The sequence below is a fragment of the Microcaecilia unicolor genome, chromosome 3 (genome assembly GCF_901765095.1).
Source record: "Microcaecilia unicolor chromosome 3, aMicUni1.1, whole genome shotgun sequence".
Taxonomy (NCBI): Eukaryota; Metazoa; Chordata; class Amphibia; order Gymnophiona; family Siphonopidae; genus Microcaecilia; species Microcaecilia unicolor.
The window spans coordinates 344,707,490-344,779,578 of record NC_044033.1 but is presented as its reverse complement, the minus strand read 5'-3'; the positions used below and the strand labels follow the sequence as shown (position 1 = coordinate 344,779,578).

Here is a 72,089-nt window from a genome sequence, read left to right as displayed (position 1 = left end):
GTACTAATATGTGAACCTTTTTCATAAAAGGAGCTTTGTGTGTTTAAAGGGAATGGGACTTATAATACTGCCTTTTTTGTGGTTTTTCCAACTACATTCAAAGTGGTTTACATATATACAGGTACTTATTTGTACCTGGGACAATGGAGGGTTAAGTGACTTGCCCAGAGTCACAAGGAGCTGCAGTGGGAATTGAACTCAGTTCCCCAGGATCAGAGTCCGCTGCACTAACCACTAGGCTACTCATCCACAGTAGAAAAACATAAACTAGTAATTTTGTTCAGTTTAACTCCCCCTTTGCAAAACATTTCACAGAGAGGCAGCTTTGAAGTAAATTTTCAAGTGAAAGTTTATTTAAATATGGTAAATAAATCACAATAAATAAATAAATAGAAGATGAAGGAATTGCAGTGATGCAAAATCATGCAGATCAGCTCATAAATGCTCAGATTTGTGAAAAAGAGCACATGAAAAGTTGCCATTAAAAAAGACCTGCATCTCAATGAGATATAGATTTGATGAAGACCCCTGGAGCTGCATCTCATGTACTGGTAGGTATAAAGGGCCATTGTAGTCCTTCTCAGAGCCCCCCCCCCCCCCCCCCCCCCCCCCGTTGCTCCCACATCCCTCCCATCACTGTGACAGGTAATGGTTAAAAAAAATAAGAGAACGTACTTCCAAGCTATGATCTTTGTAAGCCATACGCTTTTTAAAAAAAGTCCCATTGTTGCCACCCTCTGCTGCCCCATCCCGAAGCTTACCCCCCCCCCCCCCTCCCAAGGCAAAATCCAGTAAGAGATAAAAATGATTCCCACTTGCTTCAGCCCGTTGGTGCTTCATGACTTAGAGTGGTATGCTAAAATGTATTGATTGGAGTCAGGCGCTACTATTTTTCAAGATGGTGCATGAATGGCAAGAGCAAGTTGAGACAACTTCTACCCTCTGCTGAAATTGCAACTTAAAGTCAACCTGAGGCTTGGAGAAGGGGACCAGATTTTTGGATCAAAAGGGCAAGGCTTCTCAAAGGGTGGAGCTTGGTACTGGGATATTTAAGTGTATTCTTTGTATTTAGCACTGGACAGCTAATGGTACTAAATGTATGTAGAGAATGGTGACTGCCACTGGCCCCACGGATAAGAGTAATATTCAACTGCTATCTATATAACTATGTAGTTTAATTCAGGACACCCTTTTTGCTGGTGTAAATATATCTATAGTGGTAAAAGATAGTGGACTAAATAAATGAAAGTATTTACCTAGAGGAGGTTATACCTCCTAGATTTATATCCCTTTTTCAGTTTTTGTAAAATTCAGTTACTGCTTTTGCAGTCATGTTATGTGATTGTAAAATTAGAAAATTATAAATAAAGAATATAAAAAAAAAAAAAAAAAGATAGTGACTGAATATCACTGACTATCCATAGAGTTAGGTAGCATGCCTACACTTGACCGTGGCTGTGCCCTTGCACTACTGTTATAGTGCTGGGGCAGTCTGAAGAATTTTACAGTGCTGCTGAAATTTGGTGGATAGGTGTTTATCCATATAGGGCTAGATTCTATATACGGTGCTTGAAAAATCTGTGCTGACAAAATTTCCACCTAGGCATGTTTGATAAACAGCCTAGTGGGTTTATAGAATATGCCTAGTGGTCATGCCTGCGCCTAACTCTAGGCATGTCCATTTACGCCAAATAAAAAGGTGCAAATACCGGCGCCTAAGTTAGGCTTGTAGCAGATGTATTCTATAACCGTGCATGTACATTTTTAGAATGCCCACAACCCACCCATTGCACACCCATGGCCATACCCCCCTTTTGGCACCACTTTACAAAATACGCTTAGCAAGTTGTGCACGTGAATTCTAATTAATGCCAATTAGTGTCAATAATTGCTTGTTAAGTAGAAATGATTGGCGCTGATTGACTTGTTAAGTAATTAAATTGTGCACACAAATCCAGAATATGACCAGATCTGTGCACACAATTTTGATCACTCTATACAGTGTCCGGGGGATAACGGGTTCCACTGTATGGATAAATGCTTTTGAATTTTGACCTGTTAATTGGTATCCTGGGGAGTTCATATTAATACAGGATTATTTTTCCATGCACAAATTTTGCCAGCGATTAAAATATCTATTTGTGCATTACGAAAATGTGTTCCATTAGGTCTTTCTTGTAATTCAAGGATCTTAAAACTCTCATCCATACTTTAGTTGTTAGGTGTTTAAACTACTTTTCTCTCCCCTCCGAGGGACACCACCTTGCAGTGGTGGAGGGGCTTCTGTGTTTCAATGGCTCAGAGGGCTATGCTGAACCATATCAGATACAAATCAGGAGATGGCCGGCCATCTCCCAAACCCGGCCAAATCGGTATAATCGAGAGCCGATTTTGGCAGGCTCCGACTGCTTTCCGTCGCCGGGCCGGCCAAAGTTAAAGGGGGCGTTTTGGCAGGGTACGGAAGGCGGGACGGGGGCGTGGTTACGAGATGGCCGGCTTTGGCCGATAATGTAAAAAAGAAAGCCGGCTCTGATGAGCACTTGGCCGGTTTCACTTGGTCCATTTATTTTTACGAGCAAGCCTCCAAAAAGTGCCCCAACTGACCAGATGACCACCGGAGGGAATCGGGGATCACCTCCCCTTACTCCCCCAGTGGTCACCAACCCCCTCCCACCCAAAAAAAAATTAAAAATCGTTTTTTTGCCAGCTTCTATGCCAACCATTCCATTATATTTCATATTTTCAACATTTTGTATATGTCATAGATATAGCCTTTATATTATTTATTTGAATGTAACTAATGAATTCTGTTTTTGAAACAACTCTTCTTATGATATTTCATTTTATTTACACATTTTATATATATTTGTAGATACACAGACTCCTGATGCAGGCATGTGAATGCCGAAACATGGCATCGTGTAGAGTCTTATTGGCCTCTTAATAAACTTTAACACATCACCACGAACCGCTCTTGGTGTTTGTTGAAAGACCATTGCTTTTTCCCTACTGTTTTGGGTTTTGTTTTGATTTTGTTGTCGTAGGGATTTTATCTCCTTTTTGTTTCTGGTAGCTTAAATTTAATTGCCAAGTTATAGAATGAAGGGGTTAGTGCACTGTGTAATTGTGAGCATGAGTATGAACATTAGAGATTCCAATGGGGGAGATGTCGTTGGTCATGTGAGGAGTAGAAAACCCTTTGTTCAAAATGGGTATTTGTCTTTCATTCTCCTACCATCTCTCAGTGCTGGGGCTCCCGAGGAGAGTGCCTGGGGTATAGGGAGTGGAGGCCAGGGAGGTCTGAGGTGTATGTAAAGGATGTGTTATCTGGATATCTTCTGCATTCCTCACTGGAAGAAGAGGTGAAAGCTCAGTGAGGAAGTAAGATGGGCAACTGTATGGAGCTGAAAGGATGGGAGCAAGTCTGTTTGAAAGTTTAATAGTAGAATCAGTGCGGTGTATTAGCATTCTAGTCTATTGCTATATTTGGACTCTTGGTTCTGATTGTGGACAGATTGTATCAGTAGTGCATTCCAGCTTTACTTGTTGTTTTTTTAAACCACCTTCTTATAGTCAGTTACTAAAGTCTGGACCTTTGGAAGTGTGAGACAATGTGAATCTGCATGTTGCAAGAGCCATGAGAACTTAGCTGGATTAGGAAAAGTCAAGACTATCTTTCCCTCACCCAACACAACCCCAGAGGCCATCCCGTACCAACACCCACACCCTGGAACCCACTCAGGAGGTACAGCAGGGTTGCATTGATTACTGAAACAGCTACATACACTGCAGAATTAAAATCATTCTCTGGTTTAATGAATGACCAAAAGTATTGATTTGATGGTCTATAAGACATTAGTTAGTGGTTTCAGTTACTGAATGTCCACACAATTTGCTGAAACCACTAACTAATGTCTTATAGACCATCCAATCAATTCCCTTTCACCCCTAGAGGAGACTCTTACAGAGACAGATTGAGGCACATTGGCAAGGCAGCCTAGAGAGGTGTGTAACACACCTGCCTAAGTTATTATCTCTTTTCTGGATAAATAGAGGACTTTGGTTTTCAGGCCTACCAATCTGGCACCTTTCCTGGGCATCCAATTCACTGGAAACATTTAACAAATTAAAAAAGCAAAAGCACACTCTGAGAAGGAAGCACTTCTCAATAAAGAAAACATTTTAACTTTTCAAAGTAAATTTTGTCTGCACGTTTACAGGGCTGTTAACTACGAGAGGAAAACGTTGAGGTGGTTAAAAACATGAAACAATGAAAGGAAATTCCTTTCTAAATCATAATTCTCCAGCTGGACAGTGTTCCACAGCTTGTTCTAATCACTGTACCTATAGCTGACTCCCTGTCGCTTTGTAATATGTGCCTTTTTTGGTCATTCAGTGGTACGTTGTCAAGCTCTGCTGGCAGAATACTGCTTCTGCTTGTCTTCAACATGGATATTTCTTTACAGCCAAAGGGAGAGTCTAAAGAGCCTAGGCCAGCTTCTGACATCAGAAATCCCAAAAGAGCTACGATTGTAGATGACACTGTACAATAGGTAATTCTGCACTGCTCTGGCTGGTGGCAGCTCCAGTGCTGGGTTACGGTTTTCTGCTTGATGCCAGTAAATCAAATAACATATGAGTTTTTTACATTATAAAATTGCTAAAAATTGTAAATCTAAAAGACATATTTGTAAGTACATTCCATTGATTAGAAGATATTTGAATTGGCTAAAATGTAATGTCTAATACAGAAAATACTGACTGCATCCACCCGCATGTTTCTGTTTATCTGTGACGCTGGCACTGCAGACTGGGAGTAGTGGCTGATTGGTAGAAAACTGGAAACAAGGATTACAGTTGCTGATGGCTGAATCAGTGGTGCAGGTAGGGCTTCCTAGGTCTCCCTAGCCAAAAGACAATGCATGCCACTGGCAGCCTCAGAAGCTGGGCTAGCAGGGTTCCCAAGCCACACCAGATGAAGATGAGGCACATGCAGAAAGAAGGAGGGAGGCTTGAGGATTGGAGAAGAAAAGGAGGGTAGGGAAAACTAAATGGCAAGGGAAGAAGGGAGTCAGAGAAGAAGAATTTGTGAGGGGTGTGAAGACAATAGCTAGTGGCAGTAGTGGAGGATGCAAGATTGTGTGGGTGGAGAGAGCATGGAAAATGATGTGAGAGAGATTGAAATGTGAAAGAGTGCACCCCTGTATATACACTCAGATCTGCTCCACAGCCTCAAACATGTCCCCACAGTCACCCCTTTCCAGTACCAACTGCCAAGCACACCAACCCCGAGCAACTGTTTACAAGGCAGGCCACGAAGTTATTCCAAATGACCGTTTAGGTTGCCATGCAATTACAGACTTAGTCTAGCTAGAAACATTGCAATTTATTTTGAAGAAATTGCACTAGCTAGATTTCATAACAAGACAAAATAAGCCATGCCTGCCTCTTGTCTCCATTAACATAGTAACAGAGAACATGATGACAGATAAAAGCCATAGCCTTTTTTTTTTCCATTTTAATTTTTATATTTTCAATTAAAAGTACACATACAGCAGCTTTAAATTTAGCAGTGCACACAGAGCGGTTTTAACAATCCATATTCTGTCCTTAGTAGAATCATATACTCAGTGCATATTTTCTAGCAAAAAAGGTGCCGGTACTCAAATGCCAGGCCACCCTTCAGGGGGTGGGGTGATCACTGAGGGACCCACCCCACAATAGTCAGGCCCCCTGCAACCAGTCACAGAATCTATGGCAAAGCAGAATTGTTTTATAGAGCCTGAGCTCTTTCATTAAAACTTGGGGACCATGGGTCAATTTTAGCAGACAATGGAAAAGGTGCCGGTACTCAGTACCCCCAAGTACCCCCTCAAAAAGCCCTGCATATACTCAACTTTACTGTCACTTTCCCACTGGAAATGATTTTCAGCATGCATCCCTGTGGTTGCTTCATCATCTCTGACAGAAGATTGTTCCATCTATAAGAAGGTCCTAAAGTAAGGCCTGGTGACTATTAAGCAAACCCATCTAGAGTGGCTGCATTGCAAAAAAGCAGCTATAACCAATCAAAGTAGTAGGTATTGACAACAACAGAAACTCGAAGGCCCATTGGTGCAGACTTTTACCTACAAGGAGAGCTGGAAATTTCAAATAGCTCACTTAGCTGGGTAAATTGCTTTTGGAAGATTTTTCTGTATCTATGGCGCTCATTTTCAAAACAGATGGATGTCTCAAAATGCCCAAACATCCATCTTCTCAAAACAGCAGAATTTGGATGTCCTACACTGCAGTGCATCTGAACAGCAAAGGGGGCGTGTTGTGTGCATGTTTTGGATGGGACTAATATCAGAATGTCGAGCAGCAATAATCGAACCGGAAGAAACGTCCAAACCTAAAAGGAGGATGTTTGTATTTAGACCTGCTTCAATCACATCCAGGTTACAGAAAGGTGCTATGATTGAGCATCTGAACACTGGAGGGATTAAGGATAATCCCTCACGAATCCCCTAGTAGCAGTGGGCGTATCGAGAGCGTGGCAGTGATGGCAGTGCAGGGAGCAGCCACATGGCTGTCAGTTCCTCAGTTTCCCTGCTCCCTTTGATGTTACTTCCTGTTCCAGGGCAGAGAACCTGCAGAGCCAACAGCCACGCAGCTACTCCCAGCACCCCTCAGGAGGTAAGAGCAATGCACCTGGAGGGGGGGGGGGGGGTGGAGGTGATGCGATGGGTGGAGGTGATGTGCCAGGGGTGTGTGCTCTACCTGGGGTGTGTGCTGCATTTAGAGGAGTGCGCAGCGATGATCCGCCCCGGGTGGCAGCCGACCAAGGAACACCACTGCCCAGTAGTTACTGTCCCCCGCCCTCACTAAAGTGACATCAGAAAGGGAAACTAGGCTCCCTGACAACATCAGGTGTTATAGGCATTCAGAATAGAGCAGTAAGTAGGGTAGCCTAGTGTGCAATGGACTGCAAACCAGGTTCTAATCCCACTTCAACTCTCTCTCTCTCTCTTTTTTTTTGTTAACCTTTAAATTATGAGCCCTCCAGAAACAGAGATATACCCACTGTACCTAAATATTAAAGACACTTGCAAACCTGAGGTGCAGGTATTTCCCTGTCTCTGGAGGACTCACTTTTAAAATAATAGAATTGCATTGAAATATGAACCTGGATGCTTTGGAATAAAGTCCCCTTTACTGACCACCAGGCTTCCCTCTGCTGTGCACGATGACTGTGTGACCATTTTCATACAAATGTTTCCAGACAGTTATCCTTGTCCCTATGTTTTTGGCATTCATCACTTGGATGTTTTATTTTGGAAAATGGCTGTTCTCGCATTTGTTTGAACAGGAAATCCCAATGTGTTTCCTGATGGAAAATGGCTGTGAGATGGAAGGAGGTTTTTTGGATGTTAAGGACATCCCAATTCTTCTTTTGAAAATACTGCTCCACATATCTATATCTACATATCTATATCTGCCTGTATAGCAAAGGGTCATTTATAAGATCCTAATTATTACTTTCAAGGCATTTAAGTTAGGTTTTCCAGATTATCTTACTGCTCTTACAATTCCATATACATCATCACATGTTCTTTGTTCCATAAATGACTGTCAGTTCTTCCAGGCCCTAAACAAGCATGACTTGAATCTACAAGACATGTAACTCACCTTGAGCTAGTACTGAAAAAGGTGTGAGCAGAATCTAAATAAATAAATAAAAATAGTGCCTTTTATTTTTTAGTTCCTTCTACCTGGAATAAACACATTTGTAGAACTGCCCCTTTGAAGGAGTTTAAAATAGCTATAAAAGCCTAGCCTCATGGCCAAGCATTTCATATTTACTTTTAGGTATAGGTTCAATCTCTCCCTCTAGTATTATATCATTGTAAGATGTTTATTGGTTTACTAGCTAAAGGTCTCTTTTCAAGCCATGCTAGTGGTCCCCGGTGCAGTAATGCCTACAAAGCCCATTCACTTTGAATGGGCTTCATCGACATTGCTGTGTGGCTTGATAAACGAGGCTCAAAGTTTTTTTCTTAACATTGGAATGTAAGTTTTAGTGATGATTGAATCTATTTTCTTATGCAAATGTATCCTGTCCTTTTATGAACTGTAGTTCTTTTCTGTTTCTAAATTTTTAGATTGTAGTAGTAATAATAATAATATTTTTATTTTATATTCTGCATTATCTTAAAATTCTAGGCGGATTCATATTAGATACAAAGCATATTGACAACATAATGAGCTCTGTGTGTAAGTAGGTGGTATAGAAAGTTTAAATGAACTGTAAACCTATATCTATAATCTCCCTTCCTACTTCTCTCTCTCTCTCTCTCTCTCTCTCTCTCTCTCTCTCTATCCTAGGAAAAGTGGTGTTGGGGTAATTGTAATTCTTCATTTTAATTCCCAAAATTGGGGGCGGGGGAAGAGGACAAGGAGGCATTAGTTGAAAAAACATTCAAGATGGAGGATTTGCCTAGACACTACTATCTGGTGTCCTTTGTTCCTTACTATTTATCTACAGGGCTGAAACTAGGGGTAGGTTGGGCAAGGGAAATGCTGTCCTGGGTGAAGAGGGTTGTTTTTATCTCTGCATAACAGGGGACCCATTCTATAGGCAACCAGGACTCTGCCATCATGACTCTACTGAACAGTGCCCCAATCTTAGGTAGCTGAGTACAGCCTTCTGCTTCCTGTTAAAACCTCTCCATTCCCAGGTAGAGTGTAGGAAACAAGAAGGAGTGTGTGAGCCTGTTCAGGACAGATCAAAGTAGAACCAATCTATTCCCTAATGCAGTCTATCCCTTTTGGCCATTGGCCATGACTGAGTGGGTTGTACCATTGTGTGCAAACTTTTGCCCCCCATCTCACTGACATGGGGCACCCCCTCAATTTGAGTGATGAGCGTCAGAAAACAGTCCAGTCTCCACAGATCTCTGGAGGCTAACTCCAGAAGTAGAGGGAACCATATCTGTCTTGGCCAGTAAGGCGCAATGAGGATTACGCTCCCCCTATCCTATTTGAGTTTCAGTAAAGTTTTTGCTATGAGAGGTATGTGAGAATATACACACCTGTCCCCCAATTGAGGAGTAAGGTATCTGAGACTAGCTTGCCATGTGATCTCAGTCTAGAGCAGTACTGAGGGGCCTTGTTGTTCAGATGAGTGGCAAAGAAATCCACTGAGGAGGTGCCCCACTCTCGGAAGATCTTCCGTGTTACAATTATGTTGAATGACCAGTTACGCAGTTGCATCACCCTGCTCAATCTCTCCACCAGACTGTTGTTCTTCTCAGCCAGATAAGTGTCTCTGAGCACCATGCTGTATTTGTATGCCCAAATTCACAACCCAAGTGCCTCCTGGTACAAGAGGTATGATAGGTGCCTCCTTGCATGTGGATATAGTACATTGCAGTCTGTTTGGATGAGAACAATTTTGTGCATGAGCCAGCCTTTAGAATGTTCCATAGTACTCAAATCTCCAGGATATGTATGTGGAACTAAGACTCCTGAGAAGACCATTGACCTTGAATGTGAAATCCATCTACATGAACCCAGATTGGATGCATCTGTCATCAATGTCTTGTGGGGAAGAGGAATTTGGAATGGGAGTCCTTGTGTCAAATTAGGTTGAATTGTCCACCACAAGAGAGATTTCTGGAGTGCAGGATTGACATTGATAACATCCACTAGGTTCCCAGCATCCTGCAACCACTGGAAAGCCAGCACCCACTGAACATGTCTTAAATGGAGACATTTCATGGTTGTCACATGGCCAGTGAAGTCCATGTGGCCCAATAATCTCAGCATCTGCTGAGCTGTAACCTGCTGGCACTGGCAGACCTGAAGCAAGAGGCATAATAGGGCATCCAGCACCCAGCTAGTTCTGGAGATGGATTCCAGAGCTCCATCTTTGATGTGCTCTCTACCAATCAATTGTCTAGTTAGGGAAACCTGTGGACACTCACTCTGCATAGTGACACTATGACTACAGAAAAACATGTTGTAAAATTCATGGGAGCTGACACAAGATCAAAAGATGGAACGAGGTACTGGCAGTGGTGTTTCCCTACTTTGAATCTTAGATACTTCTTGTTGATGGAATGTACCTGAATGTGGGTATAGGCATCCTTTAAGTCCAGAGAGTATATCTAATCATTTTCCTGAATCATAGGGATTAAGATGCTTTGGGCAACCATCCTGAATTTTTCTTTTGCCAAATTGTTGTTTAGGGCCCTTAGATCTAAGATGGGATGGGATCCTCCTGTCTTTTTGAGAACCAGTAAGTATTTTGAGTAAAATTCCTTCTCTTTTTTTTTTTCCCGTGGTGAAACTGGCTTGACTGCATTTGCATACAAAAGGGAAGAGCAGTCCTCTAGAAGCAATTTTTGGGCTGAGAGCCCAACCTTGATGCTCTCAGGGGACTGTTTGGAAGACGCCTGTGTCAAAGAACAGTATTACCTGTCCTGACTGTTTTGAGAACCCACTGTTTGAGTATACAAGGGACCACCTTTCCTGGAAAAAATGTAGCCTCCCTCCTACTGGTAGGCTATCCAATATGGTTACTTTGACTGCAGCTATGCTGTCCTGGAGCCAGTCAAAAGCTCATCTCCTGCTTTGACTGGGGAGCTGACTGGACCCTCTGAGCTCGCTGCTGCCTTGGCAGGACAAGGGCTCTGGGCTGACTGGGACAAGGAAAAATGGGGAGGGGCTTATGCCTTGAGTAGAAGGGTTTCCTCTGTTCTGTGTCCTATCACCTTTTGGTAGAAGAGGTTGCAGTGGGAATGGGCTGAGTGAGTGACTTGATAGTATTAGTTTTCCTTTTGATAGGTTGGTGACCGCCTCTACCTCATCACTAAAAAGATTATTGCTTCAGCAGGGGATGTCTGCCAACTTCTCCAGAACTGCTGGTTCCAGGTCTGAGGCACACAGCCAGGTGAGTCTGTGCATGCTAATGCCTATAATAGACACCCTGAATGCCACTTCAAAAACATCGTAGACTGCTGTTGCCATGTGCTTTCAGCACTCCCATTGCTTGGCTTCTAGCTGGTAGAGCTCTGCAGCTTGCTCAGGTGGCAGAGTGTCTGCAAATTTTGCCATGTGCTCAAGAAGAGCTGGTAAGAATGTATGCACGAGGCTAGCATAGCATTCTGAAATATTTTCCTCCTACAAGATTCCAAAGTCTTCACATCTCTCTCTGGGGCACTGAGGAGTGAGACAAGGAGCTTTTGACCCTTTTAAAATTAAATTTGATGACCATAGATTGGTGTGGAAGCTGAAATTCATGAATTCAGGAACTTTCTGGAATCTGTACATAGAGTCTGTTTTCTTATGAATAGGCTGTACAGAGAAGGGCATTTCCCACTGCTTGATCTGTATTGCCTTAGGAGGGGCATCAAAGTCAGGGATGTTCAAAATTTATGCCCTGGGCTCATCCTCAACCTGCAACTTAAATAGGATGATTTCAGGCATTTCTCTAACAAAATTGATAAAGGAGAGCTCCTTAGGAGGAGACTTTCTCCTTTCATGAAGAAGGTAGGGATCTGAAGGAAGGTCCAAAGATCCTTCCTTTAGGAGAACCTGAGGCTCTTCCTTAGAATCCCAGAAGCAATCCATATCAGACTCGGAAAGTAATCTTCTCTCTGAGTCTGCACCCGCCTTGGATAAGTAAATTCATGGCTAGGCTCTGAGCAAGAGCTCTGAGGAACAGCATGGGATCTGAACCTCAAGGAACTTTCTCCACTCCATCCCATCCCACCCCACCCCACAAAAGGGATAGATACTGACACCGTCTCCGCCAACACCAACTCTGAATGCTCTTTAGTCATCATTGTCAGTGCATGACCAACAGAGATAGCATGAGCCTCCTGGATAGGCTGGATCAACATCAGGCTCAACATCGACACCCTTGATGCCTCAGCATCATGACAAGTGAGAAGATGTCCAAGCTCCTCTTGGAGCATGGCGCAGAACCACTCTAGAAGACAGGCACCTGTAAAGGTAGGGTCTTGGTGTGGTCAAGTCCACAGAAGGTATTGGGTTGTCAAGACTGGTCCCAGCCCAGAGGAGACTGACGCATCAATGCTGAATCTATAGAAGGTGAGCTGCCCTCACAGTGTGGGTGCTTCTCAGTTACCAATGATGCCAATGTCCAGTGCTCCTGGAACTGTGTCTGAAAGGGGACTGACAACGATACTTTTTGGCATCTGCCCAAAACATGGTATTGGAATCCCGCAGCACCAATGAGGATGACATTGAATCCTTATGGGTGCTCGGGGTGGGATCTAAGGATGCTTGGACCCAATGGGTGCTGTTGATGCTCGATGTTGATGCAGGTAGAGACCTCAATACTGATGCATCCTGTGTGTCCAATGCAACTCCAAGGGCCATGGGGACCAAAGCCTCCAATGCTGAAGTTGATGGACTGGACTTCTTGGTGCTAAAAATACTTCTGTGCTGCCCTTATGAATCTTGAATTTTCTCTTGAATATCTGTCACAAAGTTTACAAAGTGTCATGGTTGTGGCCTTGCCCTTATGTTCAGACCTACTGTTTCTCTGTATCTAGCTATGTGATCTCTCCAGTCTGCCTTTTTTCCTGTTGTTGTTCTTCCTGATAGCCAAGCCTCGCTTTGGTGTCCTTGAAGCCAAGCCTCACTTTGGTCTCTCTGCATCTGCTTCATTTCCTACTTGTGTGTTCTTCCTGTTAGCCAAGCCTTGCTTTGGTGTCCCTGAAGCCAAGCCTTGCTTTGGTCTCCCTGCTTCTGCTTCATTTCCTACTTGTGACATCATCAGCCTACTTCTTTATAAGGACCCAGGGAGCTTTCCTGCGTGGCCTTTGCAACAGGTCTATTTCCTTTTTCTTATTGTACTGTTGTTTGATTTTGAGGGAACTGGTCTTCTTGTTAAACTGTGTCTCTGGGCTCTGCCCTGAGCCCTGTGTGAGTGGTTTTGGTTTGAATCTGTATGGATTACTTCCATGTTAGGTTTTGTCCTCAAACAAATCCCTCTTCTGTTTCTCTGTGTGTGTTGTTCTGGTTTAAACCTGTATGGAGTATTTGCCTGTTAACTTTGCTCCTCAAGTAAAGTCCTGTTCTGTATTGTTTTCTTGTGTGGTTTCTCTTGTTACCTTTTACTGTTCTGAGAGCCGGCTGTTGCCAGCCCAGCTGTTTTTCTTGATTACCTTTCGTCCACAGCCTAGCTGCTTCCCCGATTAGCTTGCTCCCGTGCAGCTGGGTGTACTCTGTCTCTGCCTGCTTTTCCCTTCCTTTCCTGGCTGAGTTCTGGTAAGAACTTTGTTGTTTTTTCCTTTGTTTGCTTTAAACCTTTGACTGCAGTGTCAGCCCTGCCTGTTACTGATTTGTGTTTTAGAAGCAGCCTTTCCCTTTAGCCTGCTTTAACTCTTTGTCTGTTGTGTTTGTCACCTGATTCTTGTGAGCTTTGCTCCTTGTGTATGTAAAGGCAGGTTTCCCTGTTTGCTTGATGTTCCCTTTGTCTCTAGTGTCTGTTATTTGATTCTGTGGCACAGCCTTGTGTATTTTTGTGTGTGGCTTCCCTTTTCCCTTGAGTGCTGTGTGGCACAGCCTAGTGTATTCCTTTGAGTGGTTTTCCTTTCCCTGAGTGCTGAATGGTTCAGCCTAGAGTGTATTCCTATAGTTGGCTCCCTTTTTCCCTTGAGTGCTGTATGGTACAACCTAGAGTATTCCCTTGAGTGGCTTCACGTTCCCTAAGTGCTGAATGGTTTAGCCTAGAGTGTGTTCCTATAGTTGGCTCCCTTTTCCCTTGAGTGCTGTATGGTACAGCCTAGAGTATTCCTTTGATTGGTTTCCCCGTTCCCTGAGTACTGAATGGTTCAGCCTAGAGTGTATTCCTATAGTTGGCTCCCCCTTGAGTGCTGCGTGTCCAGCCTTATGTATTTCTGTGAGTGGCTTCCCTTTTCCTTGAGTTCTGTATGGCATAGCCAAGTTCTGTTCCTGTTGTCTATTGAGCCAGGTTCTGCCCCTGCTCTGTGTTTGAGCTAGTTCTGTCCCTGTTCCGGCCAAGCCAAGCCCGTTCCAGAATCCTGTTCTGGCCAAGCCCGTTCCAGAATCCTATTCCAGCCAAGCTAACCAAGTCCGTTCCAGAATCCTGTTTGAGAATCCTAAATCCTGTTTGAGAATCCTGAATCCTGTTCCTGCCTTGTGTATTACCTTGCTTGTTGCTTGTCTTGAGTGTGCTCTGTCTATTTGCCATGTCTGGTATCCTGTTTGTATTCAGTGCCTGGGTCGCCACTGCTCTGTGCCTCCCCAGAGGACTTGTCTGCTATAGCCTGGATGCAGCCCAAGGGCTCACCATCCTGGGTTCCGCGACACAAAGAGAAACTTAATGGTTGGGCCCTAGTCATGACAGGCAACCAATTATGAGTCACTGCCTGCCACACAAGGAGCATTTTTAAACCACTCCTAGTAGTTTTTGGGGACATGTCAAGGAATATAGTGGATGTGAAATCAAATGGCTCAATGGTGGAAATAAAAGGGAGAAAAAATATATCTCCTGACCAGAGCACTTAGGGTTAAAGGGACCAATAAATCATGGAAAAATAAGGAAACTTAAATGCCACAAAAGTCTAAGAAACTACAAAGATGTTTTTGGGGTTTTTTTTTTTTTTGAAGAATACTGGTCCCACACAGCACTTACTAAAAACACAGCAAGCCTCAAGGCTGAAAAATTAGGCAGATGCGAGGCTGTGAAGGAAAGATAGCAGAACATGTCTTTACCACTCTGTGGATGAAAAAAGACTGCCTGGTTCCACAGAGGGGAGACAAATGGGAAGGTGCATGCACATGGCGATGCAGCCTTCCAGAGGCTTCTGGAATGAACTTTGGGAAGTTACTACACTAGGCTCCATCAAATGACATCACCTGTCTATGAGAATATGCTGTCCTGCTTGTCCTCAGAGAAATTTAAAAAAGAAACCAAAAACTAAAATAGAAAGAAAATGAAGTCTGTACACACTTCTAATACAGTGTGAGTGGACATCCCTGTTAGCTTCCACGGTTGCCACTGTAACAGTGAGTTGCATCCAGTGCTCAGTACATGCTCTCCCTGTCTCAACTGATCTTGGGGTAATAGTGAGAAGATTTGGGGTGGGAGGAAGGAGGTAGTGCCATATGCTGCACAAAGTGGGGAATGACTGCTTCCATAGCCTGTATACTTTCAATTAGTTCCACTTCATGCATGCTGAGGCACATGCTGTATTTAGAAAAGGCAGGTACAGTATGTGTGATTGCACACTTGCTCAGTAAAGAGCTCTATATGTTTGAGAGCAGCTTCTGGTGTCTCTTGATGCATTTAAGTGTTAAGAATAGAACCTGAGTGTTGGTCTAGACCTAAGTACTAGGCCGGGGTGGCTACACCACATCAGGTCTGATGGCACATCTGTATGTCATGGGACACTGTCTGGGAACAACTTCCCAGGCTCATACATGCTCAGGAGAAGCAGGGAGGGGAGATCTTACAGAAATATTTATTTACCAAAATTCTTAGGAGATACACGTGTAACCTAATTCCATTCTCCAGAATGTCCCTGGGAGCTGCAGGGTCATTAAACACCCTGTGGAGCTCCTGGGTCCTTTCCAACAGGAAGGAAAAGGTAAGCTTCTAAGGGTTTTAGGCTTAATTCTCCTCAGATTCCTGTACACAAACCAGACAGGCACAAAAGACTTGGAGTTGTTCCAAATAACAAAAAAATTTCCTGAAGTACTTATGAAGGGTCAATGAGTTGACAATGTGTGCATTCCACACAGAAAAAGGAAACATAAATCCAATAAAGTGTCTAAAGTTTTTAGTCACTAAATCTGCAACAGTAGTAAAGGTTATTATTATTATTTAAGGACTCCAGTATTTGGATAACAAAGTAGTGAAAATGTTCAGAACAGACATAGGAAAACATACTTTCTTCCTTCTAAAACCTTGCAACATATGGAAAACATCAACATTCAAATTCATTTGCCAACCAGAAGAACTTGAACTCGAGTGTAAAAGACAACAAAAAAGAAATTACAACCAACAACATAGCTGAGAGTCAAAGGAAGGTTGGGTGGGACTAAAGGAAAGAAAATTAGCGGGTAAGAACTAATTTCTCCTTTCTTAACATTCCCCAGACAAGTCATGAACTTGCAGGATGTCACAAAGCAGTACTGAAGATGGGTAGAAAACAGGTGCTGCTGCTGCCCATAATAACTGATGCCCCAAAAGAGACATCCTGCCTTGCCAAAATATCCAATCTAAAATGTTCAGAAAACATATGTATGGAGGACCACATAACTGCTCTGCAAATATCCGGTGGTGAGATTGCCCTAAGCTCTGCCCAGGAAGTTTGCTACTTCCTTATGGAGTGAGCTTTAAAGGACTGATGGAGGCTGCTTACCTGCAAGAAGATAAGCAGATGAAATTGCCTCCTTTAACCATCCTGCAGACTGCCTTGCCTCATCTATCCTGGTCTGACGAAACATAAGCTAGCTGTCAGATCTTTGGCATTTATTGGTTACCAGTACACAAAGTAAAATCAATCACAGATCCTCTTCACTTCTAAAACTATATGAGACAACTCAAAACATACAAGTGAATCTAAGAGTGAACTCTCACACTTTGTTTTGCAAAAACGAAGGAGGGAAAAGATCTCATAATACTGTGACACCTTAAATCAAATCACCATAAAGCAAACCCCTGGGACCACACTGCTATCTGTTATTCCACTGAGACTGAACCACTGATTATTCTGACGTGGCACTTCACAGATAAGTCTTAGTACTATTAAGATAAATGATTGCTCACGAGGACTGTTAATTATATTGCACCAATGTGTTTAAGTCTTTTTGTAAAGGAGGTCTTTTGACCCGTGATTAACAGTTTTTTACTGTGTGCAAATACAACTGCCGATTCAGAGGTTTGCTTTATGGTGTTTCCCACAGTATTATAAGGTCTCAACTCGGGCATTCAGCACTCACTCAGACATTCCATCCCACGTCACACTCAATACCACACCATAAGCCATATCTTCTTTCGAGCTGGATTTATTTTGGCCGCAGCCAGGAACATCAAAACATTACAACTTAAATGCAAAACATTAAATCTTCAAATAAAGATTACGCACATTTTTACCTGTCTACACAGCTCTTACACGTAGTTGCGTCTTCTGAGCCCCAGGATGGGCCATCCCAAGCCCCTGGAGCTCCCGATGTCACTTGGTGCCTCCCGTTGAAGGAGGCACCCACCACCTTTTACAAGGCGACGCTCTGGGCCTCCCAGCCGTCTAAGCCAGGAGACAAGCAGTGCCCATGTTGCTTCCTTATTATAAGGCTGCTAACCTGCAAGCCCAACATTTATCAACTTTGTAACTTTCAACAACTCATTCTGCAGCAGCAGTTATCCCAACGCTTGTAACTGCTACGGTAGCTGTGGAGCTGCAGTGTACCCATTGCTGTCTGTGCGTAACCATTGTAGCCTAATGCCTCGCTGCGACAATCTATGCCTTGCCAGTAGGTGGGCGGGTGGGCCAACGCTGCTCTTCTCCTGCCTCCTAATTCAAAATGACTCCCTCGTTTCCTTCCTACTTCTCACTCCTCCCCCTTTCTCCTCCCCTTTTTCTTTGCCCTCCCCTTTCTTTCCTTGCCTGCCTCCCTCTATTCTCCCCTGCTCCCTATCTTGTCCCTCCTTGATCCCTCCCCCCTCCCCCTCCTCTGTCTTCGCCGGCCTTCAGCCCGGTTGTGGTCGGCTCCCCCTTAGTGGATGTGCCTGGTTCTTTTTCCCCCTCCGTTTTTGCAAAAACAGTGTGAGAGTTTGCACTTAGATTCATTGGTTACCTCCAAATACTCAGGGACAGACTGACCACTGGGTCAATAGGGCAGTGCCTGAGGGCCCACACCAATAGGGGGCCCATTCTCCCCTAGCCTCCATCTATTTTAATCATTTTTGAAAGTTGGTAAGAGGCCCATGATCCTTTTTGCCTGAGGACCCAGATTCCCATCAGGCCACCTCTGCAAATACCTAAGTAATAGGGGTGGGCAACAATTACTAATTTGAATCGCAATTAATTGTGTGATTAAGTGTGATTAATATTTTTAATCATGGCATGCTTTTTGAGGAAGAAAAATTAAGTTTCAAACAAATGTAATACTAAACTGAAAAGCTGATGGTACTGTAAACATGAATATTTAAACTTCCAAAACTCTCATAATGCCTTTTAAAATTCCATTTTGCACATGCTTTTCAATTTAACTTGATTTTTTAAATTCCTCCCTCCCCATTTTCCTTAACATACCTCCTGTAGTACTCTTCTTTTGAGTCTCTGTCTCTGGCATCACATACTTTTCTTAACTTTGTTTGACCAAATTGTTTTAACGTTGAGTTCCTGGTCCTCCCCTCCCCCTTCGACATTTATTTTCCTTAACATACCTCCTCTTTTGAGGCTCTGGCTCTGGCAGCAGCAGTGACTGATTATCCTGCACATGCTTTTCCAATTTAACTTGACCCAACTTTTTTTACATTCACCCCCCACACCCCCACTCCACCCCCTTGCTGAATTTTCCTTAACGTACCTTCCTTTTTGAGTCTCTGACACTGGCAGCAGCGATGGTGATGGCTCGGGGTCTAGCAGCAGCAATAGCTCTGGCAATGGCAATAATTCCCATGTGGTGTGTTCAGCTGACCCAGAAGCCTTGTCTTGCAGTGTTTGGTAGTGAAATAGGAAGTTGCGGCAGAGAAGGGGTGGGATGCAGCAGAGACAAGGCTTCCGGGTCAGCAACATGCAGTGTGTGTCAATCACTGCCACTGCCCAATACTCCATGAAGAGAAAGTCTGTAGAGGTAAACACGGGTGGGGGAGGAGGTCAGCATTTAAAAAATCAGGTGGTGGTAAAAAATCCTGGTCCGATTTAAAATTTTAATGCATTAGAATTGTGATTTGGTCTTTGTTTTCTTTTTCCTACTACTGGTCAAAGATAGAAAACAACCCACGAGTTCTGGACTGGTCTGGTGGGACTGAAGGAAAGAAAATTAGCAGGTAAGATCTGATTTCTTCTTAAATATATGGATATTATCTGACTGTTTTTCTACAAACTGATATTATCTGTATAAATTTAAAATTTAGGGACATGCTAGTTATGCATTCCATGAACACCAGCAAACACATAACTTGCTTTGAATATCAGGCAATGTATATTCTAACTGTAAGACTGTAAGAAACAATTTGTAATTAAGCTTAAGATATGATTTGGAAAGGAAAGTAAATACCAGATGTATGACAGATTTGAATTTAATGCTACTGTAATAATTAGACCATTATATATACACAAATTATCATGCTGAACTTGTTATTCTCTGTGTATCAGATGTGGTCAGCAATTGGATTTGATGTCAAAATAAATGTTTTGCACTACATCTTGGGAATCCTTGTCTTCTTTTGCCTCACTTTCCTGTTTTGCAGCCTCACAGATGGTCATATGATTCCATCTTGTACTGACTAGAAGGTTCTTCCACATTTTTCCAGGAAAAGCTCCCAGCCATGCTACGTCTCAGTTTTCCTTACATTTGTTTGCTACTCCTATAACTGTCTCTCCCCTAATAACTTTTGAAAAACATCCAGATTTGTGCCACAGCATGAGTCCCTACTTCTGGTGATTAAAGTTAACTAAATAAAGATATCTGAATGGTTCTTTCCTGTTAAACCTTTGGTTTTCTTTTCTACATTCATCATTTTATTTGTAAACTGCTTTGATCTGCCTGTCATCAAAAGCTAACTTCAATGCTGGCTGTGGTCTGCTGGTGCCATTTAAAGTAGCCACATTGTAAAGAAATCTGAAGCGAGTAAAAGGATTCTAGAAGAGTTTGTATAGGATTTTTTTTTTCTGCGAGAGAGGCAACCTAGTTTTTACAAAATATGAATAAAAGTGAATGTAATTTTATTTCTTTGGTTTGTTTTAAAAACAAATGGAAAGAAAATGCTATTTTTTGTTCAAACTGCCCATTTCTTACAGACATTTTGTTTTCTCCCTAGCATGAAATTGAAAAAGATCTGATTCCTAGGATGGGGCAGTCTGGTCACAATGAGGAACTGAATGGTTGAGATACAGGAAGATGGAATCCATTTGTGGGGAAGAGCTGATAATAAGGAAGAACTGGGAGTCTACAGGCACCGTCAGCCACACCGCAAATGGGAAGAGCCACCTGTAGCGGATCACCTTTGATCTCATAAATTCCGTAACTTCACGAAAAGATCTGCGTTTTTGCAAAGTAGACCCTGCTTCACAATTACTAAATATATCTATGTCCGGAATTCCTTAAATCTCAAATTATTGCACCGTGACCTGTTTTCCAGGTCCTCTATCTGTTCCTTAAGTTGCTGTACTTCGGTAGTGTCATATCCACCTTCTTACGCAGGTTTCCCATGTCCATCTTGAGTGTCACCAGCCCCTTCTCCACCTCACCGACGCATGCACTGAGGTCCCGAATTTCAGCCCGAATATCCTTCAGTGCATTCTGCACATCTTTTCGGACCCCCCACCAAATCTGCCTTCAAGTCCTAGAACCACCCCACCACATCCGATTTGGTAATCTCACTGGTTTCTGTCACACCATCCGTGGAGCACTCTTCCTCCGCCTCCGAGGGAATCGGCGCCATCTTGCTCTCTCGAGGCTCAGGCCCTGCCATGCCTGCCTTCGTTTTCTCGCTCTGCACCGTCGTGTATCTAAACCTCTCCAAGCTCTTTTTTGGCAGCATAGCACTAGGAGCCTTCCCCTACTATCTGGGACTTCGGGAAGCCTGGCCAAAACAGCGGGATATATTCAATTGACACACCAGCCCCAACGGAGCTCCGCAATTATGCTGCCATCCCGGTCAGTGACGTCACTCCTCCTCCTTTTTGATATTTCTTAACAAGTGTAAACCTCTCTTCTCTGTGCCCATCATCACATTCACACATTAAAACTCCACAGCTAAACCATGTCTCTGGAAGTCTGCACATGGAAAGGGAAACACTTCAGAGAATGCAACACTGGAGGGTCTAGATTATAGATGTCTATTTAAAAGTCTAAATTTAGCTTTAAGAATTTCCCCTTCTACACCTACCTGTGCCATTGGTATCAATGAGAGCTGGCTCCTCTCCCAGTACTCTCTAAAGATCCTAACCTAGGGGGTCCTTTTACTAAGTGGCAGTAGGGCTAATGCGTGGGTAGCACACACCAAATTGACACAACTGCCAGGGTAGCGGGGGCACCCGGTGGTAATTTTAAAGTTTTCCATTTTTCTACCACGGGGGCCTCGCGGTAATTGGCAGCATGGTCACATTGGCGCGTGCTGCCTGATTACCACACGAGTAGTACCTCTGAGCCCTTACAATGGGTGGCAGTAAGGGCTCAGGCAGTAAATAGACATGCGCTACTTTTAATTTTAGCACACGGCCATTTGCTGACCCATTAAAAAATAAAGCTCTTTTCCGAGCTGTGGTAAAAAAAAAAAATGGCCAGAATGTACCAATTTCACATATCCAAACCACCACAGTCCACTTTTTACTGCAGCTTAGTAAAAGGGCCTCTAGGTGATGTGTGAGGTCTGCTAACTTTGCATCAGACAGGCATGATAAGAAATTGATGATCATTCTCACTAGCCACCCAGCTGTCTATATTCCGAATAACTGAAACACCATCTACAATGGCAGTCATAGTAACTCTTCCCTCCTGGGGCACATTCCCCTGGAAACATTCTCAATTCAAAAGAATACTGCATTGATTGGAGGGCAGGTCCCAGCTACAGGATCAATTCCTACCACAACAAATGATAGTTTGACTGTTCTAGTACATCTCTGAATATCTTTTCTATATACTTTTGTGTGCCTCAGCTGATTCAGGTCTGCCACTCTGGTCTCTTGAGAGCTAGGTGTTCTTTGTGCTGGTTGCACATGTACAACATCTCAGCATATGATAAATAATCATTTTTGTGGTACCCAGTGCAAAAGACTTGATAGCACCCCAACTTGCTGTTAGCTGCTACCTGTATCTTAGCATTGCTGAGTTGTTAGTTATCTAAAACGGGGGTGCCTGCTTAAGTTTAAAGTCTCTTAAGTTTATTTAGTATATTTTGTGTTGGCTACACGTAATGGGGTTATTCACTATTGACAAGAATCTTCATGAATAACTTGTATTCTTTCTTATAGATATCACCAAGAGTTGTTACTTACATAGTTCATCATTGAATAACTTATACACTAGATATATGTGACAGAAAGTTGGGTGTCATTGCCCAAGTGGCAAATAAATATGTAAGACAGAATTCACAGTACAAAGCCCATTAGAGACTTCTTTCCCCCAAAGCATGCTTGCATTGGTGAGAATTCAATTAAAAATATTCTTAAAGTATTTGTTAAGATAAAAATAAAACAAAAGTTGTAAACTTGTGTCTGATTAATAGCAATGTAGGCATTCTAGGAATTTTATTTTTCATTAATTGTGGGAGGTGGCTGAATAGAAATAAAAATGTGACCAAAAGGTACTACCGTCTATAAACTTGACCCAATCATATGAACTCATCAGATTAACTATTAACTTCTTGCTTCCAGAATCAGTAGGTCGATGGATAGAAGGAGAGTCGGAGCTTCCCATAAGGAAGGCTCTGAAGGTATGCAGTAACAACTTTCAAAAGGCAAGGGAATTCTGTATTGTTTCAAGTCAATTCACTCTGGAAAAGGAAATGACGAGAAGGAAATTTTTCCATGTCTCAGAAACTGTGTGGTGCTCCAAGATAAGAGGCTAGTTGCTAATTTGAGTATAAAGGCAGGAAGTGTAATACTCATGCTTCCCTTCAGGCAAACAAAGACACATTAGTGTCCAATGCAAAGCACTGTATTTCAACTGCCGAGGCATACAGAACTCCAGAGCTCCTTGTATGCACTCTCTGGATATAATTATTTTAACCCTAGTCTTCGCTTTTGGTGTGTATTATGGCTGAAAAAACTGTGAACAGCACTACTCGATTCTCTCAGCTCTTCCCAGAAAACTTTTGGGGTAAGGCATTTTTTTAACTATATTAATTAGTTATTTGAGGTCATTTTTACTGAGGGTTTGCAACTGATCTCTTCTTTTTGGAAAACATGCTGAATACCATTTTCATGCTTTCAAAATATAACAGGTAAAAATCAGCTTTATGCTGTTCTGAATATGACCAAATGTATTTATTGTCATTTGAGTGGGTAGCAAGTTTGATGTCTTGTCCTTAGTAAATACAAGCAAATATGTTACTGTTTGAAATTTGAAGGCAGGGAATCTGTCTAAAGCTACTCATGTTTCTGATTACTGCCGGGTGCACTTCTGTTCCATTTGCTGCTAACTTTCTAATAGGATACTGTAGTCCATCTAAACCACGTCTACTTTTGATTACAGCCAGCTCAACGCAGGTTTTCATTAACCTATTTTTCTTCATTTTATTTGCGCCTTATGTTTTTTTTAAACCGTGGAAAACCTAAATAAAGGCAAATGGGTATTTTAAGATATTTTGTCCTTTTCAATGATTTTTACATTATTTGCAGTGCTTTGAAAGCCAACGTAGTATAAGTAAAAGTAGGAACATGGGTGTTAAGTTAAATCTAAAAACGCCAGTGATTACAACAACCATGTGCCAGCTAGGGCAGAGGGATTGTCGGTTGCCCCTGCCCATGCCTGCTCCGCTGATAAAGGAGCTGCCAGGACCTCCCGTGACAGCCTAGCAAGGCTGTTGCTGGAGATCCTGGCAGCTATTCTGAGTCTGGAGCCGGTGTGGGTAGGAGCACTGCCGATAGCTCTTGCTCATGCCAGGCCCAGTCTCAGGATGGTTGTCGGGACCTTTCTGCTGCAGGAGGTCCTGGCAGCCATTTGGTTAGTGGAGCCGGCATGGGCAGGTGCAACTGGAGATTGCTCCTGCCCCCTCTAGACCTCCAACAATAGAGTTGGCCTGGGGGGAGGGCGCTCTTATGTTAGGAAGGGAGGATGAGGAGTGAGGGAGTGGGGTTTCTTCTCTGTCTTTGAAAAATATTTTTAGAGCTTTCACCATAGAAAAAAGTTTTGGAATCACTCATTAACACACAGATTTTCATTCAGGCAATTTCCCCCCGGATTCTTGATATAATGCCCTAATTTGGGCACAAATGCAAGTTAATTGATTAATAAGCCCTTAACTAGCAATATCAATCAGGATTTGTGTACGCAATCTGGTTGCACGCTATTCTATTAGGCACGGCGCCTAAATCCATGGCACATATCTGAAAAAGGAGTGTAGCCAGGGGCCCAAAAAGTTGCATGTTTCAATCTTTTCCCACACCCAGTTTTGAGCACCATTTATTGAACCTAGCTCTTTATGTGGAGTAGAGGAATGGCCTAGTGGTTAGACCACTGGTCTAGAAATCCAGAGGTGGCCAGTTCAAATCCCACCACTGCTCCTTGTGATCTTGGGCAAGTCACTTAACCCTCTATTGCCTCAGGTACAAACTTAGACTGTGAGCTCTCCTAGGACAGAGACATATCCAGTGTACCTGATTGTAACTCACCTTGAGCTACTACTGAAAAAGGTGTGAGCAAAATCCAAATAAATAGGGGCCCTTTACTAAACTTAGGTAGCCATATGCTCTACACATAGAAAATGTTTTTGAAAAAGTCCACCTAAAATATTGACAATCTGCTTAAAACAAGAAGATAGCATAGTTTGGCCCCAGTCTTAGTTTCAATGAACTATTGCAGGAATGAAAATCTCATGGTTTTCAAATGCTGAATCTCAGATTAGCATCAAACATATTCTGTGGCCAGCCTGGTGATTCAGGGACAGCCTCTCTTTGGGTTGGCTGGGTCAGGGATGCTACGAAGGCAGTGTTCAGAATCCTGTGAGGAAGGGGGGTGGGAAGAAACTCATGCACATTGAGCAATTTTCAGTCTGACTATCCATTATCCTGGCTCTTTGAATTAATGAATATTTACTATGGAGAACACACACTAGTTTTGTGACACTAGGAGACTGGAGTTTGTCATCGCTACTTTAAATGATATTGGACTGACAGTCCTTTGGAAAGCTGTCCTCTGAGAATCTAAGTCAGTTGAATTACCAGGACATCCACAATCAAGTGCCTAAAATATTTGCGTGCACCTTCCTTCACGGTATGCTTCTATTCTTCTTTGTGGGTATTGAGAAAACCAACTGTGTGAATGAGAGATTTGTTTTGTAGAGTATCAATAGAAATCAAACAAAATAAAACATGGAAAGAAAATAAGATGATACCTTTTTATTGGACATAACTTAATACATTTCTTGATTAGCTTTCGAAGGTTGCCCTTCTTCCTCAGATGGGAAATAAGCAAATGAGGTAGCAGATAGTATATATGAGAGAAACATCAAAGCATTACTTTGACTGTCTGACAGAGTGGGAGGGTGGGGGTATGCATGGGGACATCAAAGCATTTCATTGATATTCTAACAGAATGGGTGTTGGTAGGTGAGAGGAGGGTAATAAACAGAGACATAAACAGAGAAATAAACAGAGATGTCCCCATGCATACCCCACCCTCCCATTCTGTCAGACTGTCAAAGTAATGCTTTGATGTTTCTCTCATATATACTATCTGCTACCTCATTTGCTTATTTCCAATCTGAGGAAGAAGGGCAACCTTCGAAAGCTAATCAAGAAATGTATAAGTTATGTCCAATAAAAAAGGTATCATCTTATTTTCTTTTCCATGTTTTATTTTGTTTGATTTCTATTGATAACCTTAAGAGTACACGGCTACCACACTCCTCTACTTTTGTAGAGTTGTAATTGTATTAGAATTTGTTGTAAACCACTTCAACACCATGGTAAGAAGTTTTATATAACGTTAATAAATCCAATCCACTGGATTAAGAATTTTCTCTTTTGATGCAGGTGATATATCATCATGGATAAGAATCAGAAATCTATAACTCTTTACTAACATTGCTGTCAGGCATTCAGTTTCCAAAGTTATCCTTTCCAGTTTCAAACCTGCAGAAAATATAAGTTGCTTTGGTAGTTTTTCTTATTCCTTGTCCTGGACAACTAGAGGCAAATGAGAAATAATTTAATTTACCCAAGACCATATACAGGGTTGGTTCAAGTGTACCTGACACCCTAGGTGAACTTTCAAACATTCTGCCCCCTCCCCCCCCCCCTCCAGGGGATCACAAGACCTTTCACTTTCCATACTTGTCTAGCATCTACCCAACCCTAACTGCGCCTCAAGGTGTCCAGCATCTCACTTTCCTTTTCCTACTCACCTCTAGGTGTCTGCTTTTCCTTACCCTGTCTCTACATGTCCAACATTTTCCCATCCCTGCTGACTTCGAAGGTGTCCAGCATCTCTCTTTGCTTTCCCTACCTACCCTTCCAGGTATCCACCCTTTCTTTACCTCTGTTTGCTGTGTCTAGCAGCTCCCCCTTCCTTTCCCCTGCTGGGCCTACCTCATCCGACTTCATGCTCATTGTTGCTTTTGGTGTGCGCTACTAAGTCTGTCTGGGCCTGCAGCGCTAAAGAAGAGTGTGCATGGGCACAGAACCTTGAGCATCCACATATGCTGTATCCTGTTCTCCATGAACTTCCTGTTTTGGAGGGGGCAAGTCAACAGCCCGCTAAGCTTCAGTTTTTTCAAGGCCCTGCAACAGCTGGGCTGACTCTTTTATAAAGTCACTGACTAATATGGTTGGTGCTGACCCCTAAACTGAGCTGCCCTAGTGGTTTGGGCCAGCCCTGGTCATACAGAGCTATGAGCAATGGAGCATAATCTTGAAATCATACGATAGGGCTCCCCCATTTATTTTTGGCTTTTTCTTAGCTATGCTTTTGAAAAGAATTTATCCAAAGCAGTGTATTACAAGTTAAATTGGAGATCAGATTATAAAAGTATGGCAGGCCATAGACAGCTAGACTGCAGCCGGGACAGGGTACAAATGTCACATTAATCATTTGGCCATTCCTCCACTCTTTGGGAGGCACTAATGGCCTAATAGTGCCCTACTGTTGTAAAGAAATTGGTTGTCCCTGCCATAGAAAACTATAATCCATATTTCCACTCTTACACACACATATATGTCAGTATATATTGTGAAATGCCCTGTCTATGAGACAATAGAGCTTAATAAATGTCAGTGATTTAAAGTTTAGAGCAAGGGTTTTCTACCCAGTGCTCGAGACACACCAAGCTGGTCTGGTTTTCATGGTATCCTCATGAATATGCATGAGATAATTTGCATGTATTGCCTCCATTGTATGCACATCTATCTCATGCATATTCATTGTGGGTACCCTGAAAACGATTGGTCAGGTGGTCCCACGGACTGGGTTGAGAACCCAGATTTAGAGTTTAACAGGTCAATATTCCAGTTTGTGGCCAGCATTTTTTTAAACAACTCTGGCTACAGTGTTTAAATTTATTACATATATTCAGTGTGCAATCCTTGTGGTGAGTGGCACTTAATGTACCTAGAGACTGTTGACCAGCATTGTCTGTACAGATGACAGCAGTATTCAGCCTCTATCCATACAGCATTGCAGTTTAATTAGGACAGCCTTTTCAGTGATCTAAATTATACTGTTTAGCTATATGGATAATGCTTGAATATTGCTATCTGTAGAGCTTGCAAAATGCTGAAAATTCACATATAAAAGGTTTAAACGTGTGAAGGATCATTTATAAAGGGGCACTCACATAAGCACATAAGCACTGCCACACTGGGAAAAGACCAAAGGTCCATCAAGCCCAGCACTCTGTCTCCGACAGCGGCCAATCCAGGCCCCAAGAACCTGGCAAAAACCCAAAATTAATAACGCTCAATGGACTTTTCCTTCAGAAATCTGTCCAGTCCCCCCTTTAAACATTTCCAGGTACTTATTTTAGATGAATTTTATAAAGACAAATAGCCTAAATAGGTACCTACTTGTCTTTAGAAATTACTAGGATAAGTGGCAGAAATTGCTTCTATATTGTAAGTGCAGATATCTACACCAACCCTGGAGCAAGAGTACACGCCCTGCACCTATAAAGTTTATGTACAGTGCAGTGGTTCCCAAACCTGGTCCTGGAGGCACCCCAGGCCAGTCAGGTTTTGCATATTCATGAGGAAAGACTTGCAGTGCAGTGGGCCATAGTGCTGGTGTATAAGTGTCTGCTCCTTGTGGCAGTTCTTGCATGGCAATTTGACTATTAACAGGAAACTCATGATTGCATGTTACTAAATTTGCTAGCAGTTGCTTCTTTATGGAATTTTTACCTTTAGAAATGCGAATGCCTAGGAATACCAGGTATTTTGTGAAGTCTGAAAACGACCTTGTTTCATGATTAAGTGTATTTATGATGTGTTTTTCTAATGATATGCACTAACACAACACAGAGAGGGTCCAAAGAACAGAACAAAGTCCAAAATACAGCAAAAAGCACCCAAGAGCCTTCAGAAACGAAGGGTATTTTCCTGTTCCTAATGCATCGAGTAACCACTTCATAGAGTGGATTTGAACCTCCTCTCTGTTCATAAAGAAGAAATTGGTTGCTGTACACAGTATTCATTTCATATTAAATCACATTTCGACCCCTGACGCAGGCGCTGTGCGCCGAAACGCGGCCCGTTTCAGGTCCTTTGTGAAAATCAATAAAAGGAACTGTGTCCCGTTTCTGAAGGCTCTTGGTGCCTCTTTGCTGTACGTTGGACATTGTTCATGATTATGATCATGTTGTTTCATTTATGATGGTATATAGTTTTTGGGGGTTAAGTCTCCTTATTTTTATTTTGTGATCTGCAATGAACTATGCATTGGTATTTTCAGATAATAAGCCCTGTATAACATAACATGACATAACAGCCCTACTCATGCTCTGCCCATATATGAACATCCCACCTGTATAATACAAATTCCAGGAGTTATGTGCATGTTTGCACAATTGTGTACAGATGGCATTTTGGGCATTGACAATATGTATGTGCACACATGCTCATATATGCTGGTATATTAGGCATTAACAATCATATTTGCCACATAAATATAAGTGCCTTCTTTATAGAATTACCCTTTGCTCCTTATTATTTACCCAAATTATCTTTCCAGACATTACCAGTGAGTTAGAAGATGGTGTTATGATTTTAAGAGCATCTCCTATTGGAAGGTGTCTTTCAGGGTTAGCAATGTCTATATAAAGCTAGTGATGCATGCAGAAGGATCCATATTATTTCTTCCTTACGTCTCCCACCAGGAACAAGGTGCCATGGCTCAATAATGGATTCCCAGGCCTTCAAGTAAGCTTGGGAGTCTAAGAGGATCTTGAGTGGTAGAGAACTAGAGGTAATCCTTGAGAGAAGGAAGTCTACACTAAACACCATACCTCATTAAAGAAGGAGGTGTTTTGAAGAAAAAGTGTCTTTCTCTCACTTTCTGACCTGGACCTGAGAGGATGCAGAGCCTTCCCTACTCAGTGCAAGCTACCCTTCCCATGCTTTTAATAAGTGACAAAGTTATTTCACTGCTTTTTGAGCGTGGATGGTTTCAACCTCCTACCCATTAGGAATCTTTTATGTATATCTATTCTTCTTGAATTAGATACATAAATACATAAGCATTGCAAACTGGGACAGACTAAAGGTCCATCAAGCCCAGTATCCTGTTCTAACAGTTGCCAATTCAGTTCACAAGTACATGGCAAGATCCAAAAGCATAAAACAACTTGTTAAGCTGCTTATCCCAGGACATGAGCAGTAGATTTCCAAAACACATCTCATAATAGTTTAGGACTTTTGTTATGAACGTGTCCAACCTTTTTTAAATTCTGCTAAGCTAACTACTTTTACCACATTCTCTGGCATACAAATTCCCGAGCTTAATTACACATTGAGGACTCCTTTTACAAAGCTGCACTACTGATTGGTGGCATGCTGAATGCAAAGAAGTCCATTCAATTCCCCATGGGCTTTTCACATTCAGCACACGCTAATCAGTAGCACTGCTTATAAAAGGAGCCCTGAGTGAAGAAAGTATTTTCTCTGATTTGTTTTAAATTTACTACTTAGTAGCTTTATTGCATGCCCCTAACTACCCCAGTATTTGCAATTTTTCATATTGTACAAACAAAAAAAGAGACCATTAAAGCAAAATTTCCATCTTAAACTAAAATCAAATTAGATCACATTAGTTGTAGGTTCTTACAACTAATAAAAGAAAACAAAACAATCCAACCCAAAAAATACAACCCCCTCCCCCTCAAAAAAAAATCAAAACTTATTACTCAGTACACAGGCACACAAAAAAAATCCAACATTAGATCATTCTATCATCTTCTACCTCTTTTAAACACTTCTAAGTATCTGTTTCCTGCAGAACAGATTTATCATGAAAAAGAACTATTGAAAATGAGCAGGATCCAAAAATACATTGTGACCAGGCACTTACATAGAAACCTAAGGGAAAATGTGACTAAACCTTGGGCTTCAGCTGCAGGAACTGCTTTCTTCGAAGTTGAGTTGGTCTGACCACATCAGGAAACGTAATGATCAGTTGACCACAGGAGGTTGCTTCTTAGTGAAATATAATTTTAAAATAAATTCCTTCTCAGCCTCAGTGTGACAGTTTACCAATAAAGTAGTACGTTTTGGAGTAAAATCTTGAGATAATTGTAAAAAACCAAGAAATATCAAAGATATTAGAAAAACAACCTAATCTACCCCTCCCGGTCCTTAATAATTCTGGCCCCTTTTGAACATTAAAATATACTCAACAGACCAAAGATTCATTTAAGGATATTGCAAAATATCCTTCAAATATGACTCCAAGGGTTCAGGGAGCCAGATAATGGATAACAGGACATTTTGCCATCTAAGATTCTTAAAGAGAGGTTCTCCATAACTTCTAACTGAGCATGCGACAACATTCTGTCTTAACATTAGAAACCACAGCAGATTTTAATGTAGTAGGTGAAGAATCAGCTTTTTGCCACATTGGCTCAGTTTCAGGCAGCCTCTTATATTCAGAGAATTTGAGCTTGAAGTATCTTGAGAGAATTTGCAAATTTAGGTATAGACCCGTTTAACCTGTGAGAAAAACCTGCCAAATAATCCTGTATTATGGGGCCCTTTTACTAAGCTGCTGTAAAAGTGGCCTTTGCGTGCCTTTACGTGGGGTTTCCTCCCGCATACTAAGGCCACTTTGCTGCTGCGGTAGAATGACTGATTTCTATTATTTGAATTATGGCCATGCACTAATGTTGCCATTAGCCCATGGCCATTAGAAAAATTAGTCCGTGAGCACTTACTGACACCTATTTTTGAAGGTGATAAGTGATCATGCAGTAATCCTATGCTAATCAGTTAGTGTGCAGTAATATACTCGTGCTGATTAGCATAGAAATGCTCACTCTCTGCACCCTGACATGGCCCTCTGCAAAGGGGCTCTTTTACAAAGCGTTAGTAAGCTCAATGCGGGCTTACAGCACACTAAATCTGAACTACTGCCAGACCAATGCGGCTGCTAGCTGTAGTTCTGGCTTGAGCAGGTGTCATTTCCAGTGGAATGCCCACAAAATGCCAATTTCCCCAACTGTAACACATAATGCCCTTTTGAACTGTGCTCATTAGAATTTAGGCGCAACTCATGACAGAATGCGCTTAGCAAGTTGTGCGTATAAATTCTAATTATTTCCAATTAGTGCTCATTATTGCTTGTTAGGTGCTGTTATCAGCGCTTATTAGGTTAAGACAATTAAGTTACACGCGTAGTTTTGGAATATGCTTAGATTTCAGTGCGGAACGCTAGGCTTGCTATATTGAATCCGGCAGTAAGTGACCTAAGTCCGACTTACATGTCATATCGAAAATGCCCTTCCACATATTAGATCTAGGGGAGAGCATATTACATCTTCCACTAGATAGTGCCCCATCCTTCCTAAAACAAGTTACCAGATTGAAGAGGAGGAGTGTGTTCCTTTAAGGTTAAAGGAGCCTCATTAATATCTAGCTGTGAGGGGGTTTATAGAACTCTGCCCCTCACCCTTGTCCCATAGACAGCCTGAGCCACCTTAAGAACACTAGTCTCACCCAAGAGGAAGTGAGCTGGAAGAAGGGTGGAGCCAAAACCAGGAAGTGTTTAAGACAGGGCCTGACTGAGGTTAAGGAGGTCAAGAGAGAAGAAGGAATTGAAGCCCCAGCGTATGCCATCACCTATGATTAATTGTGACCTGGCTGAGGTAAGCTGCGTTTGCTACTAGTTTGAGACTGACAAGCCTTGCTCTGAGGTCTGGCTGGAGCCAGATCCTAGTACGCAGAAAAGAACCGAGAAAGACTCCTAGGCTGTGTTTGGGGCAGGGCCATCCTACCAGCCACAGACTGTGTTTGGGCCTTGCTAGCCCTGAGGCCTGCTTAAGACTGCTTAATGAACTACAGAGGCGTTCTGTCTTTTGTGCCTTGAAGTAACAGGCCTCAGGAATAAACTAAGTTAAAACACTTGTTTTCATTTATATCCCAGTGTTTGATTGTGTTATTCCAAAGGCCCCACCCTCGCCCCTCACTCGGTGTGTCACACCATCATTAAAAATAAAACCCACTGTTGCCACAGACTGAATATTTACTTAGTTATTCTCTTTTAACAGTAACAACAAATTGATGTATTTACATCTCTACCCAGAAAATAACCTCTGTTCAATGAGTGCCTCCTAGTGATTAGATGTTTATTCTATTTTATTCACACCATTTTGCTTGTGAAGTTCAGAAGTTTTCTGAGCAAGGTTTTACACAATACTCTGGCTTTTTAAATGGCAAATCATCTTTCTTCCCTAAGCCCCCCCCCCAAAAAAAAAAAAAAATTTTTTTTTAACAACATTACAATTGTTTGTTTTGCTCACAGCCTTTGAACCTTTAGCCCAACGAGAATGATTATACCACTTTCCATTCTGACAATCACCAATGCAATATTGTGGGATGTGTTTTCCACTTACCTCTTTCTTCAAAAGAACTATTTCTCTCTGATAATAAGATCCTGGGATTTCAGATAAAATCCAATCACTTCTCTCCCCCTCTTTTTTTTTCTTTGGGTGGGGGGTGGTGGAGGAAATGGAGTTTGTTTTATTCCGTGAACTGAAAATAACTGCAGTTGCTCTTTACTGAGGGAGCCCAGGCTCCTAATTAGCCTGCAGCTTACACACACTGCCACAAAAACCCTATATTTATAAGTTTTTTTTCCTACTAAGAATACAGAAAACATCCATATATATGAAAGCAAAACCTCTTTGAGTAGCAGAAGGAAGTGATGAGAGAGAACCACCATCCTATTGAAAACAAATTCAGCTTTAGTTACCACAAGCATAGGATGACCTTAGGAAAGACCCTTTTCTGAGCTGTTCAGATCATTTGGTCATATCTATATTTGAGACCCTTGTGCACCTCCTTTGGAAAAACACACTTCAGAATGGAAATTGCTATAAAAATGCTGGTTGATATTTCTGTTTAGCAAGTTTTCTGCTGTTAGGCAAAACCTTTATAGCTTTGCCTAATGTCTACTTGGTAGTATACATATTGCACTGTATATAACACTCTACCCGTACATTCATAATTAAAGGCTATTATCCTAAATCATCTTCCTTTCCCACACGACAGCAAAATATTAAAGCAGAGGAAAAAATTATTATACCCGGTGTTGCTCTTTTTAACCTTGAATGCACACGATTTGTCGGCTATTTCTTCTACCAGGGTTGATTATAATCATTCATTGAATGTAACAGTTTGGAGATATCTTTCTTTACTAAGCAACTTGGACAAGGACTAGCCTGTTGATTAGGCCTCAGCACTGTGAGCTGTGAAATGGAAGCTGGATTTTGATCCCCCATTCATCTAGGCTGGTTGGGCAAAGGATTACCATGGAGGTGGTACACACAGGCCCAGGAAGAGAGGGAGGTCTGGATATCTCTACAGTGGCAGCATCCTGCTGGTCAATGATAGGCATTAACCCCAAGATTCTATATATTGCGCTATTTCCGCGTGGAAGTTGAAGTGTATTCCATAACAACATGCATAACTTAGTTAATAAGCTAATCAGTGCTGATAATTGGATGTTAACCAATTTTCAGCACTAATTGGCATTAATTAGGATTTAAGCACACTAGTTGCTAAGCGTATTCTGTAAAGTGTGCACGTAAATATAAGTCACATGATGGTGGTGTGACTCTGACGGTGTGAGAACGCTGTGCTGTAGCTGGAAGGTTTTCTCTCAAGAACTTTTTTCTTTTTTCAATATGCCACATACTAAAAGGAAAGGGAATGTGAGGTTTGTTCCCTCGTCTACCTCTACATCGTCCCCAATCGAGCAGAGACTGGACCGATTCCTCAACGGAACCTCTCCAGAGGAACTGAGGGTGATTCTCGTAGTGGAGGAACCAAAGGAGTGGAGCCTCTGCGGGGACAAGAAAAACATTGTTATCTCCTCCCTCAGCTTCCAACATTCCTCCTTGTCTGGCTTCCACTGCTTCGCTTAGAGATAGCCACAGGCTTCCAGAAGTGCAGCGTCTGAGTTCTCTGGCGAGTGTATAGCGTCGCAGAAGAGAACCTGGAAATTGAGGCCCATGAGATTCCTGAGGCCTTCGGATACAACAAAGGAGGTAAATCTTGGACAAATATGGACAATGCTTAATAAAATAAACTTAACCCTTCAAAAATCTTCAGGTGAGGTATGTGCTTTGTATATCAAGTTTGAAGATTTGGTTAAGAAAGTGGATTCAGTGAAGAAAGATCTTTCTACCCGGGTTAAACAAATACAAACTGAAGTGAAACACTTTACAACAGCTAAGATAAATTGGCTCTCCATAAAAAAATTGAGCAGATAGAGAAATTTAATAGGCGTTTAAACCTCTGCCTTTTTAAAAATTTATAGAAGTCTTTATTAAGCATTGTAAATACAGAACAAAACATACTCAGCTCTGCAAAATACAGGATTGAACAAGTGTTCCTAATGTAAACAAAGCGTATATCATAAGAAAGCACAATGACAAGTATCAATGCTATTATAAATACAAACTATACCTGAAGATTTTTCAGTTTTGATGATAAACCCCCCTCCCCCTAACAACCCACCTCCCCAGAACCACCCAGTAGCTCTTCCCCCAACTCCACATCCCCCCACACAATATACTCCCCTTCTAAAATCTCAACCCCCCTTCCCCTATCCTTTCATCCAAACCAATCACCTTTTAATCAGAACACACATTCAAGAAGGGTCTCCAAACACTTCCCATTTAGGCAAGGTTTTCCTTTTCACTGCGTCAACCGCTCCATTTCACATATATATCGCACTTTAGAGATCCAGCACACCAATGAGGGAACCAAAGATGACTTCCAACACTTTGCCAAATTTATACGAGCTGCATGCAAGGCTACCCTCACGCTGCTGCCGTTCCAGGAAAAGAAGATCCCAATAATAAAATGTGGCCTGCACTGTAGGCGGAAATCGCTCAACCTGTCCTCTATGTTTACCTGAAAGCCACATTAAATGCCCCAACCGACGAGTGCCCACCAAAGATTGCTCAATATGCACCCACAATTTGTGATCTTCTCTCCGAAACCACTCAACAGCCGATCTAGGCTGCGCAGCACAATAATACCAGAACAGGTTGGGTACCCCCAATCCACCAGCATGCTTACTCTTATATAAAAAGCACGTGGCAACGCGGTCGATTCTGATTCCAAATAAAACAAATTAAACTGTCTTGTAGCTAGACAGAAACGACCTAGACAAACGCAAGGGAAGCACCTGAAACAAATACAGTAAGTGAGGCAAAACATAATCGCAGCATCCCGCCCAAACCAGGATAGACCCATGGACGCCCATCTATCCAAATCTCTTTGAATCGCCTTCTGAAGAGCTGGATAATTAATTGCAAACAACTCTGACAGGTTCTCTAACGGACCATTTAAAAGCAAAAGAAGTCTTCAACGCCTCCATCAACCCAGACAGCACCCCGACAGCCATCCCAATAGACTTACTCGCATTCAACTTATAGCCAGATACCCTTGATTACGCCGCTATCTCCTTCATTAATTAGGAAGAGAAACTAACGGTTGAGTTAAGGACAGGAGGACATCGTCTGCAAATAATGCGATTTTATGTTCCTTTCCTCCCACCCTTACCCCGGAAAAGTCTACATTTCTCGAATAGAGCCCGCCGCCAAAGGCTCCATCGCCAGAGCCAAATAGAAGAGTAGACAATGGACATCCCGTCTGGTACCTTCGCCCCAAAGAGAAAACCCCCGAATGACCCCCATTTACTCTCACACAAACCTTTGGCGAAGAATAGAACGCTTGAATCCATGACCTATAAAACGGACCCACCCCAAATCGATGCAAAATCTTATCCAAATATCCCCAATGGACCCTTCCCGGGACATTGCCTATTGACTTATTCAAAAGATACCTGCTTGAAAATTTGAAAATTCCCCAGGAAGCAATTCCCCCTATTAATAAGATTTATTATCTACCTAAGAACCCGACGAAAAAACAAAGGAGAAAATAAAGGTGGAGAAAGATATGAATATCAATGTGAACAATATATCTGCCATTCTGGAGCAATCGTTAGAAAATACTATACGGAGAAAGCCACAATCTTGGTGTCCCTTTGTATTTGAACAAGACCTCAATACTATTTTAACGTTATATTTTAGATACTCAAAAGCTCCTTTGGTACAGAAAGGATTTGGATCTACCCAGATGTTACTAAATCGACCCAAAAAAGGAGAAAAAATTTCTTGACTATGAAAGAGGAAGTTTTGAAACTCGGGGGACTTTCCTTCCTCACTTATCCATGTAAATGTTTGATTCGTTACACAGATGCAAGGTATATATTTTATACACCTGAACAATTAATTGTAAATTTGGTGAGGTAAATAACACGTAGTCTTTTTTTTAAAGTTTAAATTCTACTTGATATCTCCTATTGATTCTAACACACCCCCACGTTTAAAGTGGTCTAAGAAAGCGATAATAATTTTGTCAAATATAAATTCCTTATTATATGTTATTATAGTTTCTGTTTAACAAGTGTTTAACTTTTTTTTTGTTACATTTGTATCCTGCGCTTTCCCACTCAATGCGGCTTACATGTACAGGTACTTTATTGTACCTGGGCAATGGAGGGTTTAAGTGACTTACCCAGAGTCACAAGGAGCTGCCTATGCTTGAAGTGGGAATTGAACTCAGTTCCCCAATTCCCCAGGACCAGAGTCCACCACCCTACCCACTAGGCCACTCCTCCACTCCACTTGTAAAGATAATGTAAAATGATAATAAATAAAGAATTAAAAAAAATAATAATATATGTCACATAGTTGAAAATAGGCGTGCTTATAGGTGTGGAGTTGGGGGGGGGGGGGTCATGGGTTGTTTCTAAAATCTATGTGCATTGTTACAGAATATAGCTGCTCCATACCTTATTTAGGCTTTGGGACTTACACCAAGTTTTACTTGCTAATTGACTGCGCTAATTTTAGTTGCATGGACCAGTGCTCAGCATATTCTATAAAGGTACGCCTAAATTAAAGCATACTTTATAAAATATGCTTTGATTTCCATGCAGAAAATCTCAGCGTAATATATAGAATCTAGTCTTAAATGTGTGCCTTAAAGCGGTAGATAACTCTTGGGCAAGAATACCTTCAGGTGCTAGGGGAATGCCTTCTAGAGAACGGGGGTGGGGGAGGGATATATTTTTTGAACAATACTTTTCTTCAGTTGTTAGGAAGGACCACAAATGAGATAAAGTGGACAGAGGAAGGAAGAGAATTCTATATTGTCGCGGCTTAATATGGAATGAAGCTGAAAGTTATTTGAAATATTTAGCCAACTTGACTGTTGGAAATATTTAGCCAACTGACTGTTGGAAATAAACAAAGATATTTGCCCCTTTAAAAGCTGTCTTTTCATTACAGAGAAGAATCCCACCCAATAATCTGTTATTTGTCCGTGCCTAAGAATGAACAAGCCCTGCAAGAGGACTCATATAACAATCATTGGGAGACAGGACCAATCTTTGAAGTGCCCTTGCAGATATGAGGGCAATGAGCCTGGAGCATCATCCCCTCCCCTGCTCTCTTTTCCTTTCTTCAGCATCTATCTCCTCCCCCTCTGCCTATGGTGTCCATTTATTCAACCCCCCTGTGGTGTTCAAACATCCACCCCCCCCCACATGGTCTCCAGCATCTCGTTTGCTTTTCCTCCACTCTCAACCCCCCCTCCCCTCACCCTTCTCTCTTCCAGCATCTCGCTTCTCTTCTCCTTCAGCATCTCCTCTTCTCCCCATCTGCCTGTGGTGTCCATCATTCAAACCTCCCCCCTCCCTTACATTATCAGCATTTCTTTTCTTCCCCTGGTGTGGCAACTCTATAAGCTACATTGGAGACATCACGTGGCCAGACAGATGTAGGGCCTTCATATGGTCAAGGCCTGACAGCTCCCACCTTTGAACATCCTGTTTTGGAGGGGACGAAAGCTGGCTGGGCAGTCTGAGTTATGTGCAGATGTAAGGTATGAGAAGAAAGGCATCATGGGAGAGAGGAAAATGGTAGTAAAATTGGGGGCCCCGGTACCATGGTATCTGTGGCTCCCCCCTGTTCCGGGGCCTATGACTTGGTACAGTCTTGAGTATGTGCAGATGTAAGATAGAGAGAAAGGCTTCATGGGGAGAAAGGAAGTAAAATTTAGGGGATGCCCATGGCACCTGTGTCTCCCCCTGTTCCGGGGCCTATGACTTGGTACAGGACCTTGTAGCTAAGAAAGGAAGGCAGCAAGATCCATAACAAGGAAAAGCTGCTGTGGTCTGAGTAAACTCCAATCAAATGGATATTCAGGATGGAATGGTCAGAAGATTATCTCATTGGGACATAAATGATCAATAGGTGCACAGGCTGGAACCTGGGAAGGTAGGAAAGAGGAGGATCAGGATTTAAAGATCAAAGATGGGGTTGTTACTTTTTTAAAAGTACTTAAGTAAAAAGTAAAAGTACTGGCTCTGTGTCAGAGGGGGCGGGGTCAATACTTGAGGCCATGGACCGGCGACTGAGGACCCTGAAAGCTGGTCAGGCCAGGATCCAGCATACGCTAGGCTGCAACTTATCTGGGCTAGAGAATGCTGGAATGCTGCAACCTGATCCCTTCCAGAACACTTAGGGCCATGTTTTACTATGCCGTTCTGTAGGTGCAGTAACTTTTTAGCGCATGCTAGAAATTGCATTATATTCCTATGGGTGTCTCTAGCATTAGCGTGTGCTAAAAAGGTTTGTACGCTTAGTAAGTGTGGCTTAGTAGACATGGCGCCCTTAGACTGTCCTACCTCCTGAGGCAGTTTCTGTAGCTCTTGGGGTGACCTATCCTCTCTACTCCTCCCCTCGCTCTACCACAGTGATCCGTCCCCCTTCCTTAACCCTTTTGTTTGGTGTATATAGTTTTATAATTTATATGTTATAAATAAGATATTTAAAACAATTTTGGACTTTTATGTTTCTAATGATACTTTATTTTTTATGTATTTATTGTTTCATACAGTTTTCAATTTTTTATTATATATAGTTCAAATATTATTGTGTAGTTTTTTTTTAAATTGATAATAGAGTCTTTTGTTAATTATAGTTGTCCTCCTTTCAATGCCCTTGGTTGCCCTGATAGTAGCTTGTAGCGTTACTACACAGGCTTCCGGGTCACAGTGAAGAGTGGAAGGGAGGGATACGGAGTGTTGTTACAATACCCCTGTCTGATGCATGTGTCACCTGCAAGGGTATCAATTGGGGATCTCTTTGCAACAACTGTTATTCCAAAGGATGCTGTCAGCTCGTGTTACCTATGAGCCAGAATGCACAATCACAATAGGTCCTTGCCCTCCTATACCATGTTCCCACAAAAGATAAAACAATACTGAGTAAGAGGTAGTAAGCCCTTTATTGGCTTTCCACAATAAATTTGAATAGAACATTCATTGATACAAGACAACAGAGTCAGTAAAGTTCATCAAATGCTACGACACAGGTAACAATACAACCCAACTGGTACACTAATACAGAATCCAGCTTTTGACCAGAACAAAGATGCTCAGCATATTGGTCCTCCACCAGCCACAACCAGAAGATTGTTGTATGGTACAAAATATGTTACAGACATAGTTATAAAGGCATCTTCTCTGTTCCTGGTAGACTCATCTTAGCTTTGCCAAAACTTACACATTGCAGGGTTAGGTGAGCCAGTCTCTGGCTGCAGAGGTGAGAATTGAACCCAGGATGCTGCTTGAACCATTAGGGAACTGTTCCACTCAATACTCCAAACATTTCTAATGAAGAATATATAGGGTAGATATGCAACATCTGTGGCCAACCACAACCAGGTGGTATGGGATGTGAAGTGCAATACAGGCTCCAGCAGAACTGCATACCATGCCCCCATCACCATATTATAGTAATAGCATCCCAAAGCAGTTTGGGATTTGAACTGTTTGATTCTACCCACTGCTATCCTATAAACCCATCAGAAGAGGTTTGGACAGAAATCCAGGACTGGCCACAAACCTTCCTCCTGGAGCAGAGGTAACTTAGGATCTCTGTTACTGCCCCAAACTAGCATGTGTTATGTTGTGTATGTCCTCCTTCCTCACAGGATACCTTTCTGGCTCTCGTTGGATCTGACCTTTATCTACATATCCCCTGGCCTACCATGGGAAGAGGATGAACAGCCAGTGGAACAGTTACATGATGGTGTGGGCAGAGCCAATTACCAGATACAGTATGTGTTGTTCAGGGCCATTTTTCTATTGGATTTGAGAACTAGCAGCCTTTATTCTGGCTTCCAAAAATGTCCTTTCCAGCCCATGCTGGATTCCCCCCCCCCCCCCCCTCCATCAAAAAAAATAATAATAATAAGTTTTGTTTTCCACTAGTGTAGAAGCCAGCCTTAAACCTATGATTCTCTGCTTGAGAGGCAGGCCACCTTCCAGGTAGACATATTCTCTTCATACTGCACTAACTGAGAAAAACCCTGTGTAACGTGGAGAGGCTGGCTGGCTGATGCTGCAGCATCTCCACAGGAGTCTGAAGGGTTCCTGTGGCCAGGATTGTGGTCACCTTGACATGCACTGACAGGGCATATCCCTTCCAAGTACTGGGCTCCATATCTTCTTGTAGCTGCTCACAGATGTGCCTGATAGTCTCCCCATTGTAGCTGTGAGGTCCATGAACCGTGTTCTACACCTATAGACCCTATACACTACCCCTCTCCCTCCCCTTTCAATTTGCTCTTGAAGAAATTTGATAGCAAAATTGTTTTGGAGGTTGTACTCTGTCCTGCATTCAAAGCAGCTAGGCTTAACAGAAAGATTGCCTGAAGTGGTGTGGAGGATTAGGCCTAAGGTTAGTGCAGTGGGCTTTGATCCTGGGTTTAATTCCCAGTGCATCTCTTTGTGACCTTGGGCAAGTCACTTAGGACCTCTTTTACCAAGCTGCGGCAAAATGAGGCCTATACTGGTGTCGGTGCATGTTTTTCATGCGTGCCAAGGCCTCTTTTTATTGCAGCGGGTAAAAGGAAAGTCTTTCTTTCCTGCAGGAAATGGCCATGCGGCAAGTAAAGCACTTGCCACATGGCCATTGGGGGGGGGGGGGGCTTTACTGCCACCCATTGAGGTGGTAGCGGTTAGGGCTCCTGTGCTAACCCAGCGGTAACCAGGCAGCTCATGGCACTGCCCGATTGCCGCCAGGTACACCCCAGCACTACAAAAATAAATATATTTTTGTAGCACTGGATATGATGGCACACTAGGGTGGGAAGTACCCCTGGGCTGCTGCGGAAGCCAGCGGTACTTCCTGTTTAGCGAGCGGTAGCTCACGTTGGCTTACCGACGCTTAGTAAAAGGGCCCTTAACCTCCTTTGGTCCCAGGTACAGAAACTTAGATTGCGAGCCCTCTGGAGACAGAGAAAGTACCTGCGTATAATGTGTACAGCACTGCATACATCTAGTAGTGCTGGAGAAATGATTATTAGTAGTAGGTTCCCACCTGGCAAGTTTGTTTGTTGTACCACAAAGATCCAGAATTTGGTCAAAAATGTTATAGTTGTAGTAGGCCAGGGGATATGTAGATAAAGGTCAGGATCCACGGAGGTACGGGGGAGAGAGAGATCTTGGGGTGATAGTCTCTGAGGATTTGAAGGCGACGAAACAGTGTGACAAGGCGGTGGCCATAGCTAGAAGGTTGTTTAGGCTGTATAGAGAGAGGTGTGACCAGCAGAAGACAGGGGGTGTTGATGCCCCTGTATAAGTCGTTGGTGAGGCCCCACCTTGAGTATTGTGTTCAGTTTGGAGGCCGTATCTTGTTAAGGATGTAAAAAGAATTGAAGCGCGTTGCAAAGAAAAGCTACGAGAATGGTATGTGATTTGCGTTACAAGACGTATGAGGAGAGACTTGCTGAACTAAACATGTATACTCTGGAGGAAAGGAGAAACAGGGGTGATATGATACAGACGTTCAAATATTTGAAAGGTATTAATCCGCAAACGAACCTTTTCCGGGAGATGGGAAGGTGGTAGAACGAGAGGACATGAATGAGATGGAAGGGGGGCAGACTCAAGAAAAATGTCAGGAAGTATTTTTTCACAGAGAGAGTAGTGGATGCTTGGATGCCCTCCCGCGGGAGGTGGTGGAAATGAAAATGGTAACGGAATTCAAACATGCGTGGGATAAGCATAAAGGAATCCTGTGCCGAAGGAATGGATCCTCAGGAGCTTAGTCAGGATCGGGAGGCGGGGCTGGTGGTTGGGAGGCAGGATAGTGCTGGACAGACTTGTACGGTCTGTGCCAGAGCCGGTAGTGGGCAGCGGGGACTGGTGTTTGGAGGCTGGGATAGTGCTGGACAGACTTGTACGGTCTGTAACCAGGCCGGTGGTTGGGAGGCAGGGCTGATGGTTGGGAGGTGAGGATAGTGATGGGCAGACTTATACGGTCTGTGCCAGAGCCGGTGGTTGGGAGGCGGGGATAGTGCTGGGCAGACTTATACGGTCTGTGCCCTGAAGAGCACAGGTACAAATCAAAGTAGGGTATACACAAAAAGCAGCAAATATGAGTTATCTGTGGGCAGACTGGATGGACCGTGCAGGTCTTTTTCTGCCGTCATCTCTATGGTTACTATGGTCACTCCTGTATAATCCTATTTGGTGATGAATAGCCACATGAACCATCTGACCAGCTACCATGGGGTGCCCTCACTGCATGCCATGTTCCCCCTCCCTATTCCTTACTTAGTACTACTATAATAATGACCCCAGTTTGACTCATGGTTACAGCACTATTGGTCACATCTGTGTATGCTAACAGCTAGGGGTTCAGTGATCTGTGATACAAATAGTACAGCAACAGGTCGAAATCAACAGTTTACCTACCAGGAAGCCGCTGATGCTAGGTCAAAGGTCTCTGTTCCCATATCTGGCAGTGAGCTGTGTTGACATATCTATTCAGCATGTCCAATGTGTCCATTTCAGTCCTCATTGTTCCAGGGTCCTGCTATGTGCCCACATACCAACAGTTTTCACAAGTCTAGCCATGCTAATGTCCCATGTTGTCCATTTATGCAGACCCAGAGGCCCCAACAGGTGGAGGAGGAGGAGCTGATGGTGAGGTCAGGGAGCACCAGCAGCACCAACATAAACAGCAGCATCACCACCACCAGCAGCAGCAGCAGCAGCAGAGAACTGGATGAGGATATGGAGGAGGATGGTTGATGAGGAGAAGGAAGTGCCTGATACTATGCAGAAGGACCAGCAGCTGAAGAAGAATATTGAAGAGCCAGAATATCATCCAGGCCTCCCTGAGAAGAAAACATTTTAGTTAACATTGGACAGAATATTCAACGAGAACAAGTCCTGCTCAAGGAAGAGGTTGCTGGTCTTAACAGGAGACTGGATGTCCTCATTGGGGAGGTGAGTGCCAGGAGGGCATTTGAAGAATAATGCATGACCAGCCTCACCTCCCTATGTACCAGCATGGAGGGTAACCATCGTGCCATGGAAGTCATCCACACCACCCTCACTTCCTGCCCCAGCTAGTGAGACAATGGAGCCCTTCCAGCACTTCATCCAGTCCTCCCAGAGCTTCTCCCACTTGTCATCCCATGCCCATATTGGCAATGCCAACATCTGTCAGCTCCATGGCCTTTCCACCCTTCTGTACTAGGGCAACCATCACAGGAGCTATTGGGACCCCCACCAGTCAGTCCTACACCAGCATACCCTCCAGACAGGCCCCCACCAGCATGCCGTCCACCAGCATCTGCAGCATAGATGGTAGGGGCAAGAGGATGAGGGCGTTCTGTGTCGCATACCTACCTCTCTATTGGCCACATGGACATGGTGTGCTGCCAGGGACTCTGCCTCTCTATGGGACCTTATTTTGAGTTTTGCTATGTAGATACTCCTATTGCCTTTCTTTAGAATCTTCCCACCTCAAGGTCAGACAATGGCAGGATTTTGCCAACCAGATTGTGACTTTAGTATTGGCCCTCATCTGTTAGGCTACATCCCTGAACAATATGTTGCATTTTCCTGTGGGGAGGAAAAAGGGGGAGGGAGGGCTTTTGACTATGTTTATGTTCATGGTACATTGTTGTTCACAAAGGGGTGGGGAGATGGAGGAAAGGGGAGGAGGAGAAGGGTGTGTATCAGCATAATCCATAGAGGTGTAGGTTAGCATCCTTCAGACCTCAGGGACATAGGTGGTCATGTACCTGTTAGGAGGAAACAGAATATTGGTAAGTGCTTTGAAAGCTGTAGGTTGTACTGTGGGTCTCAACTAGCGCTTCCCCCCAGTGATCTCTCCTCTATGAAACACCTCATAGATGCCTGATTGGCTAAGGATATATACATCATAGCAGGAACCAGGGTAATTTGCATAGAAATCTGTTATTCTCTGAGATGTATCCCACACCACTTGCATATTTAAGGAATGGTATGACTTCCTGTTTCTATATGCTGCCTCAGTACCTGAAGGTGGCCTGAGAGCAATATGGGTACATCTATGCTCTCAGGACTGATGGGGAAACCTACCACCTCATAGAAGGCTGTCATGATCCTCTGTGTTTCAGTCTCGTGCATGGGGAACTTAATGTACTGAATGCCTCTCCTCAGAAAACAGTGCCGGAACTACACAACCAGTGTGAGGGTGGCTGGCTGATGCATGCAGCATCTCCCACATGGGTTTGAAAAGTTCCTGTGGCCAGGAAAACCAGGGCTGTGGTCACCTTGACATGCACGGCAGAGCATGTCCCCTCCAAGTACTGGGCTCCATATCTTCCTGCAGCTTCTCATAGAGGTACATGATGGTTTCCCTACAAAGCAGTACTATGGTATTTACTCCCTATCTGTGAAGTCTATGATCTGTGTCTAGGTCCATAAACCCATTGCATCACAATTGTCCCTCTCCCCCTCCCATCTTGTCTTTGCCTATGCCGAGCCCTAAATATGATAGCAATGAATGTGCAAACACTCATCCCTCCCCCTGCAGCCACCACACACACCACCTAGAAAAAACAACAGTGAAAGGATGTAGGAGTTGGAGGACAGAGTGCAGGTGAGTAGGTTTAAAGAAGGACCAAGACACACAGCAATATCACAAAGTATCACCAGAAACACAGTAGAGCACACCAACACACTCTACGAGTCCCAAAAGGGCAACGCAGGCTGGATATGAGTGCTATTTATAGCAGGTGCAAAACTCAGTGTGGATCTTTAGCTATCATCAGTATCTGTGCCATTCTCTTAATACAGTTTTTATGCGGAAATCCAAGGATCGCCCTGCTCCGCCCATTCCTCTGTCTCTTTTTTAAATGTGGATAATTGGCCATGATGGTCACAGTAATGCACGGAAATTAGGTGCCATGGACCTTTAGAGAATTGTGCTTAGCAGTTTTGGCACCTAGATTGCAGATTGGCACTTAATTTAGGTGCCGATATTTTTTGTATATAATTAGGGGGTATATGGAACATATAAGCATCTAGACACTGAGCATAATTAAATGTGACTGGATTGATTTCAGTAACAATTAATAGAGAAATACAGAAATAATGGAACATCAACATAAAAAAAGTTCATGGGAACACAGAGACATGAACCCATAGCAATGTTTTATGTTTTTACATTGCGCTGCCAGTCAAACTGTTCATCAAAATGCATTCCGATCCCACAGTTAGTTTTCATAAAATGCTATACAGAATGTCAGTAACCATTTCTTATTTTGGAAGCCTGTCGATCTAACAGAGACAAATCTAAAGAACAAGCTAACACGCTACGGCTTTCAATTGTACTTCTGTCAAAAAGGATTTACTGTATGTAGACATTCGTAATATTAAAAGCAAACAGAAGAAATGCTGTTGATTAGGGCTCTGGGACTATATGTCGTCAAGTCACAGAAGGTCATAAAGCAGACTTCTGCTTTGGAATGACCTATTCTGACCAGTCTGGGTTCCATTTTGTGCAGCCACAGGTGTCTCCTGTGTACTCTGCCTTCTGTATTTCCATTTTATTTCCTGCCTGATTTTCTACATTTGGTAATTTCTACAGGGTAAGCAAGAATTCTGTAGTTTATAAAGTCATTTACTATTATTTGCATTTTATTACTTCAAAATCCATAGAACAAATGTGGATTAATTTCTATGAAAAATCAAAAAACAAACTGCCATTTAAAAAATATTCACGATGTTCATGATGAGTTAATCAGTTAACACTGCAAATTTGGGGGGGGGGGCAACAGGGGCAATAATGAATCTGTTTGCATTGGTGAAACTTCCCTGGGTAATTTTATGAAGCAATGTTTGCAACATCAAAACAAAATTAGGTGGGTAATTTTACTTTGAATTTTGACCCTAAAAAAGGGCCTGCAGAGGTTTCTACCCTGCTTTTTCTGTAAGCACTTTCTCCAGCCAAAAGTGTATGCATAGCTTGGAAAATACAAAACTGTGCTTGTTGTTGCTTCCTCTAGCCCAACTCTGTCCCCAGGAATGCATTTGCTGAATGCACGTAAAAGTATGTGCATACTTGAACCCATATAGGGGAAAATTCTATAAATGGCACTCAAAATGTGGTAATTTTGATACTTTCAAAACTGGACTATTGTAACTCTATTTATATTGGTTGCACAAAGTTGCTGAAGTCCTAAATTATAATGAGTACAGAATGCCAGCAGCAAGAGTTATTTTTGCAGCAGACAAATATGATCATATTACTCCTTTGTTATTTCCATTTACATTGGTTGTCACTGGTTACCATTGGAGGCAAGATTTCAATGTAAAGTATCAGCGTTGACCTATCAAGCTTTGTATGGCTCGACTCCTGCTTACTTAGGTGTTCATCTTGTTTTTCTAAATTATTTAATTTCTAGATCTACGAGAAATCAATTTTTGCTAAAATTGCTCTCATTTTTGCCATGTAAAGGCAAAGAGGATTTTTTCAATTTACTTTTCCTAGTTTTGGAATTCTTTTCTTTAAGAATGTGTGGTTATCTTCAATTTAGGAAGCTCTTAAGACATTTCTCTTTAAGAAGTGTTACTAATTTGTGGAAATGATGTATTTTTTTGAAAATTATTGTATAATTGGTTTTAAAATATTGTAATTCCTGATGTTTTGTGGGTTATAAGACTGTAGTAATAATAATAATAATGAAAATATTGGTGCTGAACGGTATTCTATAATGGCCATTCCGGGATCAGCACCCTTTGTCGAATAGCACGTAGCGTTGAGATTCATGCTCAATTTTGGGTGCAAGAAGATACATCAACTGAAACCAGGTGTAAATCTTAGTGTAGAAGTTGGACATGGATCCACTATATTCTATAACACTGCACACATTTAAGGGAATGCCCCTGGCCTGCCCGTGCCACTCCCATGGCCAGGCTCCCTTTGCAGGTCTGCATGGAGACACTTAGACACTATTCTATAAATGGGCAAGTAAGTGTGTTTTCACATGGCTCTGCCATTTTGCCCTACTTCTGTGCTTTGCATCCATTAGAATGCTTCTTTTGTGCCAAAACTTCAGTGTAAAAGTATTGTCTAACATTTGCCACCATATATAGAATTTGCCTCATAGGTTGCAGGCAATAAGCCAATTTCTTCAAATATATACTGCACATGCAGGAATGTTTTTTAAATATAGCTGTGTCTTGTTTTTGCCCACTTAATTTTGGGAGCACATACAACATTTAGGGATTTTTGCCCATTTTGTATCACCTACAATGCCATTTGGTTAGATCTACTCTCAAATTTTTGATCTCTGGAAGATGAGATTTTGAAAATCCTGAATATTAACTGTTAGAAAAATAGATATTTAGAAGAGGTTCCGCCAAATAAAGATACTTTTCATGACTGAAATGGAGATTTTGAGATGCAGGAAGAGAGGACATTACTAAAAGAAATTTTTAGAATGATTTCCCATGGACAACAGGTGTATACCCATGGCGAAAAGGCTCTTCGAAAATGATCCTCTCCACCCGTTCTGCTGGGAAATCTGGTTGACTGTACCAGGGGTACAGCCACGGGTGGGCCTGGGCTGGACTTGTCCTATCCACTTTTGCTTCAGGCCCAGCCAGCAGTTGGCACATCATTCTTTAGCTGGCAGGGACTCCCAATCTGGAACTGGCCTTGAACCAGTAAAGCATGGCTGTCAGTAGCTCTAAGAAGCCGCCACTGGAAACCAGAAGAGCGAGCCTGCTCTATTCTGCACAATTCTTTGAAAACAATTCTATCAAGGAGTGCCCATTTTAGTCACCAAAAAGATGCCTATTAAGAGCCTATTCTACAAAAGAATGTTGGCACCTGAGAACATAAGAAACTTAAAAATAGCCTTATTGTGTCAGACCAAATGGTCCATCTATCCCAGTATACTGTTTCCAAACAGTGGCCAAATCAAGGTCAAAAGTCCCTGGCAGAAGACCCAAATAGTAGCAACATTCCATACTACCAATCCCAGGATAAGCAGTGGTTTCCCACCATGTCCATCTCAATAACAGACTGTGAATGCCAGGAACTTGTCCAAACCTTTTTTTAAACCCAAATATGCTAACCGCTGTTACCATATCCTCCAGCAAGAGTTCAAGAGCTTAACTTTCTTTGAGTGAAAAACATTTCCTCCTAATGAGTGACCCTTGTCTTTGTACTTTTTGAAAAGTAAAAATTGATTCACTTTTACTTTGTTTTGCACCACTCAAGATTTTGTAGACTTCAATCATATCTCCCCTCAGCCATCTTTTTTTCCAAAGAGCCCTAACCTCTTTAGCCTTTCCTTATATGGGAGGAGTTCCATCTTCTTTATCATTTAGGTCACTCTTCTTTGAACCTTTCTAATTCTTATTTAAGATACAGCGCCAGAAATGAATGCGATACTCAAGGTGAAGTTGCACCATGACGCGATATATAGGCATTATAGTATTCTTGGTTTTATTACCATCCCTCGTCCTAATAATTCCTAGCATTCTGTTTGCTTTTTTGGCCGCCAACCCCACACTGGCATAAAATTTCAGTGTATTGTCTGCAATGACACCTAGATCTTTTTCTTCAGTGCTGACCCCCAAAGTGGATGTAAGCTTGGGGATAGAAAATAATTTGTATGTTTCTTGTTAAAAATCTGTTTTACTTTTATTTTAAAAGCAGACATTAGTTAATTAGATTAGTCTAAGGGCCCCTTTACTAAGTGGGCAGTAAGCCCAACGCGAGCTAAACAGGAAGTACCGCTGGGCTACCACAGCAGCCTGGCAGTACTTTTTCACCCCTAGCGTGCCGTCATATCCGGCGCTACAAAAATATATCTATTTTGTATGACTGGAGTGGTACCCAGCGTAATCGGGCAGTGCCCCCAATGGGTGCTGTAAGGGCTTCCCTTCCAAAATGCCACAATGGCAAGTGCTTTACTTGCCATGTGGCCATTTCCTGCAGTAAAGAGAGACTTCCCTTTTACTGCTGCGGGTAAAAAGAGGGCCTCAAATGCGTGAAATACACACGCTGATGCCAGCGCAGGCCCCTTTTGCCATAGCTTGGTAAGAGAGGGGCTCTAAATTCTTAGCAGTTCTAAATTCTGTTTGTCTACTTTAAGTGTAAGAGCCTTAGAGCAACTTCTTTGGTGCACAAAGCATCTTATTTCGGGGTCTTTACTAAAGCTTAGCTCGAGTTATCTGCAGCAGGGCCCATGTAATTCCTATGGGCCCTGAGAACTAACTCGGCTAAGCTTTAGTAAAGACCCCTAAATGTGGCAAAATATTTGTCTGATAATTGAGTACATATATGCCAGCTCGTACTCAGATTTCAAATTATTCCTGTCAAATAATAAGCAGGTTGTGGATATAAACAAAAAAACATACTTTTATTTTGATATGTGTTATTGTTACCAGCTTTGAGTTAAAGCAGGGTATAAATGTAAAATAAAAAAAATAAATAAATGAGAGAAGTCTTAAAATAAGTTTGGAGAGTTAGAGTATATTGCACTAAATAAGAAATAGATGGCATCTCGGAGACCTGGTGGAAGGAAGACAACCAATGGGACACTGTGATATCAATGATAAGGTGGATCAGATTGGAGGGGATGCTATATGCTAAAGGGGCAGCCAATGCAATTTAATGAGCAATGGGGTAACATGATCTTTATAAGGTCCTCTCAGAATAATTTTTCAAAGCCACATTCTGTAATCCTACAAAAACACATATTTCAATAATCAATCTGACTCAATATTATAGAGTGTGTGATTGTCCTAAATTGAGACATCTCTAAAAATAGTTTAATCTGCCAAAGTAGTTTCAATTTTAAAAAAGAGTTCTTAACAATTGCATTCACTTTCTTTTCCATAGTTAGAGTAGAATCCAGAATTATTCCTAAGATTTTTATATTCATTTGAATTGGGACTTCAGCCGAGGCTAATTTTATTTTCTCTTGTGACAGATTAAGCAGGAAACAGATTGCAAAACAGATTGCAATATGAAATCCTTATGGATACAAAGAATATCGTAATGCCAATGTATCTCCATGGTGTGACCACACCCTGAGTATTGTCTGCCACTTTGGTTGCTATATCTCAAAAATGACAGCAGAATTAGAAAGGGTATAGAGGAGACCGAAATGGGCAAAGGGATGGAATAACTCTCATATGAGGAGACAGCTCTTCAGCTTGGAGAAGACATGGCAGGGAAGAGATACGATAGAGGTCTACAAAATCTTGAGTGGAACAGAACAGGTAAATACAAAAAATGTACAGACTAGAGGAACATGCCATGAAGTTCCACAGTAATACTTTCAAAACAAATAGAAGAAAATATTTTTTCACTCAATGTATAGTTAATCTCTTGAACTCATTGTCAGAGGATATTTTTGTTACATTTGTACCCGGCACTTTCCCACTCATGGCAGGCTCAATGCAGCTTACATGGGGCAATGGAGGGTTAAGTGACTTGCCTGGAGTCACAAGGAGCTGCCCGTGCCTGAAGTGCGAATTGAACTCAGTTCCCCAAGACCAAAGTCCACCACCCTAACCACTAGGCCACTCCTCCACTATGGTAAAAGCAGGTAATGTAGGTGTGTTTTTTAAAGGTTGAACACATTCCTGCAGGTAAAATCCATAATCTGTTATTAAAGTAGACCTGGGAAAAGCCATTGCTTATTCTTGTGGGTAGATGGTATGGAATCTTGCTAATTTTGGGGATTCTGTCAAATATTTGTGGCCTGGCTTGGAAACAGGATACTGTGCTAGATAGACCTTCAGTTTGATACTCTATGACCAATCTTATGCCTTATGAAATGTGGTGCCTGCTATCACATTTTAAAGCCAACAGTGGTGAGGGTGGCAGAGTTGTAGAAAGACTCAGTGGCCAACAGGAGCAAAGGCACAAGCTCCTACAACTGCAAGGGGTGGCATGGTGAGGCAGGCTTTTGGAGCTCTTTAGTTTTGATGTCCTCAGCCACTGCCTCACTGGCTTGCCTCTTAATATTGGGACCTGTGACCATGAAACCGTTCTTGTTTTTCCAAGTTCAACACAAGGTACTTGCCAAACTTCTAAATAATATTTCATGCTATTTCTTTAATCTGAGTAGGTTTGTTACTGGGTGGGGGAGGGGTAAAGGTACTGTTGGTATGTGGATTATTGTAGCTGTATTTGTTTACTCTTTAACAAGAAAATAGTTTAATAATAAATGAACAACATTTTAAAATTTATCCTTGTTTGGCCATTGAGTCCTGTGAAGTTGACCTATGTAAGTTCTTTGGAATGACTTGAAATGAGTGAAGTCTTGGTAAGACATGACACCGCATGTCATGAAAGGAAATAATGAGGTTCATGAATGTTTTAATGAGGGTGATAATAGATTACATAATTCAGGATATGGAAAGGAGATGTATTTACTTTCATCTACTGTATACATACAGGACCTCTAAGGATTGGTTTAACATAGGATTTGAATTTGTGCGTACTGCACAGGTATCTAAATTTGGGTGAACTGAACCCCTTGTGTTCCTTATGTTCACCTATCTGTTCATCAACAAATTAAAAAACAAAATATTTTACCAGGAAATATAATACTCTGATTAACTGTTCATTAGGTAAACAATTCTTAAAGATTATTCCATTAATGCCCTTACAATAAAGGCACTTAAAGGAAATTCAGGAGTACATTGGAATGTAAACATTTGAAATTAGAATGATCAAACATTTTGGGCCCAATATTCAAAATGATTTAAATGACCAGGAGAGGCTCCTGGCCATTTAAATTGCCTGTCTGGGACTAACTAGTCATTTCCAGCTGCTTTTAACTGGATAATGCTGCTGATAATGCATCCAATCTGAAACTGGCTACTTTGGATTTGTTCTGGGGATCGAGCTGGTACTTAACCAGTTAAGGGGGTCCTTTTGCTAAGCCTGGCCTGCAGCAGTGTGAGCGCATCTTTTGTGCACGAGCTGGGCCAGTTTCTGCCACGTCTTGGAAGAGGGCCCTTTTTAAGGGGCCCGAAAATGGACGTGCAGCAAAATAAAAGCAGCATGCATCTATTTTTGGCCTGAGACCTTACCGCCACCCATTGACTTAGCGGTAAGGTCTCAACACGCTACCTGAGCCATAGGCATGCAGTGTGTGCCCACTGCCATTTACCGCCGAGTAAGTGTCATGTGGTAGAAAATATTTTCTACTGCATGTTTTCGGTGCTCGCCAAATTCAGAATTACTGCCCGGGGCCTGCGGTAGCTGGGCAGTAATGCTGATTTGGTGCGTGCTGGACACACGTAGGCACGCACCTTTGTAAAAGGGCCCCTAAATGCAATATTAAGCACTTAACTGGTTAAAGTTAACCATATAAATAGGATCACATAAAAGTCAGTTCTATTTTTGTGTGGTTCTTTATAGCCGGTTAAGTCAATGGCGTAGGAAGGGGGGCGATGGGGTGGTCCGCCCCAGGTGCACGCCGCTGGGGGGGGGGGTGTCGGCTCTGCTGGTTCCCTGCTCCCTCTGCCCCGGAACAGGTTACTTCCTGTTCCGGGGCAGAGAGAGCAGGGAACCAGCGGAGCCGATGCAGCTCCCAGCGATGTGCACTCGGGGCGGATCGGCGTTCCTGCCCGCCCCCACTTTCATATGGCAGTAAGAATGCACTCTGGGGGGTGCGCGCCGAGGGGGAGGGTGTGCCGTGCTACACCCGGGGGGGGGGGGGGGGTGCGCAGTGGCGACCCACCCCAGGTGTCAGCCGCCCTTGCTACGGCAGTGGGTTAAGTGCCAAATATCGCACTTAACTAGCTATATTTTGGCCAGCTCTGTATACCTGGAAATTCAATGTCAGAGCCTGGACATGACCCAGCATTGAATTTCGGGGTATAATGCCGATGGCAGTCAGCAAAACGCTAACCGCTGCCAGCTGAATATCAGGCCCTTCGAAACTAACACAAAAGGACTTAATACAGACATTGACTTTCTAACCCTTTGTTAAATGGAAAAGTAAATGATGACTGTAATACCAATGTAAGTTGTTATTAGGTTTGTTGACAATGTGAGAGACACCATAGGCAAATGTCTCCCATGCCGTCTGTGACTCTAGGGCTGATTTTTAACACTTTTTTTTCATCAATTAATTACAGATATTCCAAAAGAAACCATCTGTTTTTGGGACCTGACTGTTCACAAGGTCTCCCCGCACAGCACAGGCTTTATTATAATTATTGCTTTTGTATACATTGACCTTGAGTTCTGCAGGCATTAGCTTCCTTCAAACTTTTTCTTCATTTTTATTCTGTACAATATTTTAACCCTTAAAATACTTTAACACCATTATCAGACAACTGTAAAGTGTTGCAAAACGTCATAACCTCTTTCTGTCCCCCCCCCCCACCTTCACTGAGTTCTACTAACATACGCAGACAACCTCAGACCTAGATGAGTTTGTTCTGTTTAAACCCTAGCGTAACTGCTTTGTTTCTTCACTTGCTTCATAAACAGAGGATAACTCTCCAAAGCTTGTCAAAGATATATGTTAGTCCAAGAAAAACGTATCCTTACAGAGTGTTTATTGACCCTTGCTTCTGCATGGTAAATTTGTAAATGGATTGTGCAATTCCTTATCAGATTCTTTAGATCACCATGCTCAAACATTATGCTAACTTGGCTGTTTTTTGTCTTCCTAGGTGGTGTTATACTGTCTTTTAGTGTATCCATTGTGATCGGACTGGTGATTGGAGCAATAATATGGATTTTGTTCATGTGTCTGTCCCGTCGCAGAGCCAGTGCTCATATCTCCCAAAGGATGTCCTTGGCCTCTCGACGAAACACCAGGGCTTCTCACAATCAGGCTCCGAATCGGACTGGTTTCTACCGAAACAGCAGCTGTGAGCGCCGGAGTAATCTCAGTTTGGCCAGCCTCACTTTTCAACGGCAAAATTCCCAGGAGCAAGCTGATTCATTCCCAAGAAAGTCGAGCTTCCGAGCGTCCACGTTCCACCCTTTCTTGCAGTGTCCTCCTCTTGCAGTAGAAGCTGAAAGTCAACTGGTAACACTTCCTCGCAGCAACAGTACTACGTCTCCTACTAGCGGCAGTTCCCCAAGTCCTGAATTCCGGTGGTCCAATAGTCTCCGTTCCTGCCATTCTACACAAACACCACCGCCAGCCTATGAAAGCATCATAAAAGCTTTTCCAGACTCATGCTCTTGAATAATCTTCCTTTTTTAAAAGAGAGATATTAAATATAATTAAATTGGATTATTTCTACCTGGGGCAGATGACTAACTTCCTATTGCTGCCACTTTCTATAGCATGTATTATAACATCTTGCCTTCACTGTGCAGGTTATACCATTTAGACACAGCATTGTGTGGCAGGCATAAGGATAGGGAATCTTACATTCGGGTTCCTTTCCATCTTTACTGGTCCTTTGTGTGCATCAACTAGTTACATAAGAGGTGAGAAACCTATTTCTAAGAAAGAGATAACAGCATCTCGTTGAAACTGCCAAAATATGCATTTAAAGGACAGAATTAACATCACTAGTCCATTGGGACAACTGTTGATTTTCTTATTCTTCTTTACATGCAATTCTACAATTGTTTCAAACTCGTGGAATTTTACATTTTTTAATATTTTGAATGATGTAGATCTATAAAATTGACGAACAATAAGTAATGCCGCATTGATAAGTTTAGTACGTTATGTTTCATTTTATTACTACCAAAAGACATTGTTTATTATAAGAAAAATTATGTTTTATTATGGTAACAGTATGTCCCTATGGGGCTCTTTTGCTGAACTGCATTAAGCAACTAAGGTGGGTTTATCACGCCTCCTGACTCAGCATCTCTTCCAAAATAGCACCTGCCCCTAGTGGTAGTCTCACAAAACTATGGCTAGGAGTCATCCTTCGTTATATGGATGGATGATCCCCTAGCGGTAGTACCACTAGGGGGACAGGGGTTTTTCTATAGGGGAATGGGTGTCTTTACAGGGTATTGTGATATCTCTAAAAGGGACTGGGAGTTTGTACAAGGGATTGGGGTTTCTCTACAGGGGATCAGAAGTCTGTACTGGGGATTGAGGGTCTGTACTGGGCATCAGGGGGAGGGTTGGACTACAGATCAGGGTGCGTGTGAATGGGAGGGGGGATATGTTGGAAGGAGTGGAATGCACCACCATGACTTGTTGCCACATTATTTATTTATTTATTGTCTCGAATGGCACCCTGTTACATGTGGTTCCTGATAACGCAAGGACCGCATGTAACATGGTGCCTCTGCAGTAACCTTCTGCCTTGTATGATAAATGCAGGGCAGATGGTGGCCACTCCCCCTGCATTTACCACACAGCCTTTGCACTTACCATTCAGTAGTTTTTGCATTAATATGTGGTAACTGCAAAATTTACCATTCTTTAGTAAAAGGGCCCTATGCTATTTCCAGAAAAAACACGTTCAATGGGAAATGATATTAACTCATCTTTACAAAGTGGCTACACATATCAAGTAATTTTTCTTGGTGAATGAATCAAACCATCAGACATTATAGTGCTCATTTTCAAAGTACATAGACTTACAAAGTTATGTGGAGGGGCATTTTTGATATGACGTCTAAAGTCTGACTTTGAACATTTTGCTCAAAACTTCCAGAATCTGAATAGCAAATATAGCCATTTTCAAAGCAGCAAAATGTCCACCTTTTCTTTTCTTTAAATGGATACTTGCTAGATGTTCTTGTGCTCTGTGTGTTTATCATTTTGGTCCATTAAACAAAAAGTTCAATTGAAAAATGCACAAAATCAAGCCATTGAGACGTGGGAGGAACCAGCATTCTTAGTCAACTGGCCACACAAACATTCCAACAGATCAGTGGAGCACCCTAGGGGGCACTGCAGTGGACTTTACATAAAAGTTCCCTGGTACACATCTCACCATTACTCCCTTATATGGTATGGTAAGCCCTCCAAAACCCTGCTGTATTTAACTGTACACACTACAATAGTCCTTATGGCTGCAGATATCACCTATATATAGACATAGTAGGTTTTTGGTGAGTTTTGGAGGGTTCACAATTTCCACCACAAGTGTAACAGAGTGGATTATGGTTTTGGGTCTCCTCCACAGTGCACTGCACCAACCACTAGGCTACTCCAGGGACCTGCTTACTGCTCTTTTAGGACTGGCTATAATATCTGAGGCTGTCATAGAGGCTGATATGTACTGTTTCTTTCACATCTTTGGGGGTGGTAGGGGGTCAGGGACCATTGGGTGAGTATGGGGGGGGGGGTCATTCCTTTATTCCTACAGTGATCATTTGGTCATTTAGGGAACTTTTCTTTGTGGCTTTGTCGTTGTTAAAAACAGGTCTAGCTCAAAACATCTTAGTTTTAGTCCTGGATGTTTTTGTTTTTTCCATTATGGCTGAAAAATGTCCAGGTCTTTGGAACATCCAAATCCTGCTCTTAACAGGCCCCTGACAAGCCCTCAAGATTTGGATGCATTTCAGACAAACTGCATAGAAAAATGTCTGGAAAATGGGTTTCAAAAATACCAATGTGGATGTTTTGGTAAGAAAAATGTCCAAATTCTGCTTTCTGACATTTTTCTCTTTCAAAAATGAGCCCCACAGTAACCTATGCAACGTTGTAAGACTATGTGCCTTGAAAATGAGCCTCAACATTATCTAACCTAGGCCCTTTTTTAACTAAATATTTGTAGAAAATGGTATGATGTTTATACATATATGAAAATTAGACATTGAGCTGTAACATAAAGTTGTGAACTCAAATTTGTGAAAAGAAAAATATAAAAGAAAGAAATATGTGACATAAACCATTGACATAGCCATATTATGACACAGGGCCTATCTCCTGAGGAAAGTTCATCCTGCCCTACGCTCTCCTAAAATAAGCAACAGCCCTTTTACTAAGCTGCGGAAGGCTATACGCAGGTAGGGTGGGCACCCGGCGGTAATTTCAAAGTTGGCATGCACTATTTCCCACGGTAAATTTTTTTTTCTAATTTCTACCATGGGGGGAGTTCCCAGCGGTAATCGGAGGCATGGCCACATTAGCGCACACTGCATGATTACCACATGTGTAGCGTATGAGCCCTTACCGCTAGGTCAATGGGTGGCATTAAGGGCTCAGGCAGTAAATAGTCATGCGCTACTTTTCATTTTAGCACATAGCCATTTAATGTCCCAATAAAAAAAAGCCTTATTTCCTAGCCAAGGTAGAAAGTGTCCCAGTAATGCCAAATTCATGTGTCTAAAGTACCGCAGGCCACTTTTTACCACAGCTTAGTAAAAGGGCCCCAGAATGATTATGGCCTCTGTATTTAATTGAGAACATTTGAATGTGTAAGTTTCCAAAACAACATACAAGTGTAAGTGTGGGCACTTACATGTCTAGATTTTGAAATGCCAACTTAAAAGTGTAAATGCTAACAATAGATGTGTAAGTTGTCATGTTGCCTCCGTTGATGTTCTAAACATTGACATTTGTAAAATGGGTTGCTTCCACCACACGTAGCCAGTATTACACATGCATTCCTGCATGTATTTTACAAAAGGTTCTATGACAGCAGATATTTTTCTAAAATCCTGCTGGAATTGGGTGCATCCTGACATGGAAGTCTTCTACATTCTGTCTAAAATGGCTGTACATCATATCAAAGGGATAAGGATGTTACTGGAGCCACACTCAGGTTCAAAATGTATTGATGATCCAAAATGGCCATGTTTAGACAGGTGTCTTTGTCAGGGGTCCTAAATTCTCTATGAAAGTAAGCTCAATGTGCCTGATATTCAGACTGCAGGAGGTAGCGATCAGTGCTGAGCCCAGATATTCAATAAAACAACATTATATTTGGTTTACAGTATATGCTTTTTAATTATATTTATGATTAATATAGACCCCTGACACAGGTGCTTTGAGCCAAAACACGGTCCATGTCAGGTCAATGGTACAAGATTGATGTACAAGACACATGTTTTGTGATTAAAGGATTTGTCCGCTTGTGAAGGATCCTAGTACTTTTTGTTGCTTCCCGGATACGCAATGCTGTCCCGTTTCCGGTGATTGGCATTGAATATTCCAGTGTATTTTGGCAGTTTAAATTTAACCTGCCAAGCTGATATTCAGCGCTGGCTGGTTAAGTTTAAACCGGTCAAAGATATACCTGCTATTTTGGCTGCCAAATTTGGCTGCCAAACTTAGCTGGCAATGCGCTGAATATCAGCAGAAGTCAGTTATATTGCACAATATAACTGGCTAACCGCTAAGCACTAACCAGCAGGAGATAACTGGCTAGCCAGCCTGCTCCCCACACAAAAATTTGATCCAACAAAGACTGCTGAACCTTTCAGAACAGTATTGAACAGAAAGATTTCAAAGGCTTTTGTAGTGACTACAAACATGTGAGCCTGGTATACTAGGGTATTTCCCTGTCTGGCTTGAGGCAATGGAAGGTTAAATAACTTGCTCAGGATCACAAGGAGCAGCAGTGGGATTTGAGCTGGGCACCCCTGGATAGCAAGCCTGGTGCTCTAACCACTAAGCTGCTCTAGTCTTCCATTCTAGGGTCAAAACATTCAATCAATTGATACCAGAGTACTCTAAATTTATGTTAAATGAGTTTTTTAATTTGCTAATACATGTACATATAATAACATTCTCAAATTGAATTTGCAAAGCTCACTCATTCAGTCTGCCTGCTCACTCATTCAATGCCAGCTTTATTTTCAACCTTTATTTAATCAGCGCTAACCACTAAGCTACTCTATCACTCAACTCTGAGGTGCTAAATGTTTTGCAATGCACTGGCTTATATGTTTTGTCCTGCCCTTTTGTGAAATACCGATATACGTTTTGGCCACAGTATTGGGACGCTTAAAGTATAAATAGTGCTTGTAAAATGACTGCAATAGAGATTACTTTCATAGAAAATTAAAGACCCCTAGTGAAGGCACTTGCTGGAACACAGTCGTGTCAGGTCATCAATACATGTTAACCTGAGTGTGGCTCCAGAGATATCCTTATCTTGATTGTAACCATAGAAAGGCGGTATATCAATTCCCATCCCCTTTCCCTTAACCCCTTGGCCATCTCTACTTTTTGCCTTTTCTGTTTCCTGTGGAACATTTTTGTTCTCCTGTTTCTCTTCTGTACATCACATCAAGACACATGATCCCCACCATGATATATATATTTCATCCTTCATTTTGTGATATATATATATATTGCAATATATATTTACCAGAGAACATCACAAGCTAAGAACAGCAAATATAACATTTGATGATGGGTACACATAAAAGCGAAAGCTGGAAGACATATGGAATAGACAGTATTGGTGCAAACCAGCTCGGAATAGCACATCAGTATCAAATGGTGATAATGCAGAAAACTTTGTGAATCTATGTTTATGGGACACCATTGAAAATAAAAACTTAGGAAGAGCAGTACTAACAATTATTCTCTAGATTTTGATTTTCCCTTTAATGGAACTTACTAAAGGAGTGTCATGATTTGAATAGTAGGTACACAGAGGATAAACAAATGAGCACGAAATTAGATTAAAACATCTGGCTTATTGTGTCCAGTTCTTGGGGCATGTATCTTCAAAAGGATATAGACAGAGTGGAGGTGAATCAAGAAAAGACATATCAAAAGTCCTATGGAATAAGATAAGGGTATAAGTATGGGCTCCTTAGAAGGGAAATGAGAAAGGAGGAATGTGATGCATTCAGATATCTGGAAATATAAATAATGCACAAGAAGCAAAGTTTTTTTCAGTAGAAAGAATGTTCAAGAACAAGGTGTCACAGGATGCTCAAAGCAGATAGATTTGGAAGCAAGATTAAACAATATTTCTTCACAGAGAGAGTGGTGTATGCCTTAAACAGACTGTTAGCGGGACTGGTGAAGGGAAAAACAGAAACAGAATTCAAAAGAGCTTGGGATAGGCACAAGAATCATACCTTTTGAAAAATGAAAGGAAGCCAGAGACCACCTGTGGCTTATGAGTTGGCAAAAGGCAGCAAAAGGTAGTTTTGCAAAACCTTATAAAATGTATCTGCTATCATATTTTATATTTCTGTTGTATACTTATTTTATATACTGTACTAGAGGGATATTTCTTTACATTCAACAAGAGCCACACTACTGATTATTTCACCACAGTGTGCAAGTTTACCATTTCCTGGATGAAGATATTACTTGATAATTTTGGTTAATGCAACCTCCAGTTTGTTAAAGCGGCAGCACTGACAACATTTTTTTTCTAGGAAATGCAATGTGTTTTTAAAATTGTTAATATCTCTCTTTTGGTTTTGATTATTATTTCATGAGATGCTAATGCTTTTTGAAAGCTCCTCCTTTTAAATCCTGCCCATTTGTATTTATGGAAGTATACTAGAATGTTCCTCTGGTATTTCTCATCAAGCTTCAAATCCATATATGTATAATGTAAGTGCAACACTGAGAATTTGGGAGCAGGTATAAGCAGGGGTGGACTGATAGTGATCTGGACCCTCGGGCAATAAGAGTCATGGACCCCTAACCACCAATCAAAAGCGATTAAATTAGATGGAAGCTAGGGGAGAGTGGGTTCCCTACTGCTGTGAGCCCTCAGGCATTACCCTATTGTTCCAATGGCCAGTCTGCCGCTGGGTACAAGGAAGGGAATAAATCATTATCAGAACCAAGTGAAGAAAAGTGGAAAAGCATTAGGCATAAAGGGGCCTGTTTACTAAGCAGTTGGCATATAAATTAGCGTGTGCCATTTGCAGAAAAGCAGGGTCATTGTTACCATGATAAAATGACAGCACATGCTCATTTACATTCAACTGCATGATGTGTCAAGGGGTGGGAACTGGGCTGCTTATGGGTGAAGCAGGGGCATAGCCAGACCTCGCCAGGAGGGGGGGCTAGAGCCCGAGGTAGGGGGGCACTGTTTAGCTGCCCCCCGAGCCGCTGCCCCCACCACATTGGAACCCCCTGCCAACGACCCCCTTGAATCCCCCTCCCGCCACCAACACTCCCCCGCCGTCGCCACCCTCCCTGCCCCGCCGCCGCATCAGATACCTTGTTTGCTGGCTCCCCCGAACCCCGACAGCCGAAGAGAGTCTTCTTCAGCTCCGGAGTAGCACCTTCATTCAATGAAGTTCCTGGTGTGATCAGCTGTTTCTGACGCCTTACGTCCTGCACGGGGCTACATGCACGGTGCAGGACGTAAGGCGTCAGAAAAAGCTGATCACACCAGGAACTTGGTTGAATGAAGGCGCTACTCCGGCGCTGAAGATTTGAAGAACACTCTCTTTGGCAGGGTTCGGGGACCCCTGCAAGCAAACAAGGTATCTGATGCAGCGATGGCGGGGGAGGGTTGGTGGCGGGAGGGGGGTTCAAGGGGATCGTTGGCAGGGGGCCAGAGCCAAATCTACAGGGGCCCAGGCCCCCTGAGGCCCCATGTAGCTACGCCACTGGGGTGAAGAATGGGTGTGGACTGCACATTGCAGGAAGTGCAGGGTACATTGATGCATGTTCTCACTTGTGCAATTAGCACAGCTGCATGTAATACCTCCTCTTGAGGGGGGGAGTTAGCTGCATCTATGCTAATTACCAATATACTTATGTTTAAATATCTTTATTAGGTTTTTAAAGAACAATCAACATAGCCTGGGATAAGCAATTAATTGTCAATATACTTCAAGTACGGCAAAGAATTTATTTTGCGCGGTAACTATATGGGAGTATGATGGACATACCCCCCAATAATTACCGCACAACATTTGCATTTACTACACATTACGTTTTGCATTTAACACACAGTAAATGCAAAATGTTACGTACAATAGTAAGCATGCCCCAAAATGTACTAGGGATAAAGAGAAAGGAGTCCTAAGCCCAAGACCAAAAGAGAAAACAACAAAAACCTAGAAACAGGCAAACTGCTATTCTGAGGCGTCTATCCGATACTGCTGCTCTAAGGAAACAGATGTGATTTCTATTCTGTAAGACTGACCTCTTATTTTATTTGCAACTTTTGTTCATTTTAAGAATAAAATTTGAGAACTAAAAAAAAACACATCGTAACAAATGTGTGCACTTTATTTTGTTGCAGAGTATGAGAATTCCATGAGAATTCCTTTATTCAAACTCCAATTAGGAAGATTTCATTTGGAAATGACTACAGAATAAAATATTTAAGGAATGTGTCCCTAGTCGGTAGCTTGGATTGGCACACTGACCACAAATAAACTGCTCAGGTGTCATTGAAATGAATTATTAGCTGTAACCATACAATTTCAGAAAAGTACTCCAATCAAGCAATCATTCTTTTGAAAGGATATTCTCCCAGATTCTATACAGCATGCCTAGAGTTTTGCATGGAAATCTAGGCATATTCCATAACAGCATGTGTAACTTAATTGGCTTATCAAGGTAATAATCAGCATTGATAATAGTACTTAACAAGCACTAATTGGCAATAATGTAGAATTTATGTGCATAACTCATTAAGCATATTCAATAAAATACTGCACTTAAATTCTAATGTTGTGCAGTTCAAAAGGGGTGTGGCAATGGGTGGGGAAATGGATATTTCATGGGCGTTCCAAAGTTTATGCACACTGCTATAGAATATGGCCCTCTGCACCTAATTCTACGTACTGGGATTTGCACCATGTTTTTGTTGGTGTAAATGGAGGCATGTAGATTTAGGCACTGCAATTTCTGCCTAAGCATATTTTATATAGCGCACCTAAATCTAGGTGCATCTTATAGAATACACTTATACAAAAATGTTGTCCACGTGGATATTTTAGGCGTCATACATAGAATTCCTCTCATAGAGGGCAATTCTATAATGAGGTACCTATCTGGATTAATTCTATAAAGAATATGCTATGCACAAGGAAGTGGGAATGGAGGAAGGCTAGACAAACCCCATGAACAGTGAGGTTAAACGTTTATTGCTATGGTGTGTTAAAACACTACAAAAATAACATAAAATCAGTGCTCAAAATTCAATATATATAAAACAGTACACAATAAAATAATACCAGTACTCAAAACTCAACAGTACAAAATTATGTAATAAATATGAGTGCTCAAGACTTGACACAACACCGTGTTTTGGCATGTGACATGCCTGCCTCAGGAGTCTGACAATAAGTAAATGGAGTTAAGATTGTACTGCTAGGTAAAAAAAAGTGAAGAGGCCTTTAGAAAGACCATGCATGCGTGAACCAATGCACCATTGTATCAAAGACCAAAGCCAAATGCTCCTTAGTTAAAATGTTCAGCAATGGTGGATGCTCCCGTTGATATATCTCTAAAAGATAAGCAATGGTGGTCTTTTAAAAGACTGTTAGTGAATTGAATTGCTTATGGGTGCCACTAAAGTATGAGAAAAAAAGAATAAAGAATATGCCAACATTTAGGTACCAAGAACCTGCATGAACCTGCGTATACAGTATTTCCCAGATTGTATATAGGTCACCCAAATTTTGGTGCCTACGGCAGATGCACAAAAATTAATTAGTTAATGAGGCATCAACAATCAGTAATTGAAGTTAGTTGGCAACAGTCTGACGTTATGTGTGCATTCGCCTTTTATGCTATTCTCCTACATCCGCACATAAATTTTATAATGCATAACTCTAAAGGGGGCGTGGCTATGGGAGGAGCATGGTGGGTCAGGAGGCGTTCCCAGAAATTAGGCACAATGTTACAGAATACTATAAAATGTGTGGCCAGCTGCTGTAAATTGGGTGCCAGAATTTATACCAGGTTTTTGCCAGGTATAAATACTGGTGTCCACAGTTAGGCACAAAATCTGCCCAAGCTAGTATTCTGTAAAGGATGCTTTGTGTGGAGCATGCTCTATAGAATACCAGCTTAGCACAGATCTTCCTGACAGCTAACATTGGACACCAATTACTGAATTCCCCCATTCCCCCTAATTCTATAAAAAGTGCTAAAAATGTGTGTGCAAATTTGTGCGCATTTTAAATGAATAATGAGCTAATTAGCACCAATAATTGGCCTTTTAACAAGCAATTATTGGTGCTAATTACATTTAATTAATATATACATGCATTTAGGTGCAGGATCTGTGCCTAAACTTTATGCATGAGTCAGAAAATGGGGTGCAGAAATGGGAGAGCCATGGGCGGATTGGGGCGGATTGGAGACATGAGTTTTAGTTATGTGAGTAATTATAAAATAAGGGGGCTCTGTGCCTAAATACAGGCATGGGAATTTGCATCACATTTTCATTGGTGCAAATGGCTGCACCTGAATGTGGAAACAATTCCTGGGCTTAAACACTATTCTACAAACTGTGCCTAACTTTAAGCGTGGTTTACAGAATACCACAATGTGCTTTTTTTCTGCACCAATGATTTTGATGCCATTTATAGAATTTCCCCCTGTATATGTAAGTGTACACGTAGGTGAGTAAATGCCAATATTCCTGCTATGCTTTTCTTTATAATGGCACCTAAATGAGATGGCACGTAATTTCATGGCGGGCATATACATGGGCAGAATCTGGATGGAGCTTGGGTGAGTTCACAGTTATATGTGTAAATCATAGAATATTATAATTTACATGTGTTTATTTTAGATGTGAGCCTTTATATCACCTCTATAGCTGGTGTAAATGGCCGCACCCAAATAACATGCACATACTTTACCTGTTCACAATTGAGTAAGGACTACATTGGCAAAAAGACTTCAGTGAAAGAGCCAGAATCAATGCTGAAGAGTTGGATGATAAAGTGGGGAGGAGGGATTCCCTCTCTAATGATGTAGACAGTCCAGATGTACAGGCGCAATCAAAGCATTAAGGGGCAGTTCTATAATGGACTCCGAAATTTGCTGCTAAAGTGCAGAAGACTGAGTGCAAATTTTCTACGAGCATCTGGGTGAGTTGGCATTTGTGCACTGATATTCAGATGCTATCACTTATACAATGTGAAAGGCAGGCATAAAATCAGTGCATAATTAAATAATAAATTAAAATGATCCATCTCATTATTACCAAACAAAAAAAGTAAAAAAATATATAGTCCACATCACGGGAAAATGCTACACATTAGTTGGAACACCACATCATTACAAAGCAAACGATTATCAGCAAGCAAGCAAGCAAACAAGAAAAATATAAAACTTTTAGAAGTGATGTTAATTTAATAAACAATCCCACCGGCAAAATACATTTAAGAATTAGTTACAACATTCTCTGCATTATCCTTAAGTGGTTTATTCAGTAAAAAAGATTCTAACTGAATAAAATCAAAGAAAATATAATGATTGCTCTCATAATCCACCACACACTTACAGAGAGACTTAAGAAAAAAAGTGGCACCAATTGCCAAAACTTTGTTTTAGTTGAAGAAAAGTTTTCTTGTGCATTTGAGTGGATTTAGAGACATCGGGAAATAGAATTAAAGGCTGACCACAAAAAGGCAAACTTTTCTTAGGAAAATGATTTGGACGTTTTGGTAAAAAAATAAAAAAAGAGTCTTGTGCTGCTTTTTGGTCATTTTTTCTGTTTTGAAAATGAGCTCCTTAATCTATAAAGACTGCCTTAGAGATGTGCTTTAGTGCATAACGTACGGTATTCTATAAGTTGCGTGCATAAGTGTGGGACCCACTTTCAAAAGGCGTTTGATAAACTACCTCATGAAAAGCTCCAGAAGAAATTGGAGAGTCGTGGGATAGGAGGTAGTGTTCAAACTGGTTAAAAAATAGAAAACAGAAAATAGGGTTAAATGGTCAATATTCTCAATGGAGAAGGGTAGATAGTGGGGTTTCCCAGGGGTCTGTGCTGGGGACTGCTGCTTTTTAACATATTTATAAATGATTTAGAGATGGGAGTAACTAGTGAGGTAATTAAATTCGCAGATGACACAAAGTTATCCAGGGTCGTCTCGTCGCGGGAGGAGTGCGAAAGATTACAAGAGGACCTCGTGAGACTGGGGGATTGGGCATCCAAATGGCAGATGAAGTTCAACGTTGACAAGTGCAAAGTACGTGGGAAGGAGGAACCCAAATTACGGCTAGGTCATGCAAGGTTCTGCTTTAGGAGTTACAGACCAAGAAAGGGATCTGGGAGTCATCGTGGATAGGACGTTGAAATCTTTCGCTCAATGTGCTGCGGCGGCCAAGAAGGCGAACAGAATGTTGAGTATTATTAGAAAAGGGATGGAAAACAAGCATGGGGATGTTATAATGCCGTTATATCGCTCCATGGTGCGTCCGCACCTGGAGTATTGTGTTCAGTTCTGGTCGCCTCATCTCAAAAAAGATATAAAAGAATTGGAGAAGGTGCAGAGAAGGGCGACGAAAATGATAAAAGGGATGGGACGACTACCTTATGAGGAGAGGTTAAGAAGGCTAGGACTCTTTAGCCTGGAGAAAAGGCGGCTGTGGGGTGATATGATAGAGGTCTACAAAATTTTGAGTGGGGTAGAGTGGACAGATGTGAAGCGTTTGTTTACGCTTTCTAACAAATAATAGAACTAGGGGACACAAGATGAAATTAGAATGTGGTAGGTTTAAAACAAATTGGAGAAAGGTTTTCTTTACTCAGTGCGTGGTTAGACTCTGGAACTCATTGCCGGCGAAGGTAGTGACGGCAGCTGGCCTTGCTGAGTTTAAAGGGGGTCTGGACAGATTCCGGAAGGAAAAGTCCATTGATCGTTATTAAATTTTGGGATTTTGCCTGGATTGGCCGCTGCCGGAGGCGGAGTGCTGGGCTTGATGGACCTTTGGTCTTTTCCCAGCGTGGCAGTGCTTATGCTTATGTACTTATGTACTTATGTCATCCTTTGCTGCTAAGTTGAAGTTGTAGTTCAGCCCACTAGATGGCAATATATACTAAACTTGAAATACTGTACAGTTTATATGGATGTTCTCATCACTGTCTATTGAGCTGAACAGAAACATTTCATTAGGGAATCAAAAATGACATATTATCGTTTGTAGGGAATGGCATCAGATAATAGATTTAAAGTAAATTTTTAATCTTTAAATTGATCTTATAAGCATTTGAGGCTTTTTTTTTTTTACTAAGCTGCACTATGCACTTGACATAGGAATTAGCACACAGTAAGAGCTTGGATACAGAACATGCACCAACTCCTTGTTAAATGAGACTTACAGGCTTATTTTCGAAAGAGAAGGACGCCCATTTTCCGACACAAATCGGAAGATGGGCGTCCTTCTCACAGGGTCACCCAAATCGGTATAATCGAAAGCTGCTTTCTGTCGCAGGGACGACCAAAGTTCCTGGGGGCGTGTCGGAGGCTTAGCGAAGGCAGAACTTGGGCGTGCCTAACACATGGTCTTCCTCGACCCATAATGGAAAAAGAGGGTGTCCCTGACGAGCATTTGGACGACTTTACCTGGTCCTGTTTTTCTTATGACCAAGGCACAGAAAGGTGTCTGAAATGACCAGATGACCACTGGAGAGAATCTGGGATGACCTCCCCTTACTCCCCAGTGGTCACTGACCCCCTCCCACCCTCAAAAGATATCTTTAAAAATATTTTGTGCCAGCCTCAAATGCCATACTCAGGTCCATCACAGCAGTATGCAGGTCCCTGGAGCAGTTTTAGTGGGTGCAATGCACTTCAGGCAGGCGGACTCAGGCCAATCCCCTCCTACCTGTTACGTTTGTGGTGGTAAATGTGAGCCCTCCCAAACCCACCAGAAACCCACTGTACCCACATGTAGATGCCCCCCTTCACCCGTAAGAGCTATGGCAGTGGTGTACAGTTGTGGGGAGTGGTTTTTTTTTGGGGGGGGGGGTTGGGGGCTCAGCACACAAGGTAAGGGAGCTATGTACCTGGGAGCTTTTTCTGAAGTCCACTGCAGTGCCCCCTAGAGTGCCCGGTTGGTGTCCTGGCATGTCACGGGGACCAGTGCACTATGAATGCTGGCTCTTCCCACGACCAAAGGGCTTGCATTTGGTCATTTCTGAGATGAGCGTCCTTGGTTTCCACTATTGCCAAAAATCAGAAATGGGTAAGTCTAGGGACGATCATCTCTAAGGATAACCTAAATTTCAAGATTTGGGCGTCCCCAATCATATTATCGAAAAGAAAGATGGGCGTCCATCTTCTTTCGATAATACGTGTTTCCCCACCCCTCCATCTGGATGTCCTCAGCAAAACTTGGGCGTCCCTTTCGATTATGCCCCTCCTTATAGACTCATGTGTAGTGCCAATTTCCAAGCCCAACTTTAGGTGCCAACATTTACATCTGCTGAAACCTGGTGTAAATGCTGGTGCTCTACTTAGGTGCACTGAGGCTGTATTCTATAATACTGCACACAACTTTTAGGAACACCCTGACTTGTCCATGGCCACACCCCCTGTTGAGTTATACTCTTTGGGGCCCTTTTACTAAGCTGCATTAAAAAGGGTTCTGCTCTAGCAGCGGGGGCTGTTTTTACTGTAGTGGGTAAAAAGGCTGCAAAAAACCATGGCCATGCGGCAGTAGCATAGCTACGTGGGGCCACGGGGGCCTGGGCCCCTGTAGCTTTGGCCCTGGACCCCCCTGCTGATGACCCTCTCGACCCCCCCTCCCGCCACCAACCCACCCTCACAGGACGTCAGACTCACAGAAACAGAACGAAGGAAGAAGAGGACCTCAGCTGGCGGGGGTTGGGGTCCCCCACCAGCAAAGGTAGGAGACAGCGGGGGAGGGTTGGTGGCGGTAGGGGGTCGAGAGGGTCGTCGGCAGGGGGGGTCAAAGTTGTTGTTGTTGTTGGTGGTGGCGGCGGCGGGGGGAGGGGTCGTTGGTGCCGGGGGGGGGGGGGGGTTGTTAAAATGTGCCCTTTCACCTCGGGCTCTGCACCTCCTTCTCGCCGAAGTCTGGCTACGCCCCTGCCATGCGGTAAGATTGCTCTTACCACATGGCCATGCTGGGAGGGAGGAGCACTAACCTTCCGGTAACTAGGCAGCATGCAGTACTGCCCGATTACCGCTGGGTAACCCAAGCACTAGAAAATCAGATCTGATTTTCTGTAGCATGGGAATGGTGCTCACATTGGGCCAGCAGTAGCTCCAAATTGGCTCATGGTAATCCCACGTTGGGCATACTGCCGTTTAGTAAAAGGGTGCCTATGAGAATTAGGTGCCATGCCTTATAGAATAGCACACAGCCAGATGTGCACACAAATTATAATGAGCGTCACCCAATAATTGATAGTTAATGACTTGTTAGTCAATTAAGTTGCACAGCATTCTTGGGTGTACATTCAAATTTCGGTGTACAATTCTGGGCGAAATATATAGAGGGATAATGCTTAAAAAGTAAAGATTTTTTCAATGGAAAGAAAAGTTCTAGTACAAGGGGTCAGGAAAGCGATCTGAAAATGGATAGACATGAATAACACTAGAAAATATTCATAGAAAGGGTGGTATATGCCTAGACCAGGGAAGGATGAATTCTTTGGTAGGACCTAAGCAAACATTGGGTACTCCACCTTAATCTAAACACTTTTTTTAACTCCCATAAATGTATGAATACCAGCATTTTAGCCTGTACATCTACTTACATCACATTGGTGTGAGGCTTTAAATTAGAGGTATGCATGGAGACATAATCTAGTCACCATCCTCACCCATCCCCACTCAGTTTGGACCAATCCCCAGCCCATCCCTGGCATAAATGGATCTATTTTTTCACCAATACCTTGCATTCCCTTGTGCACACCTCTACTTTAAATCTACCCCTATATCCTAACAAGATCTCTCCCTTCTCCTCTCATTTCCTAGACTCCAGAGAGCAATGTCTTCCCTTTCATCCCACAGGATGCAGTAAGCACTTCTTCGTTTTCTTTCAGACCCAAGCAGGTTCCATCATATCCCTCCTCCCCCCCCCCACCCCACCCCCCCTGCCACCAATATTCCCCATCCTTTAAATCTCCTAGTATGTGATCAGCTGCTTACTGGTGCATTTGGATGCTTTAGCTTGTTTCAGAGGTAGAAGAATTTAGTAGGCCAACAGGGCCCTGAAGACAGCAGAAGGGTTAATGTGTGGTGGCAACAGCTAATGATTTCACCTCTTTCTGGATATTGGTCTATTATCTTGGTAGGAGTATCAATTCATTGACAAGCTGATGACATAGGCAGCTCACAATGACAATGGGCTGATTTCTAGAAAAATTGTGATAGGCATAGAAGATCACTTGTGAAAACATTAAGAGAAGCAAGAGATCAACTGTGGCTCAGGGGATTGCAAAGGGAAGCAAAGTGAGTAGATCTGCTGTCATATTTTAGGTTTTTACATTACATTCAAGTACAGTAGGTATCTTTCTGTTCTTGGCGGGCTCACAATTACAAAAAAAAAAAAAAGAAAAAAGGTGGGATTTGAACCTGGGTCCCTTGGTTTACAATCCATTGCATTAACCACTAGGCTTCTTCTCTGCTCTGCATGGATGCCTGCATGGCCATTTTCTAAGAATGCTGGCATTCAGACGTCCATGTCCCTTGTTTTCCATCAATCATAATTTGAACAAGTTTGTAAAATGACTGTTCATGTTGAATATCTCCAGCACAAGAACGTACATCTCATGTATTTCTGAACATAAAATCTCAACGTATTTCCTGTTTGAAAATATAGGTGAGATGGATGTCCTTTTGGGACGTTCTGATGTGGACGTCTCTATTCTGATTTGGATGTCCTTTTGAAAATGCCCCTCCACATGTAAACAGAATAGTTTGGACAAAATCATTAAACTTCCTTATCAACTGCCTTCATTTCCATGTTCCTAGAATTTTTTTTCTGTAAGGTTTGAACCCTTTAAAGTAAACATTCATGCCCATGCCAGTTCTGGTCACAAAATGGCTGCCTCTTGCTTCAGGGCCCTTAGGACTAGGGATATATTCCTGTAATTTATGTACAACTCCTCTACTGTGGAGTTTCAAAATAAAAAGAATTTACTGAGAAACTTGTTGCATAGTATAGGTTGACAAGAAATTTTCTTCTGGCGATATCCATATAATAAAATTAAACAATTACATATACTCATGGACCTTCCTTGATTGTAACCATCCCCTTACGCTACCCCACAGATCGAAC

The 72,089-nt window shown here is 42.3% G+C and overlaps 1 protein-coding gene and 1 long non-coding RNA gene across 2 annotated transcripts in view; both read left to right on the top strand.

Annotated features, from left to right (window-relative positions):
• The window catches only part of LOC115465104, a 21,753-nt gene extending 13,464 nt beyond the window's left edge, over positions 1–8,289 (top strand). Inside the window, exon 3 of the long non-coding RNA XR_003941323.1 lies at positions 8,278–8,289. This is a non-coding gene — a long non-coding RNA (uncharacterized LOC115465104). The remainder of the gene's footprint in view (positions 1–8,277) is intronic.
• A 14,564-nt stretch (positions 8,290–22,853) lies between these two features.
• MYCT1 (MYC target 1) lies at positions 22,854–55,505 on the top strand. Its single transcript, XM_030198469.1, has 2 exons — positions 22,854–23,034; positions 54,670–55,505. Exons 1-2 carry the CDS (start codon positions 22,971–22,973, stop codon positions 55,191–55,193), a joined length of 588 nt encoding a protein of 195 aa, XP_030054329.1. The 5' UTR covers positions 22,854–22,970; the 3' UTR covers positions 55,194–55,505.
• The last annotated feature ends 16,584 nt before the right edge of the window (positions 55,506–72,089 follow it).

Coding starts and splice junctions, on each gene's coding strand:
- MYCT1 (XM_030198469.1), top strand. CDS start 22,971: ATGGCTGAAAAAACTGTGAACAGCACTACTCGATTCTCTCAGCTCTTC. Junction 23,035..54,669: donor CTTCCCAGAAAACTTTTGGG/GTAAGGCATTTT, acceptor TTGTCTTCCTAG/GTGGTGTTATACTGTCTTTT.